At 39.6% G+C, this 72,089-nt stretch overlaps 1 protein-coding gene across 2 annotated transcripts; it reads left to right on the top strand.

Annotated features, from left to right (window-relative positions):
- Positions 1 to 2,866: 2,866 nt before the first annotated feature.
- On the top strand, positions 2,867 to 55,425 carry Lurap1l (leucine rich adaptor protein 1-like). Of its 2 annotated transcripts, none has more exons than XM_063287940.1 (2): positions 2,867 to 8,475; positions 54,682 to 55,425. In XM_063287940.1, exons 1-2 carry the CDS (start codon positions 8,098 to 8,100, stop codon positions 55,054 to 55,056), a joined length of 753 nt encoding a protein of 250 aa, XP_063144010.1. In that variant the 5' UTR covers positions 2,867 to 8,097; the 3' UTR covers positions 55,057 to 55,425. The 2 variants fall into 2 exon arrangements, with proteins under 2 accessions (XP_063144010.1, NP_001020193.1); NM_001025022.1 differs by having other exon boundaries at positions 7,986 to 8,388.
- The last annotated feature ends 16,664 nt before the right edge of the window (positions 55,426 to 72,089 follow it).

The following is a 72,089-nucleotide window of genomic DNA, read 5'->3' on the forward strand; positions in this document are numbered from 1 at the left end:
TGGGATAGGAGGTGGGAGAAACGAGGAGGAGTAGAGGGAGGGAAAGCCATAAACAGAATGTATTGTATAAAAAAAAAAACCTATTTTCAAAAAAAGAAAAAAGATATGTAAAATGTGTGCCTTCTCAGACAGATATGGCTTGGCCTTTATGTACTCTCTTAACCAATGTGAACTTACATAAGCAGGAAAGGTGCTAAAACACAAAGTAAAGTTTCTGATTACACCCAGAAACCCAAGTTCTGTAAATCAGAGCTTAGATTCCAGTAAACTAGAAAAAAAAAATTCCCTAATTCCTATTCACAGTCAATTCTGAGTGATGTAATGTCAGGTTATATATCAACTAAATCATCTGGGACCCAACTACTTAATGGAATCTGTCTGGAGTTGACAGCAGGCAAAAGCAGTGCATGATTCTATCCTCTATCTGCTTTGGTTACCCTCTGGCTAGAGGTCTCACAATAGAACGCAGTCATCCCATTTAAGATGCTCATACACATCCCTGAACCCTGTCCGGTTCCGAGATCATACCTAGGTTGTGACTCTGTAGATTACTTCTGATCATATCTTCTCCCTTGGCCTCCGTACCAGGCAGCAGTGAGTCACAAGTTTAAACCAAAGGTGAAATGCTTTCTGGTACTGCATGACGTAATTTAAACAGAACTTAGCATGTTTTAACAGTAAACTTTGAAGTGTTTGAACTACCACAGACAAAGGTTATTATGGAATTAAGGGTCAACCACCACAAAGTCAGCTGCCATAGATGGTCTGGGAATAATATCACAGGAACGAAGTGGGGTGGGGCCGAGCCAACGAAGAGGGCGGGACTGAGCCATGGCCTTGTAGTTGCCTTTCATCTTGTGGAATGTCAGGGTGCCTTGACATTTTCTCCTTGACAAATTGCCCACACTCCTAGCATTTGCTTCTTCACATAGGTGCGGTCTCTCTGGCTGTAAGGTCACAATCCCATGACCCAGGACGGACTAGGTGCACATGTTTTCACTGGGACACTCTTTCACAAACACTTTGTTTCACACCTCCATAATTCCCTTGGGACCATCACTTGTGAGCCAAATCACTAACTGTCATGTCTACCCAGACCTACGTTCTCCAAATGAGGATCTGGCATCAGGTGTTGTAGGCCTTGTCCTTCCAAGGGTGTGAGAGTTCATAGGAATTGGGATCTGCCTTCCCACGTCCCGTTCCTTTCACTGAACAGGATTCTTATGCAAGAGCCCCAGTTAGTTTCCCATTTTTATTTCTTCTGTCTCTTACATTTTTGAGCTCTGTTTCAGCAAGTGTATGAACTCTCCTGATTCATCAGAAAAAAAATAATTTATATTTTTATATTTTGATTTCTTTTTTTTTTTTTTTTTTTTTTTGGTTCTTTTTTTCAGAGCTGGGGACCGAACCCAGGGCCTTGCGCTTCCTAGGTAAGCACTCTACCACTGAGCTAAATCCCCAGCCCCTATATTTTGATTTCTTAAAAGTGTATGTTCATCTGGGCATGATGCCACATACCTTTAATCCCAGCACTTTGGAGGAAGAGGCAGGTGGATCTCTTCTGAGTTTAAGGCTAGCCTGGTGTACATAGAAAGATCCAAGCCAGCCAAGACTATATAGTGAGATTGTCTTGGGGAGAAGGGGGAGGAAGGAAGGAAAGAAGAAAGGAAGAGAAGAAAAATAAAGAAAAGGACATGAAAAAATTTAAAAATATATGTTCAGTGGTAAAAGTACTTACCTTAATTTTATGAGGCCCCGAGTTAAAGCCTTACTGTAATATATTCCCCCAAAGGGCTGGAGAGATGGCTCAGTGGTTTAGAGCACCAACCCTGCAACCACATGGTGGCTCACAACCATCTGTAATGAGATCTGATGCTCTCTTCTGGTGTGTTTGAAGACAACTACAGCTTACATATATATAATAAATAAATACATTTAAAAAAATACACTCCCCCTAATATGTAGAGCAGAAGTGGAATCACTTAGTAATTCTGCCTTTGTTATTATTGTTTGTTTGTAATTTTGTTTTCGTTGTTTAGAGACAGGCTCTCTCTATGTATCCCTGGCTGGCCTGAAACTCACCAGGTAAAGCATACTGATCTCATACTCACAGAAATATGCCTGCTTCTGTCTGCCACGTGCTGCGATTAAAGGTGCGCTCCATCTTGTCCAGCCTGCTTTACATGTTCTATATTAGGACTAAAGATCATCTAAAGGTGAAGAAAACTGTCTATGGGGCTGCCAAGACGTCTCAGCTGCTCTTCCAGAGGACCTGGGTTCAATTCCCAGAGTGGGAATTGAACCATTTGTAACTCCAGTTCCAGGGGACCCAATATTCCTTCTTGACCTCTGAAGGCAACAGGCATACAAGTTGTATATATTTCAGGAAAAATACTTTTACATATTAAAAACAAACAAACAAGCAAACAAAAACCCAAAACACAGAAAATAACATGAAGTTGGTAATAGAATACAATTTAGGAGCGGTTCTAGCCTCCTTCCTTGCCACAAGTCAAACACTGAGTTTTTCATCCTTTGTAGTTTAAAATGTTTCTTTACATAGGAGGGTCAATGGTATTTGTTTTCTAGATTGCTTGGAGCATTAAACAGTAAAACCCTGTAGGGGTTGAGTGTAACTCCTATGCTCTGGATGTAACTGCTTCTGTCTAGTACTTTTCTACGTTCTCCCAATTTATCACAATTTTTGCTTTTCTGAGTTAAAATATTTTCCTGGTACAAAAAAAAGAAAGGTTGTCGCTGATTCATATAGGTAAAACCCTCACTACAACACATGTCCCCAAATGGGATATGACATAATGATAAATTTTAAATAAAATGACAAATTTAATAGACATAATGACCAGTAGCCATTGCTTTATTATTCTGAGAACATAATTATAGTACTTAACATAAGATACAAATACTCTGTATGCCTTCCTATGATCATGAAAATATTCTCACTGAATCACAAACGCTTTAAAAATCACACACGCCAATGAAGGCTAATTTTCAGCTGTGGTGTTCAGAGTGAGAGATTAGGGAGGAACGGGATGGTTTCAGTTACAATTCACTAATGTAAGATACACTGGGATATGGTGAATGGGGCTGTGATCCAATATGGTGTCCTTAAAAGAAGAAATGATTTGAAATATGTACACAGAAGAAAGGAGGAACAAATATGAAGGCGGTGGCCATAGCTGTGCTAACACAACCCAGGGGACACACTGGACACTCGACCGTTGCTTGAGACCTTTAGCTTATACAACTTTGAAATTATAAATTGTTATTGTTTTCAGCTAGCCACTCTGTGTGATTTTATGGCAGTCCAAGGAAACCAACACAAGCGATTGATTTCCTGAGCTTTCTCAAGTGTCACAGGTTTCTCCAGTCACAGTATTGCTGACACCTGGACTTCACATCACTTCAGTGATTTCCCTTCAGCAATTATAAAAACAGAAGTGTCCAGGAGTCAGCCCAAACCAGTTTGCAAGAGATTACTGTTAAATTTCCAGGAATTTTTGCAAACACTCTGCTGAACATTCCTACTATTTAAAACTTACGTTGTGTAAAATTTTGGTTAGGTAAATGAAAACAAATACAATAAACCCTCAAATGTCATTATCATTTCCTAATTTTTGACATTTGGCTGTTCTATGTTCTGGGATATATTTATTTACATGAGTAATTTGCTATTATTATTTACATAAATAGCACAGTCATTTACAGCGATCTGACCTGTGCAGTGGCAATACTATATTGACCTCTATTTGTGGATATCCTTCCCCAACTCAGAATCAGACTGATATAAGGAAGTATTTATTCCACTGTAGAACGTTACAAATCAGTTGCTTGCATATTTGCACAGTGCTTGTTGTAAACATTTACCAAAACAGAGTCAAAATTGTCGTCCTCTAAATCGTACTGGGATGGCTACCGAGGAAAGTACCAAGATTTCTCTGAGTCCAGTTTGAAAACAAAAAGCTGAGCAAAGCACGAGAGAGAAAATCAGGCACTGGTCCAAGCGATGAAGGCAGAGAGGGATTTGACAGGGATTGCAGAGTGGGGATAAGGGAGACTTAGATGCTAGTGACCTACTTTTAGCATTATATGCTAAATCTCTGCAGGAAGTGGCTAGCTCTGATTATAAATATTAATTAGATTTCCAAGAGCACTCTTTAAAGGCACTGTACTCTTTAGAGAGAAACATTTCAGATGTACAGAAGGTAAAACATAAATAGGAAAGTAATAGATAGGTGATAAATGACAATAGTTATACAGCCATCACAGGCACAACTTGCTCACGTTGGTAGTAAACTAAATGATGTTGCTAGGTAAACAGATCTAAACCAGCAACAAAATCATTAGGCCATTTAATGGTGTTTAAATGGGCCAGATAAAACTTTAGTGGCTTTCCTAGGTATATAATTCTCCTATATATAGGTAAGGTCAACATTCTTTAGCTTTGCTATGATGCCTTCCTTGTTCCGCCTATAAGCTGAACACAAATATTTACACCCACAGCAACTCTACGCTTTTAAATAAAAGATGCAAAGAACACACCTATTAAATGGTCACTTCCTAAAACGCTTAAGGGTAGTTTGACCCTGCTGGCAGCCTGATTTTCTTTTGCACTATAGAGTGGAGTTTCAGGTAGAGACTGCCTGAGTCATTGAACTCAGTGCCAGTAGGAGCTGGGAATTGGGCAGACTTTCAGGCAGTGCCAGACCAAAGGTTGTAGGGCGTTCTTATTTAATCAAAATGCTAGCAGCAGATTAAGTGACGAGTGCTGCTACAGACCGGGTCAAGTCCTGCCTGAGTTTGTTGCTCTGAGGTTCTCTCCTCACCAAGCCCCTCACCACCCATTCTGACCAGGAAGTAGTATTCTTATCGAGGAATGGGAAGAGGTATGTCTCACCTCAGTTTGCTGTGACCAGTGCATTCTTTGAGCTTGTGTCATCGGAGTCCCAAAATGCTCCTATTTAATCAACCCAACAGGGATTTCTCTATAATAAATAAGAGGCCTCTATTCTTCTCTGTGAACACAATCCAATGGTGGAGGAAGTTCAGTTTCTGTTCTCCACACTTTAACATCCATTCGTATTTGCACATGCATTTTAATAAATTAGAAAGACTAATGTAAGGCAGAACTAATGCAGCACCCAGACCCATCACCTACTAAAGCATAAAACCGGCCACACACAAACCTCGTGCTTTTACAGTTCTGTGTTTCAGTACATTAGGCCTGAGTAAACACCCCGTGCACCGGCAAGCACTGAGCTGGATGAGTAGGAACGGGCAGGGAGCTGTTAAAAGCGTGCAGCCAGGGTGTGTCCATCTTTGTTTTCTTCTCCCTGGTTTCCTTCTTGCACTGCTGAGAATACTATTCCCTGACCACTGCCCATCCAGAGCTCACAGTGGCAGCTTATGTCTAGTTTCCCACATCAAGGGATAAGCTACTGGCCAACCCTCTCACACTTTCCTCATAGGTAAATCTTTAACAGACACTGTGCTCAAGATGAAAACTGTTACAAAAAAAAATCCAATTTTCAGAAATTTGGAATGAGAAATATCATCATAGTAGAGCATAGTATAGCCATACTCTATTATAGGCCTAGAAGAATTGTAATTCTAAGTTGTTCCCCAAACCGGCTGCTCAAAACATTTCTATTTTAAACAAATATATCATAAGGCATCATAAAGAACACTTTTAAAACTTAGCATAACTAACCTTTTCTTTAAATGTTTAAATGTGTTTTACATTTCACCAGAACCAAACGATAACTATATACCATACACTTGTTTGATTGTTTGTTTCCAAACAGGATTTCTCAGTGTAGCCCTGGCTCTCCTGGAACTTGCTCTGGAGACCAGGTTGGTCTCCAACTCAGAGATCTGACTGCCTCTGTGTCCAGATTGCTGGGATTTAAGGCATGCACCACCACCGCCCACCTATAATACACTTTTTATTATAAGGTCAACTACTGTCTTAGTTATAGATAGGCACTCTGGTGAGGATAACTCAACAACGACTTGTTGAACAAAGATCAAACTAGAGATCGAACACATGAGGTTTGCTTTGCATTCAGCTCTGTGTTGGACTTTGTACAGTTTATAATAAAAAGCTGCCCGTGACTCAAATGAGAAGCGTCCATAATTACAGGCCACAGTGCAATCCTCATGCAAGGAGCTTGTGGCGGGCCAGCTTTAAAACCATACATGCCGTTTTATGGCAGAGCTGAGATTTAATTTGGTTCTCCTTAGATTATTCCATAAATGGTAGTTTTGACTGTGAAATGAGCCACCTAACTTACAACATTTCTTTTCTTTCTTTCTTTTTTTTTTTTCATTTAAAAAACAGTTAACACATGCAAAGGTCTGGCTTGTTGACAAGACAATTTCAGCAATGTTTTCTCTGACAGGAGATATTTCACTCAGAAGGTCTATGCTTTTTCTCCTTTTAAGGTTTCTTAGATGAGAAAATGACATAAACAAACTCCAAACTCCAGTTATCTGTTGTTTGGAATGGAAAAGCTGAATGGGAAGGGAGGCCAGAAGAACAAGGACACAACCTCTACCGGTTCCAGAAAAAAAAAAAGGATCAACTTGGAAATACTTCAATGGAAGCCAAAAATTATAGTTTAGTGTGTTGAAAAATACTACTCTCAACTCTCACTGACACAAATATGATGTTCAAACAATCTTATAATCTATGTACTTTATGCTAATTTACTTGGTAGAAGTAGTCCAGATTAATAGTTTAAAAAGTTGTGGTTCTTCCTAAATAGTGACAAATTATAGGTAAATTATCAAAGAAAACAAGTATGATTTCACTAGTTATTCTCAGAGTTTTCTTCTATAATTAAAGAGAAAGGATTCAGCAATTTTCTCAATTTAAAATTCCCCTGTCCCCTCAGTATTCATATATATATACTCATATATATATTCATATATATATTCATATATATATATGTACTCTGGCTATTCTATTCTTCATTTCTGATTAGGGTAATATACTGGAATATTGGTAAGGCAATTATATCTCATTGTACATTTTCACTTAACTATTTATTGATTGAATTTCTCCGTTCTTTGGGGAGTTATTGGGTAAGATTTCTAATGCTATGTTTACTGGCTTTATTAAGTTGTGGGATAGAAAACGACATCAAATTTAGCCATTCTTCTGCCTCTAATGTTAAAAATGTGTTCTACAGGTTGTAGTTGTCAGAGTACTTTAGCAGGGAAAACGTTTAACTTAGTAACCTAATATAGATATGCTCAGCTGAGGCAGAACTTGTGTGTCAGTTTCTTAGCTTTAGGATTGGAAATCTTGCTGCTCTTCTTGTCTGTGACATACGGTACAAGGGTTGGCTCTGCTTTGGTCCACCTGCCAGCCGAGTTTAAAGTTTCCGAGGCTCTGAGGAACACAATGACTTGGATGAGACAGCCTAAAAGGAAAGGACACTGCTGCAGCAACCAGGAAGCCCCTGAACCCCTGCTAAGCTAAGCGTGTCTTTTTTTTTTTTTTTATTATTTTTTTTAATTCGTCTACACCGCATACCCACACGAAGAACCCACTTCTTTCATTGATCAGAGATTTTTATTTTCTGACCGTTCAAGATAGCCTGATCTTTGGCGACATATGGCTGGAAAATGAAACGACCCGGCAGTGTGGCCACATCGTTATTCTGTGTGGTGTAATACCAGATGGGCACCGTGAACGGCGCAGGGACGTGAATGGACAGTTTGAAATGGGAATTTTCCCCCATCGAGCAGGTTCCATTTCCCTCTCCGGTCTCTCGCTATAACGTACTAGCTTTTGCCCTTCTCTGCAGTATCAATTAACTCGACTTGGCGGTGGAGTGGCCAGAAAGGAAGGAATGAAGCGATCTGGCTAATCTTGCTAGCTGCGGAGCAGCAGAGCCTGAAACTGCGGCCGGGTGCAGATCTGCCGACTGCGCCCGGGGCATGGAGCGCACGGGCGCCTACGGGGACCCAGGCCGGGCCCGGGGAGCCCAGTGCTGAGCTCTAGAGCCCGCCAGGCCGCCGCCTCCTCGCGCCCTCTGCCTTTACTGTCAGTGTCGCCCCTCGCAAAGAGTCATGGAAGACGGTCCGCTGCCAGATCTCAGAGACATCGAGCTGAAGCTGGGGCGCAAAGTGCCCGAGAGCCTAGCGCGCTCGCTGCGCGGGGAGGAGCCGGCGCCCCGGGAAGGGGCTGCGGACCCCAGCGGGGTTGGTGGGAGCTGCAGCAGCAGCAGTAGCTGCAGCAGCTTCGCGCCCTCCGTGTCCTCCTCGTCTTCATCCTCCCCTGCCTCCGGCTCCCCACGACGTAGCCACCCCAGCGCCCTGGAGAGGCTAGAGACCAAACTGCACATCCTCAGGCAGGAGATGGTGAGTGTGATGCGTCAGAGGCGACCTGGGGACCCGGGGCCTGGGACCCGAGAGGCCGGCCAGGAGCGGGGGAGAAGCCAGGAGGAGGTGAGCGGGAGCGCGCCTCTAGACTCGGCTACAGCTAGGCTTGAACCCTGAGGACTTTGCTCGGTCACGGGGTACCCTGGCAGCTCAGTCGGCTCCGCTCTACTTTCTGATAATACTACTCACTGCGCACCACTCTGCAGCTGCCAGCCCCAGATTCTCCCGCTCTAGCCAGCTGAAGGCCCGCAGTTAACTGCGCGGGTCTGGGCCTGCTGTGAGCGGTTTATGTTTTGCCTTGGTTCAAAGGGTGGTTTAGTCCAATGCACTTAGCGCTGAAATGCCTCCCAGCTGGCCGAGAGGTGGCGCGGCGGGGTCCTTGCAGCCTGCCTCGGTAGTTTGCTCTCCTCCACCCTCCCCTTTTTGCAGCAGCTGCAGCTGTCCCAAGGCCACTGTTGAGTAGATTCGCCACAGCTGGTTCTGAAAACAATGGCTCCTCGCCCTTGATGTGCCACTGAATGGCTTGTTTCACTGTTTTGATCCCGGAGAGCAGGTGACCCTGAGCCCAGGGATTCGCTAATGACTGCCTCCTACCCTTTCCTCTAGTCTTCAGTCAGCACTTGTTTTCTCTACCATTTCTGTTAACCTCGGATTAGGACAATGGGTCAAGTAGGTCTAAGACTCGTTCTGTTCTTCCGGATGTCCTTAGACTAAGGCATTTATTCATTTGCCTTGAGCTCTTGGGCGAGTCTTGGCCTCTACAGATCTCAGTCTGTGATCTTTACAATGATGAGCTTATTGGAGGAAATTATCTTTCTAAGCTTTTTGAACCCAATGGCCACAAACCAATAGCATTTTCTAATAACTTGGAGAGGAGGAAAATTTCAACAGAGGCTCTCAGTCTCCCAGGGTGGGGTGAGAAGGGCTTTCTACAAAAGTAGTCTGTGGGGGTTCCCATCTAAGTTTCCTTCCGTTCTTATTTTCTGTGATAGGGAGACCCCCCGTCATAAATTCGAAGAAAAAAGTCTTCAGAGATCATGACCTACTAAAACACTATCGAATATTACTCTAAAGACCCTCACTAGATCTCCAAACATGGTCTACTTGAAGACTTCCTGTCTTCAGTACTTGCTTACCATTCGAAAAGGTTCCAGATATTGAAATATATGTATATATTTCTACGTGCAACTGAATATTATATGTGGATATATACTATGTGCATTGCAAATTATTTTTATTACTATTCATATTTCACTGCCTAAATACACATATACATGTTATATATATTAATCACTACAAATGTTACATAGTTGCCATATCTTAGTAAGCAATGAGCTCTGAAATATGCAATTAAAAAAAAAAAACAAAGGAGGTGACATTGCTTAGACTCCAAGCGTCTAAAACATCTCCCAAGTTCAAAGTCACTACTGGTCTAGGCCGTGGTTCTCAACCTGTGGGTCTAGACCCCATCTGAGGTCACGTATCAGATATCTTGCATATTAGATATTTATGCTAAAACTAATAAAGTCACAAAGTTACAGTTATGAAGTAGCAATGAAATAATTTTATGGTTCAGGGCCACCGCGGCATGAAGTTCGATGCATTAGAAAGGTTGGGAACCACTGGTCTCGGAGGATGTAAAGATGCCGGCTCCTAAGTCTGATGACCTGAGCTTGATACCCAGGATTCCCAGGGAGAACCGGCTCCCACAACTGCTCTCTGACTTCTACACAAGCACCGCGGTGTCACGTGCACCTGCCCGCCTCATAAACTAAATGATAAAAATGATATAAAACCTTTTTTTTTTTCTTTTCGGAGCTGGGGACCGAACCCAGGGCCTTGCGCTTGCTAGACAAGCGCTCTACCACTGAGCTAAATCCCCAACTCCGATATAAAACCTTTTAATCAATGAGTTTGTCCGTGAAGAGCTTTCAATTTCTTATGCTACTTCGGCTTTTATTTGTAGTATTGAATTCTGTAGGATAAGGAGAACTGGTCATTTTCAACCATGAATACCTACCAGACATCTGTTTTTCCTAATGAAAATTTCCAAGTTGGCAAAAAATTCTTTCAGCTGTGTCTTCCTATTCATAATGATAATGGCGTATCAGTTTTCTTAAAAATATTTTTGCTTTACGTGTGTGAATGGTTTCTCTGAATGAATGTCTGTATGCTGCATTCAAACCTGGTGTCCTCAAAGGCCAGAAAACAGTGTTATATACACCAGAACTGGAATTACCGACAGTTGTGAGCTACCACGTGGGTGCTAGAACTGAACACGGGTCCTTTGAAGGAGAAACAAGTGGTCACAACTGTCCAACCATTTCTCTAGCACTCCGGTTCTAATTTTTGAAAAGACAAATAGACAATAGCAATAAATGAATGAATCTCCATTGGATTCTCTGTGAGGTCTGTAGACTCAGAGAAAAGTATGCCACAGTGGATGCTTTGGGATAAACTCTGTGTTCTAATAAAAGTCTCCATTGAGCCCATCTCTCCAACACTGGCTTCACTTGGAAGGCAGGGGAGGTATATTCATCTTAACTCTGCACAGGTGCATGTGTAGGCTGACATCACGTGCACTCCTCCATCAGTCTCCATCTCGCATACTGAGGCATCCATCGCCCATCTGTCTAGTCTAGCTAGCCAGCTTGTTCACTGGATTGCAGGAATGCATTTGGTATGGGTGTGGGAGCTAGGGATCCTAACTCCGGCCCTCATGCTTGTGAGGCAAGCACATTTCCCACCGAACACCTCTGAAGCATCCCTTCCGCCCTCAGTCATCTCTGTTTCTGCTTCTGCGGATAACATCTTTTATCCTTGTCTGTAAATGCTGTAGTCATTGCTCTTAGAAATCCAGAAGGTGGTTTGTAAGGCAGAAAGGTGGGTAAAGACATTAAAGTTGGATAGGAAGCTGTTTCTGGCCAAACTCCTTAGTGTTGAAACCCTTCTTAATAGTACAAATGTGCCATGTGCAAGGAAAATATCGATAAGGACATTTGTAAGCATAACTTGATACAAGACATCAAATCTAAGTAATTTTAGGATGTTTTGGGGAAAGAAACAAAATTTTCAATGCAAACGGTTCTTACTTTGAATTTAGAGATTAGGAAATTTGCTAATTCAAGAGAGAAATGTAGAATTACATGTGAAATTTATTATGAAGCTAGAGGTATGTATTGGGCCTCTGATACAAAATTTACCCAAGAATCCTGTGAGTGGTGGCAGCACTTGGGAAACAGAAGCAGGAAGGTTTCTATGAATTCCGGGACAGCCAGGCCTACACAGTGAGACCTTGTCATAAAAAAACAAAACAAAAAAAAATCAAAACAAAACACAGCGCAATATATAGAAGATAAAACAAAATCTGTACAATCGGATTTGTTTATTACTTCTCAGCTCATTTTAATGTATGTCATATCATTTGTACCTAAGATTAGACGACAACAAAGGAGGTATTTTCATCCACACTTGAAAAAAAAAAACCTGTCTTGACATAGAATTGGGTTGAGAATGCAGACTAAAGCCACACAATTAGTGAACAAAATTATCATTTGAACTTATAGCACCCGATTTTATGTACTGTGCTATTTTTCCCCCCACACTGGTCTGTATTCCAGAAATTTCTTTTTAGAAAATGTAGTTTAGCTCTTGCAAATCTGTGATATCTTAGTACCTTCCTCGTAAAATGATAAGAAACCCACAAAACAAGCCCTTGGGATTTGTGGCAGGTGCTGTTGTGAGTGTGAACTCATTTATCAGTCAGTAATTTTGTGTGTGTGTGTGTGTGTGTGTGTGTGTGTGTGTGTGTGTGTGTGTGTGAACTTACAAGGGATCTAATGCACAGTCCTGGTGTTGCCTCCTAGAGCAGTATTAGAGAGTCAAAGTCTGCTGTGGTCTAGGAGAGGCACTGACCGTGGGAGGGACCATGTGGATCCCAGTCAGGGGTCTCTCAGGAGCAGACCCTTTACAAACTTTAGGTGGGCTGGAGTCATTGTGAAAGCAGACATGAAAACACTGTGTCCTGATTTCCACATTGGGAGCCATAGTTTGCAGATTTTAATATCGGTGAGCATAGAATTCCGAAGTTTGTGACTTAGACTTTCTTACCCTAACACATCACATACTGCAACTGGTTGTCAGCTTTTGTCTTTAGTGAAGTTTGGACTAGACACACATACACATATGGGAGAAAACATGATTTCAAGAGGTGACTCAGTGGTTAAGAGCACTTGCTGCTTCTGCAGAGAGCCCTGGTTCAGTTCCCTGTACCCACATACATACATGCAGGCAAAACACTCAAATAACATAACATAAAATAAATAAATCTAATTTTTTTAAGAAAAAAATCATAAATGATACTAGAACGCAAATTAAAATGTTTGAAAAAATCTTGAAAATAGATTTCTGCTTGACTTTTATGGATACTTTTCTTACTGATTTTTTACTATACCCCTTCCCTATTTTAAATGACTTCTTTATTTTTGTTATTAAAAAACTTTGAAATTCCCTTAAAAGCAAGTTTTAATTTTATTAGCTTCACACTTGGCTTTGGGTACACTTCAAGATAGGCAGGGAGATTTTTATTACTTGGTTGCCTCTAGGTAGAAGGTGGGAAGTGGAGGCATTTTCCTTAATGAGTTCTCAAGATGGTTGAAAAGATAAACTAGGAATATAATTTGGCCAGAGAATGATTACAAGCCAACATGTCAGCGGGCGCCCAGATGCTACATTTGAGACAGGGGAGCCTGGCTGTGGATGTGACTCATGAGGATGAGCCCTTCTGACTCATGAGGTGATCCTGGCAATCATGTTAATTAAGGGTTTAACCTAGGGATAAAGACATGGAGGACAGCTAGTTCCCAGCAGTAGCTGCTTCTGTCTTTTTGCCCATGAAATGTTAGTATTCTTAATGTAATAAGTAATCTTTTAGGAGGCGTACTTTCCTAACGAGTGGGTCTTGGATTGACAGCAGCCCTAATGTCACTTTGCTAGAAGCTCATTGACAATAAACAGAGAACTTGAAAACCATTACATTTCCACAAACTATTGTCTGAGCATGCCTGTGTGAGAGAGACCGAGGACAACTCAGGAATTGGTTTCCTACCATGTAAGTCCTGGGACTTAACTCAGGTTATCAAATGTGCTAAGCCATGTTGCAGACCCGGACCCAATAAATAACATAACTAGCTTCCTTCCTCCTTTTTTTTTTTTTTTTTTTTTTTTTTTTTTTTGGAGACCGGGTCTCACTGCATATGATAACCCTGGCTGGCTTCAAACTCACAGAGTCAACTACCTGTGTCCCTCAAGTGCTCAAATTAAATGAATGCACCACCACACCCATCCTCAGAACATTTTTTAGGAGAAAAGAATTTCCTCCATACAGGTTGCATAACAGAAGCATGCTGCATTGTTTAAAAAAAGAATTCTAAACTCAGAGCATTTATTCTGTGCCGACATAAAAATATACCTCTTATCTTCCATTTAAGTGAGCCACATTGAAAAGGTGTTTTCCCACTTTGGGACTTTAGTTTTTAAGGTACAACTATGGAATTAAGATTCCTGTGAAAGTCTTTGGAATCCCTGACCATCTGTTAATGTGAGATGGAATCACGGGGTCTCCTGGACTCACTGGAACTGAAGTTACAGAGTTGGGAGCCATCCTGTGGCTTATGGGGGACAAAAACTACAAGGACAGTATGTGCTTTTACCAGCTGAGCTGTCTCTCAGCCCCTTGAATTTTCTTTCAGTCCTCCACTTTTACTATTCAAATGGTAGCATTCTGGTTTGCCAGGGCCTGGGTAGACTTTGGAAGGGGCTTTTAAACTCAGGCAGGGGCCGGGAAGGTGGCATAATGCATAAAGTGTTTTCTGAGCAACACTATGGACCTGAATTTAAAGCCTCAGCAGTAAAGTCTGTAACCCCAGCATGGGGTAGGGAAGAGAGAGGAGGAGCCATATAGCTTCACAACCCCATAGGCCCATAATCTAGTTCAGTTGGTAAGCTCCAAGTTCAGTGCAGGAACCATCCCCCAAATTTGGTGAAGACCAATAGAAAAAAAAAATCACTCAAAATTGATCATTAATCTCTGTCCTACACAAACACACACACACACACACACACACACACACACACACACACACACACACACACAGAGAGAGAGAGAGAGAGAGAGAGAGAGAGAGAGAGAGAGAGAGAGAGAGAGAGAGAGAATATGAATGAATGAATATGAACTGGAGCTTCAGATGAATCTATAACAAGTTGATACCAGTATGTATAGGTTGTTAGGCCAACGGAATAGAATCTTCCTATGCAGCCCTAACTGGTTCTTCCTATGCAGACTAACTGTCTGTGAAGAACAGTCTAACCTTGAACTCACAGAGATTCTCCAAACTTTGCCTCCAGAGAGCTGGGGTTAAAGGTATGTGCCATCATGCCCAGATATATTCATAACTCTTAGAGGCTCATGATTCAGGTATTTTTCTAAGTTCAATCAATCAATAGTTTTCCATGATTCTTTTATTTATGATAACCATCATCTGTCATACACACGTTGCTTCAAAGCAGAGCTAGCGTGCTGTGATTATGTTCGACATTAGAGGCCAAGAGCAATACACTTTCAGGTGTGTTTGCAAAGAGAAGATAGTGGCCATGCGCTGCATTATACACACACCGGAAGCATGGTCACCAATGCTTTGCTGTGGGAGGGAAACCTGTATAAGGTTGATGCTATTGTTTTAATAAGATAAAAGGCACCCCCAACATAACCTATTCATTCCATCCTTGTCATTGTTGCAGAAATAACCATAGAGTTGTGTGAAAGTCTACTTTTTCTGTACATTTATCACTGTGCGTCATTACTAAAAGTCCAACGGTACTAAGAAATCGCTCATTCTATAAAGTGCTTGCCTCATGATCATGACCTGAGTTCAATCCCAAGAACCCATGTAAAAGCGCCTGGCATATGGTGCATGAGTGAAATCTCAGATCTGGGACAAAAGACACAGTGGCTCCCTGGGACTCCTTGGCTAGCCAGTGTAGCTTACTTCACCATTTCCTGGACAATGAGAAACTTCCTTTAAAGAAAGCATGGGACATTCTTAAGGATGACACCAGAGGTTGTCCTCTGACCTCCACACTCATGCACATACTCATGCATCTACTTACACACACACATCATATATAGCTCATCAAATTTTGAGCCATCATTATTACTATAGTATTGTTGATTTAATATTAATGTTATTAATATAGTCTATGGACTAGAGAAATTACTTATATATACATGTTATATTAGTCAGGGTTTTCTAGAGGAACAGAACCAGTAGAATAAATATACACTATGTTACTCTACTTTCTGTTGCTGTAAAAATATACAATGATCAACAGCAACTTAGGGAGGAAGGGAGTTGTTGCCTGTCATAGCATACATATACATATGCATAACATATACATATACACACAAATACATATTTCTTTTTTATGTAACTCAGAACCACCTATGCAGAGCTGGAACAACCCATAGTGAGATGGGTCCTTCCACATTAATCCTTAATCAAGAAAGTGGCCCTGGGCTTATAGGCTATTCTGATAGAAGCGACTCTTCTTCCTAGATGACTACAGCTTGTGTCATAGTGACAACAGACAAACTTAGCCAATCGAACCGTTGTCAATCTGACAAACACATCCCTATTGAATCTTAATTTTTCTTTCTTGATTACTCTCAAGATATGATATTAACATCACAGTTTAAACAAATCATAGTATAACTTTAAAAGTCTCACAAACTAAAAAATTGAAACCTTACAAATATTCATTTTCTTCAGAATATCCAAAGTCTCTTGACTGTGGGCTCCAATCCTACTACGATGACAACGACTACTACTACTACTACTACTACTACTACTACTACTACTACTACTACTTATAATTATAATAATCAAACAAATTAAATACTTTCTTTCTCCAAGAGGGAAGAACCAGAGACTGTCACAAACCAATGACCGCAAAGCCAAAGTCCAACAGTATAAATAAAACTGTGCCGTATCTGGTCCATGCAAAGGAGGCATTGATGGAGTTGATAATACTCTGAGGCACTTACAGAGCAGTCTACTCAGCAGTTCAGGATAGCAGGAATACTGCCGGCAAGAGGAGTTGAGAAAAAACATTCGTCTCCCAGAAAACAATTTAAAGGCTTTTAGAGAGAAAAATAATCCTTGTCAAGACCAGAGGATTAGAAATAATTAAGGGTACAGAACTCCTCTTCTTAGGATTGTACGTGACTCAGGCCATAGTGAGAACCTATACTTTAGTCTTCTGCCCGTACAATGAGACTATAAATTGCATCGCCGAGATAATACACATGGGGCTCTCAGTATAACTTGGTTTTGTCCTTTAGATCTGTGGTTTTAGTCGCACTGTAAAACTTACTGAGTTATAGGCAGGTAAAGACTGAACTGACAGAAATTGTCCTATAGTGAAATACTGTTATGGCTTGAAAGACATTCATGTGCCTCTGGTAAAAGGTTTCCTTGCAGTTAAAGTCTGACAAAATTATGTAGATGTCGCATCATTCCCCACTCCTGATGTGGCAGCATTAGATCTTGTATCCTGACCTGGTTAGTGGCTCACACTTTTATCTGCTATGCTAGAGTGTAGCCTAGGACATCGCTGTGCCTAAGCAATTTGATGCCTGTGTCTCCCAACGGCCTTGCCATTTCCTTCAAGCTCACTGTGAACTAAAGTATACCTCTGTCTATTTCCAGCTTTCATGTTTGGAGTGTGCCAGCAGCACTTTTCCAGAATAGAACAAAGAACGCAGGCCCACCAGCCAAACCCAGGCATTTGGAACTGGGCTCTTGATCAGAGACTGCAGCATCCTCTTGCTCTCTGTGATTGTGGTAATAGAAGTAAAAATAAAATAAAAAAATAAAATAAAATAAAATAAAATAAAAAATAAGACAACTATTTTCTTCCTGCTTTGAGAGAGTGATGGAGAATTTGTTCCTGGTCACTCGGTCTTTGGATCCAGCCTATCTCAGTAACCCTGGGGCTAAGAATGTTGACAGAGCCCTGCCTGAAGGGGAGTGCACAGAAAGCACTCACACCTTACTTCTGCCATCTTCTCCTGCTCTGTATGAGATTTTGAGGTTTGAGGGTAAAGAAACAATTTAACAGAGACACAAAAAAGGTTAGACCTCATGTCATTTAGTACACATAGGGAAAGAACAATTGCCTGGTGCAATTCGTACACTTTTAGCTGAAAAGGAATAATCATTTAATTTGATTTAATTTGACAGTTGCACACGAGAGCTAGGTAGCGTTAGGGTATGAACTGTCCTTGGCTACCTGTTCAGTCTGGAACCAGGATATTATGAGGACAGTGTGGCTTGGACACATTATATTGAGGTATTTAAAACAGAAAACTTGCGGTGATCTTCACATAAACAAGATCCACGTGGGTAAGATGAGTGGGTAGAAATAGAAACACTACGCTTCTTGAAGTTTCTCTCTGGGATGCCTATTGGTAGGAGTTTCGATGAATCAATCTATTTGTGTGTGTTCATTTGAAACTACATTAATGGGAAGATTTAAAATGGCCACCACATAATCTAGCGTTGCCGCTAGAGCAGGAACTGTATACTTGAATCTGGATATTTTTGTCTGTATACAGCTGTGTAAATACTGCCTTTCCCAAAACATCAGGCTTTGCCTTCTGAGAAGCACCACTGCATGGAATTTTCCTGCCTATAATCAGTCTTTTTAATTCAAATCCTCTACAGGAAAAATTCGAAATATGTGGCAGACATTTAAAACCCATTTGTTTTGAAATATTTTAGACTTTTATTAAAGGTTGCAAAAAAACAAAAACAAAAACAACAACAACAAAAAAACCAGGACCTAAATCAATGTATTGTGCTTTCCCAGGACCCTCTAAACCTTATATTTGTTCAATTCTCTCTCTTCCTTCTCCCTCTTTCTATACAACACACACACACACACACACACACATACACAAACATACACATACATACACACACATACACACATACACATACATACACATACACACACATACACACACAAACACACACACACATACACAAACATACACATACACACACATACACATACACACACATACACACACAAACACACGCACATACACACACATACACACACAAACACACACAAACACACACACATACACACACATACACACACACACACACACACTGCCCACAAATGATTCTTAAATCTCTAGAGAGAGCAAGTATGATATTGCTGTGCTTCTCAGGAATTTAATGAGTATTTCCCCAAGGCCTTCTTGGTGGGAGGTGTCTTTTTTCCTCTCCTGTGTATATTGTTGTGCAGTAATGAAACAATTACTAACATATCTTACCTTTTTCCCATGGAATTCAGATTTGTCCTTAGAAAGTTTTGTGACAGAACACTAAGCCTACCAGAGACCAGAGATGAATCATCACTTTCCCCACCAGGGTCAAGTGTCAGAGATCCTGCAAAGCAGATATTTACAGTATGATTCACAATAGTAGCACAATGGTATCTTTTTTTGAGATGCATACATGTTCCATATTTATAGCCATCAAAGCACTTTTTTTCTGTGTCTCTTTCATCATTCTTCAGGTTATACAATTGCAATTAGATAATGAATGCAATATCTGTGGGCTCTATTGTCAGTACAGTGGTTATCGTATACATCTGCCATACAGTATGTGTCTTAGAATTGTGTCTATAAATGGCCGTTTGCCTGGTGTTCTAGCTGCTGATTTAGGAGGCAGTGAAACTAGGAAGACTGCTCTCTCGTGAGCAATATTACATGTGGCTTGTAAAATTCAGCCTCGCTTGGCGGATTATAGATGGATAGATAGATAGATAGATAGATAGATAGATAGATAGATAGAACGAACTTGAAAACTCTCCACTTAATTTTCTTTAATTTGGCTACAATCAGTGTTTACTGAAGACTGTGGTCCTGAAAATTCCAGGCAATCAAATAGAATTTTATCCTTTACAGTTCCTCTTCGTAACTGCATTATTTCATTTTTAAGATTTGCCTTTTGTTGTGTGCCTTGTAGTAACTAACTGTGCTTGTGCCAATTATCCTTTATTTGGAAATTTCTAAAACTTAGCCTGGAAATGGCCATAGTAAATGCGTGAGGGAGAGTCTGTACAATTAATCCATTTATGGTCTTTATGTGAGTGGGTTGGCCAGTAGAGAAAATGGACAATAATGCAGGGAGTCTTATTTTAGTAGACACTGGACTTAATATTCACCCAGAGTCAGGCCATATTACTAGGCCTCAAACTAGGGGAGAAAGGGTTTAGTAGTGGGTCTTCAAATTTCCGGAGTTGGGTCTTCAAATTTCCGGAGTTCTGCTTCATCTGCTGTCCTTCAGTAGTCATCCTTTAGAATTCTGGGAAAGCATAAGCCACCACAAGTCAACCTATACATGCCATGTAATCTCATACCAAAGGGTAATGAAATCTCCATTCTTCACATTGCTGTGCATGGAACAAGATGGAAACATTTTCTCAGATGTCTGCACTGATTTCGGGTCATGTCGTGAGTGCTGGGTATGGTCATTAGATCATACCATCATCTTCATTGGCACCAGTAATCAAGTGAGCCAAAGGGATTATCAGATGTGCTGTAACTCTTACTCATAACCATTCATCATTAGTTAACTCTCCTGGGAGTATCTAATACCCTGCTTATTTGAAAATGAAGATTCAGAAATGGAGGGAATTCACACTGATAAAGACAGGCCAGCTTTGCCACTTCCAAAACTGGTTGTTCCAGGTGTCAGGGCTTGGCCAATATAAATAGAGGACATTCATTTCCATTTACACTTTAATTCCAAAAGTCTAGCATCACTACTGGGAATATTCTGGAGTTTCAACACATGAAGTGCTGGGTCATGTTTGTTTGCATTCGGTCTCGAGACAAATGGACTCCATTTGGATTTCACCCAGTTCTTACAGAGGAATGTACTGTGAGGATTTTTTTATTTTTAAATCATTGACTTGGTTTTGATGCAGTAAGAGGAAGCAACTGAAAAATCGTATGCTGCTTAACTACTCTTATGTGTAGAGTATTTGTTGCTGCTCCAATGTACCAACTCTTCCGAGAGCAAAGAAAAGAATTAAAGTTATGAAGTCAGATTGATTTATACTCTTAATAATTAGGCCAACAGGAATGAATCTATTTTTCTGCTCCATGCCCTTCTACATGAGTTAATTTTGTCTTAGGTATCTGTGTGTTTAAGTTAAGTACTATTCATACAAACCCATAGTAAACACACATATTTCCAAATCCTCACTTCTTGTTGGACCAGGTGCGGATGAAAACTCATGGGCACACCATTTCACAATGTACGTACGTTGCCGAGATGGGGCTTGACCTCTCTGCCTCAGGAAATGCTTCAGCAGAAGTCCTGGAGTAAACAGAGCACACATTTTTAGTTATCAGCAATATTGATTCCTGTGATAAACCCCACACAGGGTACAGATAACACTGGAGGCACAGGTTTCAGGTTACTTACAGGTGAATCTAGTATTAAGGCATGGGCTACTATTCAATAATTTAATTTCTATGGCATTAAAAATTCTTTTAAAATCTCAAAGGTATTTTTAATATAGCTTATGTTTTTATTTTTTAATAAAGAAAATTATTATTTTATAATTGTGTACCTGATGCTGGGCACAGGGGCTATACATTAGTACCTTAATTCCCAACTGGAGCCTCACTTCCACTCCTGAGACCCTTCAGCAGGCTCACTTGCCTTTCCTGTCTCTTCCCTTCCTTCCAACCTTAGCTCCCACATTACATGTAGTTAATTCTGACTTATTATCCTGAGGGTCGAACAATTAGTTACATTTTGCTCAATATTGGTTTTGATTTTGTTCCTTTGTGGATCTCTCAGTAGATAATACATTTTTAGCTAGAACCATATCCAATTTACACAGCTTTAGAAATTAAGAGAGCACAGGAATTCATTGGAGGAGCAGATTAAGGTAGTTAACTTGTAAGAGTGGCCCTTTGAGGAGACGTGTGATTGTTTAAATAGCTTCAGCAACTCAGACGTAGTGAGAAGTATTGACTTACTGTGAAACTGTAATAAGAATGATTGAGACAGATGGACGACGGTGTGTTCAGAGTTAGTGAAAGCGAGATTAGTTAAAAAGGTTGAATAATCCTAAATAAGAGAATGGCAAACCAAGAAGTTTGAGTAGGGCTGATTAATCAATAAGGACCAATTAGAGTTGCTATTTTAGGGAAGTAATAGTATAGAAGGCAGGTAGGGGTGATTTTGCATGTTTGCTCGTTTTCTTGTATTTCTTTTCATCAGAGATAAACAGTTTCCATGTGTTTTATATCTAGTATCTTTAATAGACATACTTTTGAACCAGCCATAAACAAGAAAACACTGTTGATTACTGAGGAATGAAATGTGGACTCAAGTAAACCGTGACAGCATATTTTTGGAACGAGAGTAGAAACAAGACTATTAAACTTGTATGTGATATAAATATTTCAAAAATATTTGTTCTCTTCCTATTGTCTCTAAACCCATTTTTATAATGGTTTTGTGGTTTTATAATACCGTCTCGATAAATTAAATTTGCCTGGGTTACTATATCAAAGTCTTCTACAGAAAAAAATTAAATACTTCAATCATCCTAATGACACAGATACATAATTCTCCACTCCTAGGAGGAACAGAAGTCCGATTACACTGTGCATACAGCATCATGTTATTGAGGGCATTTCATTTCATTTGCATGATTTCTTCTGTAGTTGTTTTCACTGCAGAAGGTACACCTTGTCATTTCTATCCTCACCTCTATGGGAGCCCAGTCCCTTGCTTGATATTGTTTTATTGGTTTTTTTTTTAAGTTTTCCCCATGTAACTGTCATGGAAAAGATTTATTTATTTTCATGTGTGTGAGTGTTTTGCTTGCATGTTTGTCTTGCATGCCTGGTGGCCGCAGAGGTTAACAGGATGTTCGGATGACCTGGAGCTGGAGTTACAGATGGTTGTGGGCCACCCTGTGTATGCTGGGAATTGAACCTGGGTCCTCTGGAAGAGCAGCCAGTACTCTTTTTTTTCTTTTTTAAAGATTTATTTATTTATTATATATAAGTACACTGTAGCTGTCTTCAGATACACCAGAAGAGGGCATCGGATCTCTTTACAGATGGTTGTGAGCCACCATGTGGTTGCTGGGAATTGAACTCATGACCTCTGGAAGAACAGTTGGGTGCTCTTAACCACTGAGCCATCTCTCCAGCCCAGCCAGTACTCTTAAGTTCTGAGCCATCTCTCTGATCTCTCTATGTGACTGTCTTAAACATCATTTGTATTATATGACTACTTGCCTTTTGTGTGTGCTGCTCTATAGTACTACATGTTTAACTCATTCCTTAGATTTTAATTTTCATGAATACTTTATACATTCATGTTATGTTCAAATAATTCTTGCCCAAGGAATAAGTGTCATTGTTTTTACATGATTTAATTCCTGATGTAGGTTTCTCTTGTCACATTGAATTTTTTTATCTGTGAAAGTGTATAGCATTCTGTTTTCAGAGTCTTTCATGGGGTAGACTGGCAGGTTCCACTTTAAGCTGCTAAGAACTAGGCCTGAATTTCATCCCCAGCGATTCCTAGCAGAATGACTTCTATCAGGTTGCTGTTTGAAGAATATAGCTACCATTTATGGATGTTAATAAGTATAGGGAAAAGGACATACATTGAAGTATTAGTTATAGTGTATGACACTAAAGCTGTTTAAACATAACTTGCCTTTGTCTGTACTGTAATTATTATCGGGATCTATCCCTGTCAGTATGGACACTACCTTGAACGTTAAAAATTTCTCCATGACATGATAGAGGAAAACTGATAGAAAAAGAACACAGCGCTCCGCTCCCTCTGCAGTGTGTGGCTGACAGAAGGTTCTCCTCTCCCATCCCCTAGAACTGTACTGAAGGGAACTTGGCCTCTTTGCAGAACTCAGCACATCACTGCAGGTCCTCCTTTACCCTGCTTCCAGAGCAGCGGACTCTCATAATTGCAAAAATCAGCCCAGGAAGCTCATCCTGCTGTCACTGGAGGAAAAACCAGTGGCAGTGAGAATCACAGTCTGATTGCTGAACAGAAGCAGTGCAGGCAAATCATTAAGAGACAAATTCCACATTCAGTTTGTAATCATGATCCGGAACCAGGGGAGAGACAGACCACAGAAGCCAGGCGGTTTTACTGATGTCAGAGGAGTCTCTGCACTACAGATTAGATTTTGAAGCTCTGTCTGCCAAGATTTTAACTGCCATAAAAGCATCTTACATTCTCCTGAGTGGTTGTACGTAAGATGAGCTTTTGTTGTTCATGTGTTCAAATGTAGGGAAGCATGGAGTCTTTGTTTTAATTTAGGAAATGCTATAAGAATTTTAAGAGGTTATTTTTGATTTTGTTCTTTTTTTTTTAAACTTTGGCCTAGCAGGGAGAAATCAACGTAACAAAACTTCATTTTAAAAATTTATACACAAGAGAAAGTACATAATTTGACGTCCTGGCTAAGGCTGTGATGAAAAATGGTACCCAATAAATCCAGGCATTCATTTTCACTCTGTGGGCATTGCTTGTTCCCTTGTAATCAACTCTACAACCACCTCCACGTAATGGTTGGATTTCCCTTACTGCAGGGCAATAATGGAATGCTACTTCTATGGGCAGACTCCTACCTGAGGCTGTCGAAGCACTGTCATAGTTGAGTGAGAGTTTTATGCATCACTCTTTCCTATGTCTGCATTATAATAAAAGGCAAGTGTATGCGTAAAGTTGCAAATGAAAAATTTCAGGTCACATTAGGTTAGGCAATCCCATGAGCAAGGATCGTATACTTGGACTTAGGAGCTGATGTCTGGACCTGTCCTGATGAATTCATTAGGTACCATCTGCTCTAATAATTCCTGCCACCAACTGTCATAGTCTACAGTGTAGCAAGTTCTTATCCACAGTTCTCTGACGTTTGTTTATGAGTTTTTCTACCTGGATAAGACTGACATTGTGTCATGAAAGGCACTAGAAAACGGCAGGTCCCATAGTTTTGAAGGACACATAAAAATTGTGGGAAAATTAGGAGCCTCCAATGCCTGCCTCGCTTGAATGGCGTCTGCTTCACTCCTTTCACCTTCGTTTTGATATAAATTGAGGAAAGCGAATCATTCTATTCCCAGCAGCTCTTTAAAATGTGTTGACCCATCTGTTGCCGTATGTCAGGCATCTGCTTTTATCATCCTCATCTGTGGTCCTGCAAAACGAGAGGCGATGAATTAACATTGAATATATGCTAATTTGTCGTGCTGGAGCAGCTATTTTCGAGACATTGAATCTGGCGGCAGCAATTTTCAGAATTAGCAATATTAGAGGCTAAGAATAGAAAGCACAAGTATATTTGTATTCTCAGCCACCTCTTGATAGTCAGTAATGGTAAAGTCTTTGTCATCCCCCCTTTGTATCAGTAAGCTGTGAGGAGAGAGCCCTACTTTTGTTATAAGTATTTATTTATATACTTATTTATTTATTTACATATTTATTTAGCGAGCCCTACTTGTTATACTTACTTTCTTACCATTTATTTATTTATTCATTTATTTGCTTTCTTATTTAGTGAGCCTTCTTGTTGTCTGTTGAATTTCCCTTGAAAGCAAGCACACCATCGTATATAACAGGATAGACGTGCAAGAGTGTTCTGTGTCCATGTTGTAGAGTTTCTTCTTTTGGGGAAAATATTGTCTTTATCCAATATTAAGATATCATCAGAATGTATTGAAGGGTTTTAAGCAACCTTATCAATGTGTCATCAATCCTGAGTTAGTATGTTTCATAAAATACAGTATCCCACCCCCACAATTAACCATGGTTTCTTGATTCCCTACCTACAGTTTTTATGCTTATCTGTACGCCATCTTTCATTGGTGCGTTGAAACATTCACTTGGGAGTTTATCAACCAAGTTCAAATACACAAGCCTTCGGAACAGTATAGTGTCACTACCAGATATTCAGATTTAAATGTTATAAATGAACATTATAGTCCCTTAAATAATATGGATTGCCTATGGTTTTTGTCTTTTTCCCCTCTTCCCTTCTGCTCTCCTTCCTTCCCTTCCTCCTTTCTTTCTTTTTTGTTTCCTCCTTGTTGATTTGGAGGCAGAGTCCCACAGTGTAGCCTTGCTGGCAGGGATCTCTATGTATGTGTGCCAGGCTGGCCTCAAACTCTTAAGAGATCCACCTGCCTCTGCCTGCCAAGTGGTGGGATTAAAAGTGCTCAGGTATCCAGCTGATTAGATACATTTGCTATAATAAGTCAACTTTTAAATAGTACATTGGAACAAATAAACAACCTAATTTTTATGAGAAATAAAATTCAGTACAATTATTTTTGTGCCATGTATGACAGTCTTGCCATCAATCACAGAAGGCCAACTTGGTCTCTATAGAGTTTCGGGCCAGCCAGTTTGTAAATAACTAATTAGCTAAATGAACAAACGGATAAATAATTCTAACTTCCTTGAATATGGCAGGCATTTAAAAATTTATGCATACTAATTTTTATTATTTACATTTAAGGTGAACAGGATGCTGTGCTTTTAGACTTAAGTGACTTCATAGTTACATAAATTAATATGCTCATAGACTACCATTTAAGATATTGTTGTGGTAAGATATTTAAAATCTGCTCTCTTAACAAATTCCTGATATGCCATATTGTATTATTAACCATTGTCCTTGTATATATTAGATCTGTGGGCTAATGGATTCCACATATCTGCAGCTTAGTAATTTGACCTATTTCAAATTCAGAGGATGCAGCTAAATTCTGTTACGTACAGGCTACATAAAATATATTATACAGTTCCACCATGGTATCAACATTTCATGAAATAGAGAGCCAATGGAAAAAGTTTTAAGTAGCCTGCCCAACAGACAGAAACGCAAGAATGACTCCGTGGAAAAATAGGATTTCATCCTGTCCTTTGAAGTCAAAACTAGGCTTGTTGTTTATTTGAATAAGGAATCAAGCTGTCTGAGTTTCTCTTTTACCCTACCTATATTTGGAAACTCAAACTCCTAACTCATACAGGTTTAGATGTAATAGTAATAATAATAATAATAATAATAATAATAATGATAATAATAATAGTAATAGCAAGTCATGGACTCTATTGCCCCTTCCAGAGTTTAGATTTCAAGGAACTGTTTATGTAAACTCCTACAAAATGTGGAAACTATGCCCTAGTGAAGTTATTGGACTATTTAATATGTTAGTAATTTCCACAGTTAAGTAATGTCTGTAAGAGTCTCTATCCTGTCAAGTCCAAACAGAAAAATAAAACACTTCTTTTAGTTAATTTCTAGCCGTAAAGTTAATTGTGATTTCCAAGGCATAAAGCAACAGAACATTTTGGGGCTTTTACATCTTGATAAAGATCATAATCCTTATCTTTAGTGCTATAATATTTTTTAGTGGGTTGTTTAAGTAGTAAATGTAGTCTCTTAATTAAACTTATTACATAGCCATCCCCGTAGGCCCATTCATTGAAAAACTTTGAAGCACTCCAAGAGCTGTAGCAGCTGTGGTCCTTGGAGAAGCCTCACATTAGCCTATGACGTTAAATGTCTTTGAGAATATTGCGAACCTTACTGGTAGGAACTGGTGAAGTTTCCAGAGCATTGTGAGCCTCCATGGCCTCTGAGAGAGCATCAACATAAATTCTCCTCCCCTCTTTCCCCAAAAGAAAATGTGTTCCTAGAGTGACCTCTGATCATTTAAAAAAGAAAAAAAAGTTTTTCTGTATCTGTTTCATTTGACTATTTAAGGGTGCTTGTGTTTCATGAAAGGGCAGTAAAATGCAACCTGAGGGAGCACCTCAGTGGACAGGCCAAGTTGGTCCCCTGAGGAATCACCACCATGCAAGTGGCTTAGTGAAAAGGAATTTTATTGGGGGAAGGGAAGGGGACCTGGGAAAGGTGTAGAGGTAGAGAAAGGAGGTGGTCAGAGAAGAACAAAAAGAGTGAGGAGAGAGGAAGGGAGAAAGAGGCTGGCTGGAAGGAAGAGAAAATAGGTTCTTCCTCTTGGGTTTTGTGGGGAAGAGAGCAGAGAAGCAGGGGAGGAAAGGGGTTGGGGAGTGGAGAATAGGAGATGGAGAGAGGTAGAGAGAGGAAGAGTGCTGAGAGGGGGAGGGGTGAGAGGGACAGAGACAGAGAAAGACAGAGACAGACAGACACACAACGGAGTTGGGAGTTGGGGTAGCCAAGCAATCTTTCTTATACACCTGGCCCCGACCTGGCTCCCACCTGGCTCCCACCTGGTTCCCACCTGGCAGGTGGCTCATCAAGCTGTTGGGCAGAGCCTAGCAGACTTGTAAGTCAACAATGCTACTATAAGAGAAAATCTCATTTTTACCTTTTTGTCTGAAACTAGCTCCTCCTGTATGTAGTGCTCAAGCAGTCCTCAAACTAACATCTCTAGCCTCAACGTATGAAGTAGCTGGGAGTTATCGGCATGCACAACTGTGTTCAACAGATAACTTTTCAAAAAATTAAAACATAAAGTGTATTCGGAAATTAAAATTGGGAAGAATGAGTTTTACTGCTTTTAAGTCATGTGGCTATTTCCTTTGATCCATTTTTTTTTAAAAAAAGACATAAATTGGAGAAGTTTAAGAACATGCCCCTCAAAGGATAAACAACTCAAAACCCAAGAGGAAGAACCTATTTTCAATGAGAGTTGAAGGCCAGCTGAACTGAGTTTATGGGGAGGAAATGGAGATCAGAATAAGAATTTGGTGTCAGGGCTCTGGGCTTTTCAGTGTCATCCTCAAAAGGCACTTCTCCTCGGTTTCAAAACTGACTGAGAAAAGGGAAACTGCCTGGGACTGCTTCACAAGTGCAAATTAAGCCTCTCTTTATTCTCATAACAATTGCTCCAGAGAGGACCTGTCACTTTGAACTCCTGAGGATGAGATAATTACATGCAGTTTAGAGAACTGCACTTGAGGATGTAGCACTCATCCCTTAGAGACTTGATTAAATCAATCAGGCCGGAAATTCTTACAGCTGTTTCTTACATGACCAATCAGTTTTCTCTGATATCCTTTGCTAGCATTATTGGTGCATTCTTGCCCACAAGATGAGAAAGAATTGGCTTGAGTTGCCCATGAAGCCCTGCACAGTGAAATATGATTTCCAAGGAAGTTCACTTAGTAGCATCTTGCAGCCCAGCAAAGTCAAATCTGTGGATCAAGAAATATGTAGAGAATACACTGAAGCTTCTCCTTGTAATATGCTGTCCTCGCCTTCCCCATCTCCATGACACACCACTACCTTACCTTACCCTTAACCACACTCTACATCCTAGCTCTTCCTGTTGGATTGTCAGCATTAAGCACAAAGAGATCATTGCATCTCTACACAAGTTGTTATTTTTCTCATTCTCAACTCAAATGATTTCCTACCTCATGGCTTCTTTCCCCAACAGCAGGGAGTCTACTGGTCTCTGCATATCATGACATGCTGTGTCCTCTGCTCTTCCTCTCTCACCTATTCTTTGGTGTAGGTTGCCATCTGTGTCCTACACTGGGATCCATGAATAGGATGAACACATGCTGAAGAGCACAGGTCCACTTTGTCACTTGTCTATTAGTGACTGTCATTGATCAGTGTTTCTGCTTCACCCATATAAAGAGTTCAATACCTCAGAAAATTGTTATCTGCATATAAACTTTCTCCCAATGCAGTTTCTTAAAAAAAAAATCAGTGATAGATTGTTCTGATCATTACCAAGTAATCGGAGAATCCTTTCATTTTCTCTGAGTACTCTACAGTGGTCATGTAGTTCTAACAAGTTTTTTTTGAGAGCCATGTCATTTGAGGGCTGGAGGGAATTTTATAAATGATCTTTATTATTCTCATCTATCAAATGGGACAGCAAGAACACATGGGAAGACTTTGGTAATCAGTCAAGGCTATGCTACTAGCAGTAACAAAACTAACTTCAAGGTTATGTTCTCTTCACAAGGCCCTCAGCTGCATTATCAACAGATGTTTGCATTACGAAGCATCTTAGCAGTAAATAAAGAGCAAAACACCCATCACCACCATTTTAAATCTATTTCCATATTATTTATGCTATAAATGGGTCTGTCTATACATCCACATTATAGTAGTGATTTTATGGGGAGTTTCTGTCCCCACTCTATTCCATTTAGCTCTTGAGTAAATGGCACAGAGACATGATTTTATAAACAAGCTGCTGGCACTATGCTGGGCAGATTCTGAACTATTCTAACCTGACTAGTCTACTAATATGCAGATAAATGTGCCATTACTTGCCAACTCAGTCTTGCTCTGTTCTATGTGTATCCTCAGGGTGAGCTTCTCTTAGTCTCCTGCTCATTCATGGTCCATCCTCCTGATCCATCATGCTCCACGGCAACTTCCTCTTCCCTTCACCTTTGTCGTTCTCCCTTCTGGTCCCTACTGGACATTTCCTCACTCTCTCCAGAGTTCTACCTTCCTTTCTCCCCTGCCCAGTCACAGACACAGTTGCCAATCAGACATAATTGGCAAGAATTCTTTATAGCACATCATTGGTCAATACAATGTCCATGTCCAGACTGCAACCTGACTTTGGGGCAGATAACTCAGTATCTGTACACATGACGCAGAAGACCAACCCCAATACCATAGCACACACATCATAACACATTCAAAAGCGAGAGACTCTTGCTTGTCCCAATAAACTTGTTTTCATGAGTGAAAGTAAAATTCTTGAAGGAAACTAAATTAGCAAGAATGACTAGATGTAAAGCTATTTCAGTGACTCCAAATTCACTTAGAATTCATTAGCATAAAAACTGTTTAAAATGGTGCCGGCCAAAGGGATTATTTAAATACTTCTAAAGGGTGAGATAGCAGTATATGACTTGAGTCATTGATGATTCCATGGTGGCACTTCAGGTGTCACTAAGCTATTTGTAGAGATATAAGCAGCTAAGGAAGAGTATTGCTGAGTCATCACAACACTTGGTAGATGCGAAATCACAGTAAGATGTAGAAACTGATGGCTGGTCTCCCTATATGCATTCTGGCCTAAAGCTCCTAAAGTCCTTGCAGTTTTCAAAGTAGCAAGTGTCTTCTGTACGACAGTGAGTTGACTGAAGACTATCAGTCCACTCAGCATGGGAACTGATCACCACAGCAGGACCAAAGCATGATTATATGATTGGAACCTCAGTCAGAAACCCTAACTCTGGGACTGATAAAGGATGAAGGTTAAGTTGGTCGGTGATATTAACTGACCAAGCTTCTTTATTGAAGCCTCTATGAAAACACGCAAGGACAGGGTTTGGAAGGTTTTACTTAACCTGTAGTGCCTCCTGGAGAGACCACTTAACTAGAAAAGGCATGAAAGCTGTGTGAACCTTCTTTCTTACCTTGTATCCTTTAAGATATGCTGGTAAATCCAAGGAAGACATTGCACTAAGGTCTATCAGAGATACTAGCAACCTGTTTATCCTTAGGAGGAGAAACATAGGAACTGGATATTATACTAGGTGGTTGGACAGAAGCATGGGGAAACAACCTGGAGCTCTCATTAAAAGGGAGACTAAACCTGTTGGACCTGGTGACATCTGCAGAGGCACAGCACCTGGACTGATCTATACTGAACTGACGCTACACAGCTGCATGTCTTACACACTGACCTGTTTGCTTGGACCTATGTGGAAAAATGTTTACTTCATACCTTCTGATCTCCTGTGCTAGCATTTTTGTCTATATTCTTAGAGACAGATAATCAGGCATAAATACAAAAGGAATAAAAGCAATCTATTTCTTCCTCATGGAATTCTCCTTGTTCCTACTCAAAAGATGTGTTTCCTTAGTTATTCTTGAAGTATTAAATCCAGTGTGTGTGTGTGTGTGTGTGTGTGTGTGTGTGTGTGTGTGCGTGTGCGCGCGTGTGCGCTGGGCAATTGAAATGATTTTTATATGAACAAAAGGTGAGGAATGAATAAATTAAGATGAACGACGAGTTGAAGGCAAGGGACACAAACTTAATGATCGAATGGTATGCCACTGGCATGCTTTCTACCTGCCTGCTTCTTCTGCATTATCTATACTGTACTAAAACTACCTGTGTCTGACTGCATTCTGGTAAGATTCCTCTCAGTCACTATCAGCTGATACCATCAAAAAACTTATTCAAACGAGGCAAAGAACAGTAAACACAGACACAAAACAAGCTTTTGCTGAGGACATACAGCTCAGTGATGGCAGCCATTAGAATTGAAAGGGTGGATGAAGGAAGACGCCAAGGCCAGAGTTCCAACTAGAAGAAAAGCACTTGGAAAGTTCTCCAGGAAGCATCTTGACCTCCTCCTTTGTCCCCTGCCCCCTTTTAATCCCTTGCAGCTGGGATTTAGAAAATCCATTTCTCCCATCTAGCTCTCTTGTGTTTTGTAAACATTTTTGTTGGGTCCCAGCATGATTGTTCTGTGACTTCTATCTAGCTTTTGTCATGGCCAGCATCCACCTGGAGCCCCTTACAAGACAAGCTGGGCTACAAAAGACATTTGAAAATTTTACCCCCTGATTTAGGGCTTCTATTTAGCAGGGAAAGTTGGAAAGATTCTTGGAGTAGATTTAGTTAATTGATTAAAACATTGCCACATGTTCTTAAAGGTTTGAAGTTATGACACTTTAAAAATAGGTTGGGGATTTAGCTCAGCGGTAGAGCGCTTGCCTAGCAAGCGCAAGGCCCTGGGTTTGGTCCCCAGCTCTGAAAAAAAAATAAAAATAAAGGTATATCTATTTTTTAATTTGGTGTGTATGAGTGTTCTGCTATGTGGCAAGTGTGTAAACACAGTACGTGTATGACTGGTGATCATGAAGGTTAAAAGAAGATAGTTTTGGATCCCCTAGGTCTGGAGTTATAGATGGTTATAAGTTGCCATGTGGGTGCTGAGAACACAACTCAGTCCGCCTAGAAGAGCAACCAATTCTTAACCACTGAATCATCTCTCTAGTCCCCTCATAGTCTTCTGAATTTTATTATTTATTACTCCGTATATGTGTGATATATGTATGCATGAGCACACATACATATATGCTTTTATATGGCTTCTGGTGATTGAAGTCAGGACAGGTTTTGTGTAATGAGGGACTTTACCCACTAATCCATCCTGCTTGTCATGAATGTTATTTATTAGTTTATTAGTGAGTGGTAAAAGATTTCTCAGTTAAGTCCACAGTCTGTGTCTGACTGCGTTCTCATAAGATTCCTCTCAGTCATTATGAAACCGCAGTTCCATGGTCTTGGGCACAGGACACTAGAAAACACAGGCCACCAATTTCAAAATGTTATTTTCTTCCTTAGTGGAAAAGGAATGTTTTCTTCACAAACCTTAGCAAACTGACAAGCAGACAACAAAGAGCAGCTGGCCATATCCTCTATTCCCTCCCAGAGTCCCCAATAGATCTCTGCCTTCCACAGGGACCATCAAGTCATCCCATCATGAAACTAGATTGTCAGGGTATCCCCCAAAGTTATAAAGAGACTGTGAGACTTCTGGCCTCGGTGTTCAGGAATTACTGAAGTGGCTGTTTATACACAGATTGTTTCTGCGGCACCCTCGGCTATGTAATTAACCCTGCCATTATCTAGTTGTGAAATGGGTGTGATCACAGAGTTAAAAACATGGGGCTGCGTGGTCAGGATTGGAAACAACAAAGCAAGCAAACCAGAACAACAACAACAACAAAAGCACCTGCCCAGGAGAAACCAAGTGCTGGGAAGGCGAGGTTCCTCTCCTATTGCTTTCTTTGAGTCCATGAGCGCATTAGACAATTCCCTAGGAGCAGCTCTTGCCTTGAACCCACAGTGCTCCTTGAGTCAGGCAGCAAGTAGCAAACTTGACTGTCACAAGAAACTCAGAAGGAACATGTCAGTATTGACAGGGCATTTAGTTTTAGAAACCACAGTTAGATAAATGTGCTGTATATTTTTCCAGGAAAAATTCTAAGACCAAATTCCTCATTTAGAAACAAAACTGTCAAATGTCCCATGAAACAACGAAATCATCATTTTTTTCTACTTGCAGATGTTATTGATTTGTACATCTCTGAGACACACATTTTCAAGTTCAGTTAAAACATTCCAGGTCTGAGCAAAATAGGGAATAAATAGTCAATTATGTGAGGAAAAAGCCCATAGACACCAGGCTGTAACCTTAAGCTATTTTAGCATATTATTGAGGATATGTTGAAATTTTAAACATTTTCAAGTGATGGATAAGATTATGAAATATGTTTAGATAAGATGTGATTTTCCAAGGAAGTTTATAAATTTATGGTAAAAAAGATCATAGTAAATTATTTTCAATCTTTTCTGATAGCCCCAGAGAACAAACAATAAAGTAATGGAGTTTATTTCTTGATGGTGAAGTTCTTCAATTTGAGTGACAAATCCCTCAGCTATCTCTATGGATATTAAGAGAGTGTCACACACCCAGTCTATTCATAATGCTAATGCTAACCTTCTTATTAGCTCTTTAAAAAACAAACAACACACAAACAAACAAAAAGAGTGCCCCTTTGGCTGTTATTCAACTATGCCATGCTATTTGAATCAACAACCGAAGTCCGCTAAGTGGCATATTGCCAGTGGGTTGTGGAAGAGACCAGTTGCCTCAACCTAGACCATGAAGACATTTCCAGGCAGTGCAGCTTGAGGGAAGGAAGAACACTCCATACTTTACTGACCTCCATCCTGGCTCTCCTTCGCTATTTAAGGGTAGTGCTGTCAATATGCAATGTCCTTTGATAGTATTGATTTCCCCCTTCTCACTTGGCTTTTTATGCTGTTCTGGACTGTTTCTAGAATTTTCTCTGACTTTCTGTGACTGTTGGGTGTGAAAAAAGAGCTGAGTGAGGAGGCCATTAAGTAATAGCCTGAGTCAGAGTTAGATTTTGTTTACTGTTGTTTCTAGCTGTGGGTGTCAGAGTCTAAAACTTCCTCCAGGACTCCTGTTTTGGCTACTCTCATATCCCTCACTTTTCTTAGACAATCTTAACTAGGATCAGAAGCACTTTCCCACTTAACCCCAGGTTATGTAGGAGTATCTATGTTGCTGGGATGGTGGACTATGGCACAGTGTTCTGTACTGAACCTGACTTGAATGGTTTCCTACTCTCAGCTAGGTTATGCTTTAGGAAAACTTACCTTTGTTAGTCTCTGTAAAACAATCTCCTTTACAGTGAGATCTGCTCCAGGAGACCAGGAAAGTCTGGAGTATATACTTCAGAGTGTTTCGTCTGCCAGAAACCGCAGAGATCATGAGAAGGCAGCAGGACTCCCAGAGGTGAAACTGTAAAGTGTGGAGGTCTTGAGACCATGCCTAACTCACAGGCAGAGGCCACTGAACCTTAGCAACTCACAAATTGTCCTTTAAACATTGCTACTGACAAACTTGTGCTTCTGGACTTCTGTTTCTATACATAATGATTTTATTACCCTGTGTCCCAGGCCACAGTTTGCCTTGTGACCTCAGTTCTCTGCTTATTCCAATTGTTGACCTGCAGTTTGTCCAGCTATTTTCTTATTGTGAAGACTAGCATGTTACTTGTCAGATTGGGAACCATGATGAAAATGATCAAATGATCAGCTTCAGCATTTTGTGTGTGTGTGTGTGTGTGTGTGTGTGTTAATGACATACTTATCTACAAATTGATGTTTAAGGCAGCAACCTAAGTATATGGCACATGAAACTTATAATAAAAGATATACTTTTTTAGTATTCCTAAAACTTTTTAATAGCAGAGACTGAAGAAATCACTAGAGCAGTCAGTCAATGTCCTGCAGTGAATGTTGGGATCTTGCAGGAGTTGTTTATTGGCTGCTATTCCATTCATTGCTTCCACCCAGTGACGTGTCGGTCACTGCCCTGATCTGGAAGGTTCCACTTGAAATCTCCCAAAATACTTGGCCAGCATTTGTATGAAAATCAGACCAGGCTGATGCTCTTGAACCGTAAAGGATGTTAGATGGGGCCAAATCACTAGCAGTCGTCGAAAAGGAGTATCACGGTGAGATGTCAGTGGCTCAGTTATATTCCCTATGCAAAAGGATCATTCTACTATGTGGATCCATTATAAAGAAAATGGATTAACATATGAAAAATCTGGTTTATAGGAGGCTACTCAACAGGAAACTTTTATTCCCATCTTATGTACCTTCCTTTTTTTTTTCTCTTTTGAGGCCAACTCAAAGTGCACTTTCCAATTAAATGAACCATTTCAAAAAGAAAATTTGTGATAGAAGAAAATTGGAAATATTGAAATGTCCATACTGTTAGCATTTTGTTTAAGCTTCGCCTGCAGGTGATGCCAGTGGGCATGTGGATATATGACGCTTGTCATGGCAACAGATGCATGGGTACCTCCAAACTCCTGATCACATTGTATCTGACTGTTGTGATGTGCGTTTAGATCTGCTGGTCAGGGTGACTTTTCATTCACCCTCAGGACTATGATATGAGACTATGATGTGAGCGATCGCTACAGAGTGTCTCCACTGTGCCATCAATTATCAAATCTTTCTGCCACTATCACTCCTCAGTGCAATAAACAGCGTGCTCTGTTTGCCCTGTTGGAAATCTGGATAGCTAGTTAAATATTGACCTTGTAAGTACTTAACTACTTACTTATTTGTTAAACACCGAACTGTTAGTTATTAGAAGAGTAGCATCCCATACACACACAGGTCTGACATTCTCTCAAATTATCCACAAGCTGAAACACTTCCAGGCCCTTGCTAATCAAAGTGTGGTCAGATTATCACACCGTTTATTTATTAGTGATTCATGCGCCCCCAAACTCAGTAGCATCAAAAAAAGCACACTGTTTCAGAGTTTCTGTGAGTCAGGGGACTGGGTATATTTTCATTGAGTGCCTGTGACTCACAGATTCTCACAGCACCCATTAAGGTGTAAGGTGCGGTTGGAGTAGGAGCTGAGGTCTTCTCAAGGCCGAATTTCGGAACAATTTGCTTCAAAGGCTCACTGAGGTTCTGTGGTGGTGGACAGATCTTTCCACTGTCCCAGCTATTGCTTGGAGCTCAATTACTTACTATGTGGAGCTCAGAGTAGGGCTGTTTACAGCTGGGAAGAGGGCTTTCTTCACACAGGAGCCATGCTCTTTGGAACTTTTATCAGATGGGTTGCCATGATACTCTTTAGAAACCAGGCCACAGGCCAGATCTATAGAGAATGATAAGGACGACCAGGACTATTGATCGGGAGAGGGAATGATTGAGATATATGCTCCAGGCTTCTTATGAGTTAGTATGAACTGAGTGCTTGCTTGAAATGCAGCATCATGGAACTAGTAAACAAAATTTGTATTTTAGCACAATTCTCAGGAGACTGATGTATATGTCCAAGCTTGCTGTCTTCATTTTCTCTTGTGATACAATTTACTGAAAAAAGCAGCTCGAGGGAGTAAAGGGTTATTTTGCTCATATATAGTTCCAGGTTATGGTCCACCCTATCCAGGAAGTCCCAGGACAGGAGCATGCCAGAACTGGCTCACTGCTGTCAAGGAGCACAGAACAACAAATGCATGTTGTGGCTCAGTTCACATTCTTGACTTTATTTCAGCCCAAGATCCACAGCCCAGGGTATGATATCAGCACAATGGGCAGGGCTTTCCACCTCAGTTATCTTAATCAAGATAACATTCCCCGTGCCAGAGGTCCATCAACCAGTTGGGTTGAGGTTGTGTCAAGTTAATAGCATCTGACCTCATAGTTGGAGAGCCCTTCCCTATGAGTAGGGTCCATTCAGTTTATTCTGTTGCAGAAACAGTTTTCTCAATTTTAAGATCAGTTTTCTGGGCAATTCCCTTTCCCTTATTCAACAAGTGGTGAAAAGCAAAGGTGACTAGAGCACGCATGACTTGATGCTGTTTTCAGGCCGAGACTGGAGTTGGAGAAATAAGGAAGATGCAGAGGACATGAGAACTGAGACTAAAAGATAGAATGATGGATAGCATGAAGAAAATGAAGAGGTGGCTGGACAGCTGGCTCAGTGTTTAAGATGACTTGCTGCTCTTGTAGAGGACCTGGATTTAATCCCCAGTATTCACATGGTGGCTGGTTCACAGCTGTTTTTAACTCTTCCCAGGGGATCTGACACCAGCCATGCACATGGTACACGGAAATAAATACAGGTAAAGCACTCATATACATACAATTATAAAATAAATGAGTGTAAAGGCAATGTTAAGACTTTAAAGAAGTTAATTAGAAAACAAGATTATAGCCCTATTTCTTTGACAGCACTTATTCTTCAACAACTGTATACCATGCAGCATATTAATTATAATGGTAAACGCCTTTTATTGCCTGGATTTATTTGATTCTACCTACCAAAACACCAAAGTGTTGAACATATTTTAGAAATATAGCCACTAGATCACTTCAGTACAAACATATAAATGCATAACCGAATTTCAGCACTTTAATTATGCTGTCCCATTTACTTCATGTTCCAACAGATCCAATAATCTACATATAGAACTGGACAATTTCCATAATAGACATCTTAACATTTGAGACAGTGTCTTCCTATGTAACTCAGGTGGCAGCCTCAGCCTGTCAAATATCTGGATTATAGACATGTAGTACCTATTGTCTTCCTTGACAATAATTTCACTGTATTTTACATTTATATCAAATTATATCTAGTGGGAAAGACAAGGTACATTTTATTTACAATTCATATCTATCTATCTATCTATCTATCTATCTATCTATCTATCTATCTATCTATCGAGAGATCCCATCCCTAAGGTATAAAATATAAGTCCCTAAATGTACTCATTACAAAATATAATAGGTTAGGTAAAGCCTTTGTCTGTATGATCCCAGTGGTTCTAAAAACCAACACATATTAGGATACATGAGCTACTTATTAAACCTTCAAAAGCTTTGGGAATCACTATTAAAACTTTAGGTATGTATGCAAACCTAAAAATCAGTATTATTCACTGATATTCAACTACATCTTCATGATTTTACTGTTTTTTGAATTTTAGTTATAATATTGCAGCAAATGTCTTCTATACATTAGAGGAAAGCTGCACCTATGGATCTCAATAATCTGGTTATCTAAATAAGACCTAAAATGTGGAAATATTGGTTAGCATGGCAACATGCCTAGTGGAAATTCATCAGGCTCTATATGGTAGATGAAGAGCTATAAGCAGTTAGTGGCTCAGAGGAAGGATAAGCTTTCCCCGAGAAGAGGCCCCTGATATGTTATCTAATCCCAAATGGTCAGTCCTTAACAGTAATACAAACACTAAATGGACTCAGGACTCAGGGAGGTGTGTGTGTGTGTGTGTGTGTGTGTGTGTGTGTGTGTGTGTGTGTGCGCGCGCGCGCACAACATTAATAAAGAATAAGAAAATATAATTTTGAGATAGTAGGGCACAGGGATATTAGAGGAGTTGGAGGCAGAGTACAAATGATTTAAATGTAGTACTCACATGAAGTTCCCATGATTCTTTTCTGTTTATATCTAAGACATGAAAACACTGTGTATGATTCTTTCTGAACACTGGTCAATCATGTTTGCTGTTGTCACATTGCTAACTTGAAATTGGCTGAAAGATGAATACACAGAAAGTGGAAAGCACTATAAATAAATCCTTGGGTTTTAATTAATTGATTTCAGACTTTAAAAAGTCGAGAGACTATTTTAACACTGAAGACTAAACTTTGAAATGTCTCTGTTGGCTGGAGACATGGCTCGATGACTAAGAACATTGGCTGGTCTTCTAGAGCACATTGTTCATTTCCCAGAACCCACATAGAAGCTCTCAGCCATCTGTAACACTGAAGGCACCCAGGATGTAAGTAGTGCATAGGTGTACACGCAGACAAAAAAATCTATACACATAAAATTCAAATTAAATATATTTTGAAATGTCCCTGTTACTTTACTAACAATGAAAAGCAAAATAAAATAATGCATATCTGAAACCAGTTATATAATTCACCAAAGAAATTGCTGACATTGATAGACGAGTAACATAAGTGTAAAGCTCACAGAGGTTTCACTTTTAATGAACATAATTTGTACTTGAGAAAGTGTAACCACAGGTAACTGCCATATTTAATGATAAATAATTATTAAGAAAAGTCAGTGAAATGCAAGCAATTCTATCTGTGTAGGTTACCATATATCCAAGACTTCAGAAAGAATGAATAAGGCATTTCTTGAGAATCAATTGGTTATAAGGAGTTTATAACAAAAGATACTTTATATGTTACTGAAATGGTATCACACATTTTTCATGTTAGCCCAATTTATTTTGCATTTATTTATACGGTAGATTTTGGGTTTGGTTATCCAAAGGCCCATGTGTACTTGGCTTGATTTTTAACTTTGTGACAGAACTGGGAACTGGAAACATTTAAACATGTACAGCCTTCTAGATGGATGTTGACTCACTGGGCGGAATGTCTTGCTACTGGGATCCCAGTCTCTCTTTCTCAACCATCTCTACTTAAATAGGCCTCTTCATATGCAGTCTCTCTGTGAAGTATTATTCTGCCACATCCTCCAAGTGTGCTATGTGAAACCATGAGCCAAAATAAACCTTAATACCTCAGTTATTTCAACAGAGTGGTAGGATGTCTTAGTCACTGTTTTATTGATGTGATGAAATGCCATGACCAAAAGCAACTTGTAGTGGGTGCAGGATTTATTTGGCTTACAATTCCATGTAGAAGTTAGGCCCTGGTTCTTCCTTCAAGCTCCATGTTCCCAGAAATAAGACTTCAACTCAAAATGTGTTTACAAATACCTTGGCCATGTAGCTGAACTCTTCTCTGACTAGTTATAACTTAAACAATCCCATTTATTCTAGCCTGTATTCTGCCATGTGGCTGTGTTAAGATATCATGTAACTGTCTTGTCACGTCTTCCCAGAATCTTCTGTACCTGGCTCTATCCCAGAATTCTCTCTCCTCCTGGATGTCCCAGCTCCATTTCCTGCCTAAGCTGTAGGTGATAGACTTTTCCTATCAATTAAAAATAATGATAGGCAATGCATCCATAAAATACACAAGATGTTCTTTCTACACTTCCACATTGCACAGACCATGGAGAAATGCATTCAGCATTTCTTATAGAATCAAGGACCACCGTGAGAAGGACTCTCCCCATCAATCACTAATTAATAAAATGCCTTATAGCAGGATCTTATGGAAGAGTTTTCTCAGTTGAGTTTCTGTACTTTCACATAACTCTAGCTTATGACAAGTTGACATAGAACTAGGCAGCACAATAAGACATTGGGTCTCCCAGTAAATAGGTGTAAATGTTTCCATGTATTGGCTAGTGAGTTGGCTTTTGAACACTTGGCATTATATGGCCCTGCATCCTCCTCTTAGAACATAGACTACATATAACAGAGAAACACAGTACTATGACCTGAACCTCATCTGAAAATACTGCTTTAAGGTCTACTTCGAAAAGATGGCTGTGCAGAATATTTATGTCAGTGGACATACTTCTGACATATGCTCTCTGTGGACCAGCTTCTCTCTGGTGAATGTTTGCTAACTCACTCTAAAGAAATCTTGGCTTGGGTAATTTTCAGTCTGCTGCTGCATTAGCCTCAATTAAACTTCAGACATGAATAGGTAAAGTTGACTTTCAGTCCGTTAGACTTTACCTGATAGGATAAGGAAGAAAGACTGTGTAACTCACTTTAGTAATCAGAAGACTCATTGAGAGGGCACTGATCAGTATACACTCACTAGTCTCATGCTAGAACTGGTTGCAGATTCTGCAGTCACAGGTACCTCTTTTAAATAACCAAACTAGCTTTCTGTGTCATTGAAAGTATCCTTGGCCAGCTGCTTGATGACTGGTTTTTGTCAGTAATACAATCATAGGGGTAGTTACTCAGCCCCAAGGCTCTGGGAGAAGAGCAAACTGTTCACTTCTACCAGTGAGCAACACACATGAGGGATGGCAAAGTTGACTGATATAAAAATTAACCCCTCCTTTTTCAGTTAAAAACAATTTTTGCTCTAAATTTTGAGCCAAATGAGAAAGGTGTATGTAGTGAAGGCTTTTCTCCTGAAGGATCTAATGAAATGTCAGCTAATAGAAATGACATCTAGCAACTTCTCAGACTAAGGGGAGACAGCAGTGTCCTTGTGGATCTGCTGAGAAAGGCAGATAGGGAGACATGTTGTGTTATATAGCTATCAATAAAACTTCTGGAGAATCCAAGTATGAGTAAGCAGAGATTCCCTGCGATCATCAAATGGGTATGTGATGAGTTTGGAGAAGGAACAGAAGTGGACATTAGGAGGTTACACAGTGGGGATGTGCATGCCATGGATAATTTTATGTGAGTTTGACATAAACTAGAGTCATTTTGGACAAGAAAACCAATCACAATCAAAAAATGTCTATACCAAGCCCATTGTGGGTGATCACACCCCTGGAGTATGGGTCCTGGAGTCTATAAGAGGAAGCAATTCATGAGGAACAAACCTGTAAGAAACAACCTCCCATGGCCTCTGCGTCAGTTGCTGTTTCTTCTAGATTCTTTTTTTTTTCCTTTTTTTCTTTATTAACTTGAGTATTTCTTTACATTTCGAATGTTATTCCCTTTCCCAGTTTCTGGACCAACATCCCCCTAACTCCTCCCCCTCCCCTTCTACATTGGTGTTCCCCTCCCCATCCTCCCCACATTACCGCCCTCCCCCCAACAATCACGTTTACTGGGGGTTCAGTTTGGCAGGACCAAGGGCTTCCCCTTCCACTGGTGCTCTTACTAGGATATTCATTGCTACCTATGAGGTCAGAGTCCAGGGTCAGTCCATGTATAGTCTTTGGGTAGTGGCTTAGTCCCAGGAAGCTCTGGTTGGTTGGCATTGTTGTTCATATGGGGTCTCAAGCCCCTTCAAGCTCTTTCAGTCCTTTCTTTGATTCCTTCAACGGGGATCCTGTTCTCAGTTCAGTGGTTTGCTGCTGGCATTTGCCTATGTATTTGCTGTATTCTGGTTGTGTCTCTCAGGAAAGATCTACATCCGGTTCCTGTCGACCTGCACTTCTTTGCTTCATCCATCTTGTCTAATTGGGTGGCTGTAAATGTATGGGCCACATGTGGGGCAGGCTCTGAATGGGTGTTCTTTCTGTCTCTATTTTTTTTTTTTTTTTTTTTAAATTAACTTGAGTATTTTTTTTTTATTAACTTGAGTATTTCTTATATACATTTCAAGTGTTATTCCCTTTCCCGTTTCCGGACAAACATCCCCCTCCCCCCTCCCCTTCCTTATGGGTGTTCCCCTGCCAACCCTCCCCCCATTGCCGCCCTCCCCCCATAGTCTAGTTCACTGGGGGTTCAGTCTTAGCAGGACCCAGGGCTTCCCCTTCCACTGGTGCTCTTACTAGGATATTCATTGCTACCTATGGGGTCAGAGTCCAGGGTCAGTCCATGTATAGTCTTTAGGTAGTGGCTTAGTCCCTGGAAGCTCTGGTTGCTTGACATTGTTGTACTTTTGGGGTCTCGAGCACCTTCAAGCTCTTCCAGTTCTTTCTCTGATTCCTTCAATAGGGGACCTATTCTCAGTTCAGTGGTTTGCTGCTGGCATTCGCCTCTGTATTTGCTGTATTCTGGCTGTGTCTCTCAGGAGCGATCTACATCCGGCTCCTGTCGGTCTGCACTTCTTTGCTTCATCCATCTTGTCTAATTGGGTGGCTGTATATGTATGGGCCACATGTGGGGCAGGTTCTGAATGGGTGTTCCTTCAGTCTCTGTTTTAATCTTTGCCTCTCCCTTCCCTGCCAAGGGTATTCTTTTTCCTCATTTAAAGAAGGAGTGAAGCATTCACATTTTGATCATCCGTCTTGAGTTTCCTTTGTTCTAGGGATTTAGAGTAATTCAAGCATTTGGGCTAATAGCCACTTATCAATGAGTGCATACCATGTATGTCTTTCTGTGATTGGGTTAGCTCACTCAGGATGATATTTTCCAGTTCCAACCATTTGCCTACGAATTTCATAAACTCGTTGTTTTTGATAGCTGAGTAATATTCCATTGTGTAGATGTACCACATTTTCTGTATCCATTCCTCTGTTGAAGGGCATCTGGGTTCTTTCCAGTTTCTGGCTATAATAAATAAGGCTGCGATGAACATAGTGGAGCACGTGTCTCTTTTATATGTTGAGGCATCTTTTGGGTATATGCCCAAGAGAGGTATAGCTGGATCCTCAGGCAGTTCAATGTCCAATTTTCTGAGGAACCTCCAGACTGATTTCCAGAATGGTTTTACCAGTCTGCAATCCCACCAACAATGGAGGAGTGTTCCTCTTTATCCACATCCTCGCCAGCATCTGCTGTCACCTGAGTTTTTGATCTTAGCCATTCTCACTGGTGTGAGGTGAAATCTCAGGGTTGTTTTGATTTGCATTTCCCTTATGACTAAAGATGTTGAACATTTCTTTAGGTGTTTCTCAGCCATTCGGCATTCCTCAGCTGTGAATTCTTTGTTTAGCTCTGAACCCCATTTTTTAATAGGGTTATTTGTTTCCCTGCGGGCTAACTTCTTGAGTTCTTTGTATATTTTGGATATAAGGCCTCTATCTGTTGTAGGATTGGTAAAGATCTTTTCCCAATCTGTTGGTTGCCATTTTGTCCTAACCATAGTGTCCTTTGCCTTACAGAAGCTTTGCAGTTTTATGAGATCCCATTTGTCGATTCTTGATCTTAGAGCATAAGCCATTGGTGTTTTGTTCAGGAAATTTTTTCCAGTGCCCATGTGTTCCAGATGCTTCCCCAGTTTTTCTTCTATTAGTTTGAGTGTGTCTGGTTTGATGTGGAGGTCCTTGATCCACTTGGACTTAAGCTTTGTACAGGGTGATAAGGATGGATCGATCTACATTCTTCTACATGTTGCCCGCCAGTTGAACCAGCACCATTTGCTGAAAATGCTATCTTTTTTCCATTGGATGGTTTTGGCTCCTTTGTCAAAAATCAAGTGACCATAGGTGTGTGGGTTCATTTCTGGGTCTTCAATTCTAATCCATTGGTCTATCTGTCTGTCTCTGTACCAATACCATGCAGTTTTTATCACTATTGCTCTGTAATACTGCTTGAGTTCAGGGATAGTGATTCCCCCTGAAGTCCTTTTATTGTTGAGGATAGCTTTAGCTATCCTGGGTTTTTTGTTATTCCAGATGAATTTGCAAATTGTTCTGTCTAATTCTTTGAAGAATTGAATTGGTATTTTGATGGGGATTGCATTGAATCTGTAGATTGCTTTTGGTAAAATGGCCATTTTTACTATATTAATCCTGCCAATCCATGAGCATGGGAGATCTTTCCATCTTCTGAGGTCTTCTTCAATTTCTTTCCTCAGTGTCTTGAAGTTCTTATTGTACAGATCTTTTACTTGCTTGGTTAAAGTCACACCGAGGTACTTCATATTATTTGGGTCTATTATGAAGGGTGTCGTTTCCCTAATTTCTTTCTCGGCTTGTTTCTCTTTTATATAGAGGAAGGCAACTGATTTATTTGAGTTAATTTTATACCCAGCCACTTTGCTGAAGTTGTTTATCAGCTTTAGTAGTTCTCTGGTGGAACTTTTGGGATCACTTAAATATACTATCATGTCGTCTGCAAATAGTGATATTTTGACCTCTTCTTTTCCGATCTGTATCCCCTTGATCTCCTTTTGTTGTCTGATTGCTCTGGCTAGAACTTCAAGAACTATATTGAATAAGTAGGGAGAGAGTGGGCAGCCTTGTCTAGTCCCTGATTTTAGTGGGATTGCTTCAAGTTTCTCTCCATTTAGTTTAATGTTAGCAACTGGTTTGCTGTATATGGCTTTTACTATGTTTAGGTATGGGCCTTGAATTCCTATTCTTTCCAGGACTTTTATCATGAAGGGGTGTTGAATTTTGTCAAATGCTTTCTCAGCATCTAATGAAATGATCATGTGGTTCTGTTCTTTCAGTTTGTTTATATGATGGATCACGTTGATGGTTTTCCGTATATTACACCATCCCTGCATGCCTGGGATGAAGCCTACTTGATCATGGTGGATGATTGTTTTGATGTGCTCTTGAATTCGGTTTGCCAGAATTTTATTGAGTATTTTTGCGTCGATATTCATAAGGGAAATTGGTCTGAAGTTCTCTTTCTTTGTTGGGTCTTTGTGTGGTTTAGGTATAAGAGTAATTGTGGCTTCATAATAGGAATTCGGTAGGGCTCCATCTGTTTCAATTTTGTGGAATAGTTTGGATAATATTGGTAAGAGGTCTTCTATGAAAGTTTGATAGAGTTCTGCACTAAACCTGTCTGGACCTGGGCTCTTTTTGGTTGGGAGACCTTTAATGACTGCTTCTATTTCCTTAGGAGTTATGGGGTTGTTTAACTGGTTTATCTGTTCCTGATTTAACTTCGATACCTGGTATCTGTCTAGGAAATTGTCCATTTCCTGAAGATTTTCAAGTTTTGTTGAATATAGGTTTTTATAGTAAGAGCTGATGATTTTTTGAATTTCCTCTGAATCTGTAGTTATGTCTCCCTTTTCATTTCTGATTTTGTTAATTTGGACGCACTCTCTGTGTCCTCTCGTTAGTCTGGCTAAGGGTTTATCTATCTTGTTGATTTTCTCAAAGAACCAACTTTTGGTTCTGTTGATTCTTTCTATGGTCCTTTTGTTTCTACTTGGTTGATTTCAGCTCTGAGTTTGATTATTTCCTGCCTTCTACTCCTCCTGGGTGTATTTGCTTCTTTTTGTTCTAGAGCTTTTAGGTGTGCTGTCAAGCTGCTGACATATGCTCTTTCCTGTTTCTTTCTGCAGGCACTCAGCACTATGAGTTTTCCTCTTAGCACAGCTTTCATTGTGTCCCATAAGTTTGGGTATGTTGTACCTTCATTTTCATTAAATTCTAAAAAGTTTTTAATTTCTTTCTTTATTTCTTCCTTGACCAGGTTATCATTGAGTAGAGCATTGTTCAATTTCCACGTATATGTGGGCATTCTTCCCTTATTGTTATTGAAGACCAGTTTTAGGCCGTGGTGGTCCGATAGCACGCATGGGATTATTTCTATCTTTCTGTACCTGTTGAGGCCCGTTTTTTGACCAATTATATGGTCAATTTTGGAGAAAGTACCATGAGGAGCTGAGAAGAAGGTATATCCTTTTGCTTTAGGATAGAATGTTCTATAAATATCCGTTAAGTCCATTTGGCTCATGACTTCTCTTAGTCTGTCTACATCTCTGTTTAATTTCTCTTTCCATGATCTGTCCATTGATGAGAGTGGGGTGTTGAAATCTCCTACTATTATTGTGTGAAGTGCAATGTGTGTTTTGAGCTTTAGTAAGGTTTCTTTTACATATGTAGGTGCCCTTGTATTTGGGGCATAGATATTTAGGATTGAGACTTCATCTTGGTGGATTTTTCCTTTGATGAATATGAAGTGTCCTTCCTTATCTTTTTTGATGACTTTTAATTGAAAATTGATTTTATTTGATATTAGAATGGCTACTCCAGCTTGCTTCTTCTGACCATTTGCTTGGAAAGTTGTTTTCCAGCCTTTCACTCTGAGGTAGTGTCTGTCTTTGTCTCTGAGGTGTGTTTCCTGTAGGCAGCAGAATGCAGGGTCCTCGTTGCGTATCCAGTTTGTTAATCTATGTCTTTTTATTGGGGAGTTGAGGCCATTGATATTGAGAGATATTAAGGAATAGTGATTATTGCTTCCCGTTATATTCATATTTGGAAGTGAGGTTATGTTTGTGTGCTTTAATTCTCTTTGTTTTGTTGCCAAGACGATTAGTTTCTTGCTTCTTCTAGGGTATAACTTGCCTCCTTATGTTGGGCTTTACCATTTATTATCCTTTGTAGTGCTGGATTTGTAGAAAGATATTGTGTAAATTTGGTTTTGTCATGGAATATCTTGGTTTCTCCATCAATGTTAATTGAGAGTTTTGCTGGATACAGTAACCTGGGCTGGCATTTGTGTTCTCTTAGGGTCTGTATGACATCAGTCCAGGATCTTCTGGCCTTCATAGTTTCTGGCGAGAAGTCTGGTGTGATTCTGATAGGTCTGCCTTTATATGTTACTTGACCTTTTTCCCTTACTGCTTTTAATATTCTTTCTTTATTTTGTGCGTTTGGTGTTTTGACAGTTATGTGACGGGAGGTGTTTCTTTTCTGGTCCAATCTATTTGGAGTTCTGTAGGCTTCTTGTATGTCTATGGGTATCTCTTTTTTTAGGTTAGGGAAGTTTTCTTCTATGATTTTGTTGAAGATATTTACTGGTCCTTTGAGCTGGGAGTCTTCACTCTCTTCTATACCTATTATCCTTAGGTTTGATCTTCTCATTGAGTCCTGGATTTCCTGTATGTTTTGGACCAGTAGCTTTTTCTGCTTTACATTATCTTTGACAGTTGAGTCAATGACTTCTATGGAATCTTCTGCTCCTGATATTCTCTCTTCCATCTCTTGTATTCTGTTGGTGAAGCTTGTATCTACAGCTCCTTGTCTCTTCTTTTGGTTTTCTATATCCAGGGTTGTTTCCATGTGTTCTTTCTTGATTGCTTCTATTTCCATTTTTAATTCCTTCAACTGTTTGATTGTGTTTTCCTGGAATTCTTTCAGGGAGTTTTGTGTCTCCTCTCTATGGGCTTCTACTTGTTTATTTATGTTTTCCTGGAATTCTTTCAGGCATTTTTGCGATTCCTCTCTGTAGGCTTCTACTTGTTCTCTAAGGGAGTTCTTCACGTCTTTCTTGAAGTCCTCCAGCATCATGATCAAAAATGATTTTGAAACTAGATCTTGCTTTTCTGGTGTGTTTGGATATTCCATGTTTGTTTTGATGGGAGAATTGGGCTCCGATGGTGCCATGTAGTCTTGGTTTCTGTTGCTTGGGTTCCTGTGCTTGCCTCTCGCCATCAGATTATCTCTAGTGTTACTTTGTTCTGCTATTTCTGACAGTGGCTAGACTGTCCTATAAGCCTGTGTGTCAGGAGTGCTGTAGACCTGTTTTCCTCTCTTTCAGTCAGTTATGGGGACAGAGTGTTCTGCTTTCGGGCGTGTAGTTTTTCCTCTCTACAGGTCTTCAGCTGTTCCTGTGGGCCTGTGTCTTGAGTTCACCAGGCAGCTTTCTTGCAGCAGAAAATTTGGTCTTACCTATGGTCCCGAGGCTCAAGTTCGCTCGTGGGCTGCTGCCCACGGGCTCTCTGCAGCGGCAGCAACCAGGAAGACCTGTGCCGCCCCTTCCGGGAGCTTCAGTGCACCAGGGTTCCAGATGGTCTTTGGCTTTTTCCTCTGGCGTCCGAGATGTGTGTGCAGAGAGCAGTCTCTTCTGGTTTCCCAGGCTTGTCTGCCTCTCTGAAGGTTTAGCTCTCCCTCCCACGGGATTTGGGTGCAGAGAACTGTTTATCCGGTCTGTTTCCTTCAGGTTCCGGAGGTGTCTCAGGCAGGGGTCCTGCAGCTCCTGGGCCTTCTTCTAGATTCTTGTCCTGACTTCCATTGTTAGTGAACGATGATGTGAGCGTGTAAGATGAACTTAACCCTTTCCTCCCCAAGTTATTTTTGTTCTTGGCATTTTATCACAATGATGGCAATCCTAACTAAGACCACAAATAAACAAAGCTAAGATACAGAAAAGGCAATAGTCCAGGCACCTTTCCAATATCATTCCAGCTAGTATTTAAAATTTAAATATATGTAAAATTAAGTATGTTAAAAAGTGGGAGATAAATATTGCTCTAAGAGCTTTGTCCAGAAGCAAATACTTTCTCTTGCTGTAACTGGGAGGGAAAAAGAAGCAAATGTGTATCATTTTCTTGGCTGGAAACTAGGAGGAGAGCATTACATTAAAAGGTTTATCTAACCTCTTCTCTTTGTCCTATGAATTTAATGATGGGCTTGCATAAAACTTTTCTTAATTTGTATTGTACCTCTCAGGACATTTGGGATTTATATCATGGGTTTTATAGTAGGATGATGTAACTGGGGACGGCAGGCTTTATTTGTTCAATCAACTTGCCATTAGTATATAAAAGGGTGAAAATACAAAGGACTTTATGAGCGGTGTCTTACCCAGTCCTCCAGGATGACCAGACAACATGAGAAATCCCCCTATTTGTAAGATACATTCAGCTGCTCATGTGCATGTTGATTAATATAAAGAGTAGTTTTTTAAATAAAGGGTGGCACCACTTAATAAAAAATATATTTATGTTCCAAGGGAAACAGACCTTTTTTATTTAATATTATTTTGTGGGTGCATTTGTATGGTGCATATATGTCAGTAAAGGCATGTGTGTGCCACATCATGCCTGGGGGAAACAGAGGCAACTTTCAGGAGTTAGCTATTTCCTTCTGCAAAGAGATCAGGGATGGAAATCAGGTTATAAGCTTTGCACAGCAAGTGTTTTTACCTTATAACCTAGAACATAATTTTATTTTTTATTAAATGGTGAGAGTCCAGATTTTTATTATCACACAGTTTCTGGTCAGCCAAGTAAAATTCATGTTGGCTTTGAATTTCAGTGTTTAGCTGCAAGCTTTTTGCTAGCTATACTTCATGGTGAAAGTATTCAGCAGCAACTGTCTGTCTCGTTTGGCCCATATGATTTCCTCATAGCAAAAATGATTTATTAAACACACAATCTCAAGGAAGAAAAAGAATATGTTGGAATGGAAAGAAACGCTGGGATTTTACAGGAGCACAGTAATGTTTTCTTATAATGTGATATCTGAAATGAAACCTCGGTGGGAAACAAAGACAAGTACATGAGGCTTGGGCTAAATTCAGTCTTAGCGAACAGGATTCCTCTTTGTTTCACAGAACTCGCTTTGGCATTCCTATTGAGCCCCGTAGCTCATAGAAAAATGAATGCAATCTCATGATTTTTCTTTATTTTGGGGAATTGGAAATCCTACACACTAACTTGTTTACCCTCAGACCACAGGGAGATTATGTCGTGGGCAGACTTAGACCTTGGACCATGTTCCACCTTGAGTTTTAATTCTCTGATTTAAAACAAATTATTTTTGTTTATGTGTATGGGTGTTTTGCCTACATGTAGTGTCTGTGCACCACTTACAGGCCCAGTGCCCTCAGGTCTCCTGGAACTGGAGTTAGAAATGATTTTTAAGTCACCCTGTGGATGCTGGAAATTTAACTCTAGTCCTTTGGAAGATCAGCCGGTTCCATTAATCACTAAACCATCTCTTCAGCCCCCTCAGTTCTTTGGTTAACTGAAAATTTGACTGTGTTCTTCCTTGAACTCCATCATGCTAATTCATAACTTGCATTCTTTCAGAGGAAAAGGACCCTGCAGGGCCAGCAACATGGCTCTGGTAAATGTTGGTAAATATACTTTCTCCCAAGCCTAATAACCCGATGTTGACCCTGAGACCCACATGGTGTGTCTGACCCTTGAATGACTTTTACTTATGTCTAGGATACCTATAAATTCCCACCCTTTACACAGATAAACACATTAGTAAATAAATGTATTATGAAAATTGTTTGGAAAAGGAGCATTTGGAAGAAAACAGGCCTTGGAAAATGTGTTGTTGGGAGCCACTGATCTTTCTAGGTCCCTCATTGGTCATTCAAATTTGGTATAAACCCAAATTTGTCATTTGTCAGAAATGACATGGAAGTTTTAGCACTTTCCCCAGAGACCAAAGACATGTTTGGCACCAACCTGAGGGTTGGAAGACTCAGTGTGAAGGCAAAACACACAGCAGGAATTGTAAAGATCAGAATAGCATGTGGGGAATGAGGAGTGAAAAGAGACGATACCGACATGGCTTTGAATCAGTCAGTCAGGACACTTGTACTGGGGAAGCAGAGACGAGGTTTGTTTGGTCTCTTTGTTCAATTCCTTTCACTGGGTGTTTGCAGAACACCTGTGCTGTGCTAGGACAAGTTATCGCCACTGAGCAAACAGAATCATGTGTGCACTGTGACTCACAGCTTGAAGTCCGCTTCCCTTTTGGAGGCTATCTTAGACTCTGTAAACTTAAGGTAGGGAGAGTCTATACGAGTTACTCAGTGCCAGAGTCCTGGGAATGAACAGAAATAGGATTATCTGCTTGGGAATGCTTCAGACCTATGGTTGTTTCGTCCTGACAACTTTTCTTCCTTTCGAGTCTTATACCACTAGCCCACACAAAGCCTGTCTTCTGAAGGGGTCCATTCTGCAGCATAGCTGATGTCTGGTCATTGAATGTATTTTGACAGAGTAGATGCTATGTGCCAAGTACTCCTCTAGGACTTAGCAAGCAGTGGTAATTAGGCAGACAAAGTTGCTAGTGCTCGGAAACTCCTTTAGGCACAAGTAATAAGCAAATTGATTTCAACGAGTCATAAATATTGTGCAGGAAATAATAGTCATGAAACTCAGTCTAACTGGGCTTGAGGACTGGGCATGATTAATCAGGAATATGAGCTGTACGTGCTGATAATGTGGAAGCTTTGAGCTTGAGGAGGGCCCCAACTGGCCCTAGCTGAGAGAACCACAGGTTCCTGCCACTGTGGTAAAGCTACTCTGCTCTGCAACCTTCGCAAGGACCAAGATGAATCACAGCACAAAAAAGGTGTGGCAGCCATAGGAGAAGCACTGTGATTCAGTTTTGATGGATTGCTCATATTCCCAGGGTTTATCAATACCATAACCACACCTTAGTTCTGGAAGAAAGCCACGGGTAACAGACAAGAACTCCTGGAACAGACCAGTAGCCAATCACAAAACCCAGCACATCTGGCAGTCTGAAGAGACTGCTTACTGTCCTGTAGGACAAGGGATAGACACACAACTATAATCATTATCTGCATCAACAGGTTTTAACCTTGTTACTTTCTCCCACCTTCCCCAACAATAACTCAATAGACTGAATGTTTTGCTTTTTGCAGTAAAAGATTTCCTTACTTAAATCATTTCATGGTTAAGAGAATCTTGTTTCTTCATAGTCTGCCTTTTTTGTTTGTTTGTTTGTTTTTTATCGATCAATTAAATTGAAAAAAAAAGTATTAGATACTACCACTATACAAGACCAAAATTGCTGACAGAAAATGTATTTTTAGTACATATTAACCCTTGATTGTATCAACAGTTTCTGGAAGTCTGAGTTTATTAACTAATCAAGAGCTGATATGTCAAAGATTTTAAAATATGGCTAAAAATTTAAAACGTATTTGGGAAAGACTTTACAATATAGGAGGGCAGTGAGAATGGCTTTCGTAAGAGGCTTATTTACTTAATTGAGAAGAACAATATATAGTCACATATGTTTGTCATATATATGACAAATCAGTGCTACTATGCGACGGCACAAAATTCAGCGATGTTGTAAGATAGAAATGTAAAGTCCTACAGAAGCTTCATGGACCAACATGGGAGACTAGAGTCAGTAAGCTGGGAGCAGTCCACCGAGAGGAGTGAGGAAGCTTTGGAGAAATGATGAAAGGTGACGGTCCACTAGTTCATGCTCAGAGCTCAACCAAGGCAAGGTGTTTTTATGGGCAAAGCAGGCATCTGGGAACAGGCACCTATTGTCCATTTAGAGAGTGGCTGGGAAAAGATCACATTGACCTTGCTCCATGCATGTAGTGGCATGGGAAATTTCTTCAGCTTCAGTGGCTGACTGAAGAATTTTGTGTGAGTTTGACCCACTGGTTTTCTTTGCTCATCTGTGGAGCTATGTGTGCACTGTTGATATCTGTAAAGACTTGTATTATTTGTAATTTGAACTCTGTCTTGATGACTTATAAGGTATGTGGATAAATGTGAACACACAGACTTTCAGAAAGCCTCCGTCTTGGTCATAGTCATTGCAAATTTTTTGAAGCAGCATAAAAATAATAATAAAAAAGTTTGAGACTTACTGAGTTCACGCCCTTCTGTTTGAGAACACCAAAAAGAGTACTAATTTTAACCTGTTACTGTCTGAGTGGTTTATTCTTTATGCTTTTTACTAAGAAGATGCAGAAGTTGCTTTAATACCTTAGAGAATTTTAAAATGTACTTTGTACTTACTAATTTTTCATTTATATTTTCATTATTTTTTGAAAATTGTATTGTAGAGTGGAACTTTCTTCTTTCTTTTCTGTAACTCTGTCTATGTATCAGTGTTGAAGCCAGAACACTATAGGCAAGCACTCTATTCACCTAGCACTCTCCCTAGCGGCTCTGTGGTGGAGGAGATTTTATCCCTCCCTGTTTGTTCACACATTCACTGTTCACCTTCAGTTATGGATTAACTCCTCAGCAGGAAGTCCTTTTGCATGAAAGCACATTTCTGATGACAATAGGCTTCTGTTTGTGGTTTGAGTCACCCAAGAATGGATGCCTTTGATAAGTCTAGAAACCTACATATCTCAAGATCTCTTTGTCTTATAGAGAGAATTAGCATGGCTTTTTGGGTTTCTATCCCAAGTGGGAAACTGTAATGAATGTGAGAAGGCCCTCTTGTGGCCAGCCAGGTCCCTGCCACCCAGTTTGGTTCCCCTTACAAGCAAATGCATTGTCTAGAGTTCATGTAGATGCAGTTAGAAAAGTTGCCATTTTCTACTTATTCTTAACTTTTTCCCCTGTGGTTTTTAGTTCTCTTTGAAAGATGAAAATCATAATGCCTGCAGTACAGGGTAACTAGATTTTTCTAATGAATCAATAATTCATTTTTTCATAATGTTGCATGTTATCATTTAATAAGCAGAGGAATCTATAAGACTAATGATTTCTTAACTTTCTTGGTTGCCACACCCAGTTCCGTATTAGTATTGATAAGTTAATCCAGAAAGAATGCATTTCTTAATAAACAACTTGGCATTTGATAGGTGTGTTCAAGGAGCTTTATTGGAGTCAGAAATACAATGGATTTTTGTTTGTTTTTTTGTTTTCTTGGTGTTTTTTTTGGGGGGGGGCAGTTAGGAGCCTAATGTATATGTCAAGAAGTGAGTTCTTGATTCTGACTTCTACTAGGAGTCAATAAGTTCCAAAAAGGATGAAACAAACGCGCGTGCGTGCATGCGTGCGTGCGTGCGTGGTTTATGAGCGAATTTGAGATTTTTCTTGGGCATAAAATAACTAGCATGTCTTTCTTCTTTCCCTCTCTGTCATAGGTGAACCTCAGAGCCACTGACGTAAGGCTCATGCGTCAATTGCTCCTCATCAATGAGAGCATCGAGTCCATCAAGTGGATGATTGAGGAAAAGGCCACCGTTACCAGCCGAGGCAGCAGTCTCAGTGGCAGCCTGTGTAGTTTGCTGGAGAGTCAGAGCACCTCCTTACGTGGCAGCTACAACAGCCTCCATGATGGCAGTGATGGGCTGGATGGCATCTCGGTAGGGAGCTACCTGGACACTTTGGCAGATGATGTACCAGGCCATCAGACCCCTTCAGACTTGGATCAGTTCAGTGACAGCTCTATCATAGAGGACTCTCAAGCTCTGCACAAGCATCCCAAGCTGGATTCTGAGTACTACTGCTTTGGCTAATGATCCACGTTTTTGCATGGGACTGATGTGCAATTAACTTGTATGTATCCTTCTTCTCTGCTGCTATATTTTTGGTGTGATTTATTTTAATAAGGCAACCTTTTTAAAGAAGCTTATTTTTAAACTGCTTAATGAAATTTCTGTTGCTCCTAATACTTCTCATCTAGACTGATTTATTTTTCTCTGTTACATCTCTATTTTTATTTATTGTAATAATCTTTCTCCCTTCTCTTACAGTAGCACAGACAAAGTAGAGGGGGAAAATAAGCAATAATTGTTTCTGCTTTTGTTTTCAGAGTGAGGGGTCAGGGATTATATGAAACACTTTGCTAAGTTTTACAATAAACCAAAGTCTGATCACTTCCTTCATCCTGTTGTGTGTTGTGTTAAATGATTTGAGATTTCTATGTGCAAGAAGATATGAAGATATTTTACTGTTTGTATATTAAACTACCTATTTGGACAAAGTAGACATTATTTCAAAGCCAGAATCTGTTCCTGCATGATGAGCTTGTGCTCTTACCCATGTCACTGACATTTGGAAAACCCAAACTGCATAGACTTGATTTAGTCTACTCCAGTGTCAGAATTGGAGATGAGTTTTAGAATCAATGAGTTTAACTCAAATCTTGAGTTTACATGTCTTACAATATGTATTATACTACTAGATTTCAAAAGAAAATGGACAGTAGTTTTCAAGGTGAGTACAGGCAAAGACCTTTGGGTTTCTGTGGGTGACATAAAGGAGAAAGGCTGAAAGAGTAATGGATCTGGAGCAGGACAGGGAAGATTGGTAGACACATAGAAGGGTCACCATCTCAGTCACAGGGATCCTTGAGCCAGGCAGGCAGATGAGAAACTTCCCACAGGAAGAAGATGGCAGAAATGACTACCACTTGTATGTTACAGTCCCTCTTGTAGTCTGGTCCCAGGGAATCTGGAAAGTGTGATATTTCAGCAGGAATCTATTTTTAAAAACTAAATTTAGAGATAGTTTGAGATTAACAGACTATTTTCATATATATATATGAAATATATATATATAAGTATATATATATATACATTAGTAGAAGGCATAAACACGTACAGTAAGAAAGATCAGAACCATTATGTTATAACTATAAATCCCAATATGTTATTTTTCATCCTAAGATGGAAAAATAATTTCTTAGTTTTCTGGATTGATACTTGAATATATTTTCATTTGTATAATAAGTCAAAACACTTAATTTTTCTTTTGGTATTTATTTTGTTTTACTTTATACGTGTGTGCTTGATGGGGGTAATAGGCACATAAATACTATGACTGTGGGGGCCAGAGGCACTAGATCTTCTGGAGCTGGAATTAGGGGCAGTTGTGAGCCAGTCAACATGGGTGCTGGGAATCAAACTCTGGTCCTCTGAAGGAGAAGCACTAGCACTCCACAGCCAAGCCATCTCTCCAGAACCATTTAATTTTGATGTGGTGTTATTATTTCAATTCATTATTTTTTTCAAGTGAGAAAGCTTAATTAAGATTTCAACATATTCTAATAATGCATGTTAGTGCACTAAACATTAGACAATATAAGTCAATGGGAACTAGTATTGCCATCAGGAAATATCCCTATTCAAAGAATGTTTTCTCTTTTTTATATGCTCATTGTTCAATTGTCAATTTTTTTTTGTTTCCAAAACACATATCACTCAACTCCCAATTATAGTCTGTGGGGTGCTATATTTTGCAATCCTCTTTTAACATATATTTCTTATAGTAGCATCACAGCAGTCTTATGATATGAGAACTGACACCAATTTATGTTTAAGGAAACTAAGGTATAGAACCTAGATGATGGGGTCAAACTTCCCCAGTGTCAAACCCAGGCCTTGAATTGAACTGAGGTCTCTGTTGCTCTTAAAACTACACTCACTAACCCTTTCTATTATTTGTTGACATTCAATAATAAAATGTAGACAAAGGAGCAAATATAAGCCCAGAATTGGAAAATGCAACCAACTGTTTTCCACGTCACCAGTGTCTCCAGGTTTCCCTGTGTTAACTACCAAACTCTTTCTTTAAATCACACATCCAGAGTAAGGCAGTTGGGAGTTGGCGCCTCACATATTCCCCTCTTTCTGTATACTTTTATTTTCAATTTAATAAAGACTGTTTGATTGACTGTTTTAATCTGGAATCAAGCCAAGAAATTCTTAGCATCAATTGTTTATCATGTAAAAACTCAAGAGGACACATCATAACTTCACATAGAATGTATCCTGAACATCAAGCCTGGTGCATGTCAAGCAGAAAGTAATGAACTATATAGGCATGTGTTTATGCATGGTGGTGAGACTATCCTTAATAAGAATGAAGCTGGCATTTAGCAATAGAACAGATGACAAGAGCAAATTCTAATATCTTTCCAGTCCCAGCAGTTGTCTAGAATGAGTTATGCATGAGCAAGTTGCTGTTCTCAGACTACAGCTTCAGACTGGGAACTCATTCTGGCAAATTTTTCTAATACCTTCCTTTTCAAACCAACTTCCCTAGCTATTTGTCCATGCTACCCATGAATATTTACCAAGGAAATGAGAAAAATCTTAAGGGCCCGTTATGAGAGACACATATGGAATAGTTTTTATTTAGACATTGTATTTTATATGGAATCTGTAGGAGTAGTGGTGGAATTTAGATTGTTTTGTGCTCCGTGAGTAATAAGTTTCAGTATTTTATAATCTTAATACTTATTCTTTGCCTTTTGGAAATGGTATTTGCAACCGTGGCTATTCTGGATTTCTCCCTGTAGACGAGCCTGACCTTTAACTCAGCGCGTCTACCTCTGTCCCTGACCCCCAAGTTCTTTAAAGCCATGCACTACCATTACCCATTCAGCTTCTGCCCGGCTTCCCCCTAAAAATCTAGCAAATATTTTATGGTTTAGATACTAGAGTCAGTTATACAACTGTTTTCCACCTACTTTACTAAGGGGGATGTGCATTTAAACTAGAATAGTTAGTAATGATAACTGATCTTGAGAGAATGTAGACTTAGAAGTGTTTCATTTTCACAAAGGAATTTCTGTTACCAACCTCTGATCTTGAGCTTTTGGTATTTTTGTCTTTATTAGCACCAAAAGGAGGTGGGCTAAGAAATTAAAGCAAGAGAGTTTTCCAAACTACTCTGGCTATACTGAATTTGCCATAGAAATTGGAATGTGCCTGGGTCATGTTACTCTATTTTATGAATTTGCTAGTCTTGTAATAAAACTGAAGTAACTGAACAAAAGGAATTCAGGCAAGCCAATGCCAATATAGTTTTGGCACGATTCACTACTACCTGGAGTTAGAGCTGTACAATTTTCAGAGCTTCCTTGCAGTTGGGTGGATTATAAGGCAATGGGATAAGCACAGATAATGTCAGTTAACGTACTAGTTTCCCCAACGCAGGGGGAACACAGTCACATCTGTAATGATAAATGACAAATAGGAAACACTGAATCTTACTCACATATCAGCCTTAGTTGATAAATTTGGTCATTCCTCCTTTGAAAGTTTGTTTCATTTGGACCCCAAATGCCACTTTCTCCTCTTTCCGTGCTGCCTGCTTCTTTAGACTCCAGTGCGGCTATCCCTTCTTCTCATCCTGGTCTCCAAACCCCAGTGGGCTGACTTCTATTCTAAACATTCACTCTGGGGATTTTACTCAATGCCACAGTTTTACATGACCTTCATTTGCCGAAATTTCTAAACATATACCACCTTCCCATGTCCATCTGCCTGCATAGGTGCTGTACTTAATTTCTGACAGGTAACTCATTCTGAACATATCTAGAACTGTTTATAATCATCCCGAGTAAATGGAACTTCCTTCTTGTCAGCCCCAGTCCTTTAGTCAATGTAGTTATTCTCTTTCCTTACACGGTGTCCAACTTGTATAGTACCTCCATCTAGATACCTGGCATCTTATCTAAATCCTTACCAATGACTGCAAAATACAGTGCACTCTCTTACTCTTTCCCCCATTCCCTGATGTCATCTTCTGTCACAGACCTTATTTTTTACTGCAAATCACACGGGTATCACTTTCCTTCTTTATGGAGTTTCAAAATATATTCCAACCTTAGAATCTTTACACTTCTCATTCCTTCTTTTGGAAGAGTTCTTTGTGGGCATCTTCTTTTACTTCTATAGTTCTCTGGCGTTTCCATTCACATGACATGTTTCATAAAATGTGTCCACAGCAAGCCAAAGCACACTGTATTTAGTACTCATAGCAGTCTCTGCCACCCAATTCTAAGTTTGGTGTGAATTCTTTGCTTTTCTAAACCAAAGCTAAGGGTTAGGAGAACATAGACATTTATTCACTTCATTATTTTCCACCACTTACAAGAGTATCTTTCACACAGTAAATACTTTCATTGAAGTACTTTTACATGTATGCTTGGCTTGTTCTGGAAGCACCATACAGCGACTGAAAAGTCAGAGTGATGAAAGATGAGTAAGGTATAATCTTGCCATCAATGAGACCACCTATATAGCACATTTCTCTGCAATGAAGAAAAAAATGTTCTAGAGATGAATGATGATCCTCTGTGATCTAAATGTTTTTTTAAAAAAGGGAGTATAGATAAAAGAATGATTAAAAATATTTTAAAATACTATACTGCTGTTAGGCCAAAAGTGGCCAGGAACCAAAGAATGTGGAAGAAAGAACAGTTTGTTTTTTTCTGCAGCATAAATTTTATTGACTGGTACATCTGTCTCACGGTATTTCTATGTTATCATTGTTATCACTATTTAAATGTTTAGAAGATCATTTCCATTAAATTCTAACCAACATTTCAATATTCTTATCTATCATCATGGATTATTTTTATAACATGATTAGCTCAAGGTATAGCTGGGTCAAACTTGAACCAACACTGGAATCACATCTACCTGTATTTGATCAAACATTGTCCAAACATGGTATTTAAGTCCTTAAGAGTATGTGCAGATTCTGTTTCTCATTGTAGGAAGAACTTTGTCTGAGGTTGTGCTCTTACATGATTTACCCACGAGTGGCCTGCACTGCTCTGGCAACGCACATATTCTCAATGCTCTCTAATTGTTTTCAAAGTAACTTACTACAATTATTTTTACGTTAACCGAATCCACCTATAATTTACACAGACTCGTGGCACTGCGCTCTGCACTTTCCCTCTTGTACAGAGGAGCGTTTAAAGAGTTAGCTGACGCTCTTCCTTCACCATGGATCCTACACAATGTCATATTCCAGGCTGTTGTCACTTTTTTCTCCAAATTAGGTTCACTGTGATATTTATTAAAGATTATATGAAAAATTATTAGCATATATTATTTCAAAATCTCTCTGAAAGTTGTTTTTGTTGTAAAAAAGATAGAAGTGATAACAAAACCCTTTCAACAATTCTGAAACTATGTAGTATTAAGTCAGAGAAGATTGCCAAAGGACACGGAATAATACCCCTTTGGAAATCGTGAAGGATGAGACATTTAAGAGCAACTAGTACCATACGATGGACACATGTTAAATAATCTTCCTGGATTAATCCTCAAAAATTATCTGATCCACACTTACGGCAAAGTATGAATGATTTAAAGAATAATGCGAAGTAAACAAGCAAATAAATGGAATCCATTTACCATTCAAATAATGAAATATAATAAAGATATTGAAAGGACTAAGTAACACTAACTTTCAAGTAAGGGTGGTATAAAGCACAAAGACGGATCTCAAAGTGTCTCTGATTTTGGTATAGACTAGACTGTGAACTCGAGGAGAACTCTACTTTGGATGTCAGCTTTCTTCCCTGAAAATGGGTGTAATGAAACCAGACTCAGAGCAGTTGAACAGTTAATAATCTACTCACTCTATCTCTTGGCACACACAAAGGCTTAATGAATGATGCTATTATCATTTACAATAAATAAGTAAAGGGAGATTTTACACATAAGAAATCATCGCTGGTTGTTCATCACAGTACATACACTTTAACAACATATATTACAACATAGATATTTCAATCAGGTAAACATTTAACAGAGTTCTCACTTGACATCCTGTGTAGACAACACAGGAATTAAGTTCTACTTGTAGTTTCTTTTTGCAGCTAGTCATGACCATGGGATAAAGTTATGGAGAACAAGCTGTGGGCAGACATGAAACAGAGGCTTCTGGAAAACCTCTTCCTATCTTTGAGCTGTTTATATAAACTATTCTTGAACTTAATATTTTGTGGTTTCCATATCCTAACTTGCTATGGGAGTTGTAAAACTTTTGAAGACAGTGCCAGTAATGAATTAAAAAGACACAGATGTAGTTGTTTTTATTGTGTCCTCAAAATCACCATAGCAAAGCTAATATAACTGAGCTTAAAAAGAAAATTTTTTTTAACTGTACATGTTTCAGAATAATCTTCAGAATGACAAGGCACTAGATTTGCAATCTATTTTTTGATGTTCTTTTCTAGAAACAAACAAAAGAAAAATATTTAGAAATTACTACTTTTTAAAGTATTGTCAGTTTGCTATATCAAATTTTACTTTAACTTATGTTAAAACATGGGTGCACATTTGTCTATCATCCTTTTTAGATCTCTTATAAATAACAATAAACAAATGATGGATTTTTTTAGACTTATATAGATTAAAAACAAAGTCAGTTCAATATGATTAGAGTTCTTTTTCCCATCAGTTTTATAAAATGAGTCCATGAGAAAATGACAGGCAATTAAATAAGGACTGGTAATATTATTTATAGGCATACTTACTGTTTATTATGGGGACCATTCTGTTCTTTAAATATTCACCAAACGACTTCACAAAAATCTACCAGGAATTGGATGCAGGCTTTCATCAAATTAAGACAGCGGTGGTTCTCAACCTTCCTAGTGCTGTGATCCTTTCTAGATCCGGTTGGTATGTGGGCATGTAAGTGGGAGACTATCTTCACTCCATTGATTGATGTGTGAAGACCTTCCAACTGTAGATGGTACCATTCCCTAAGCAAGATATCCTGAATTGTGTAAGAGTGGAGAAAGCGAGCTGAGCCCAAGCATGCACGCACACATTCCCTCTCTGATGTTGACTGTGAATGTGTATAAAAGAAATGTTGGAACTGGACATGGTAGTAAAAGGTTAGGTGGCAACTCTGTATTCTTTTGGGTCATGTTTTTGTCCAGCTGAATTATCTTGTCTAGTACAAACCACACACAGTTTTGTATCTAGTATTTTCAGTCGTTATTCAAATTTATGTTCTGGCAGCTCCTGGATTACAGGCGTTCAGGGATTTGGGCAAAAGTTTATTCTACACTGGGGGGATATACCATTCCTGTGTGGAAAATCTTTATGCTTTTAGCATAACAGCCAGCTCTGACCTGTTTTCTTTGGCCTCTCTACTTATCACGGTATCTGCATCCTGCCACTTGACAGTCACCTGGTCTAAACTCATCTGCTGCAGCAAAGGCTTTCCAGGTTAGGTTTTGCTCTAGTTTTGATATAGTTTGTTTCAGTCCTTAGTAACTCTCTGCATTGTGTAAATGAACAATCAGCTCTTGCCTGGAGGGATGAATTTGTTACTGTTAGATAAGCATTGTGCCTATGCAACTCATTTAAAAATACAAAGCTTAGAATCAGTTTTCTATAACTGCTCTTACAAACTTTTTTTAGATGATTGAACAATGAGACTTAAGGGCCAGATAGCATGGTTATGTTAGATTCTGATTGAATTATAAATTTTGAGGTATTTCAATTAGAAATGGCTGAGAGTAGCTAAGATTTAACAGAAATATATATTTCTTCAAAAACATCAGAAATCCACAGAATGTGACATTTAATGTTATTTAATCATTTAACAGCAAGACGTATCTGCTCCTGATAGCACCTTCTTGGTTCAAAGAAAACACTGAGCATCTTCACTTCCAGGCGAGATTGCTTATCATGGCAAGGTAGCCACTGGGCAGAAATTGCTTATTTCACCTGCAGACAAATACTGTCCATGGAAAGAACACATCATACTTTGCTAAGACAGGGTGAACAGTCCTTGATGGCAAAAGTCTGCAGATGATCCTGGGCCAGAAGGTCAAAGACTGATGCTCCAAGGGTTTGAGGAATTAAGGAGCTGTCTAGGTAGTCAGTTGTCTCTACAGTTGTTTGAGAAGTTATGTTTAGCATACACCCAGGTAATGTTTAAGTTCTTCTCAGATATTTGATGGGGTTGAAGACTAGTTTTAGTCTCATAATCAAACTCAAGTTGTTTGACATTAACAGAGTTTATAGACATGGTTCTCAGGTAGAATTACAGACTAAATCTAAACATAATCTAGGAATAGAATCGTAACTCTTAATTAGGGATGGTGGTGGTGTGCTTTATCTAATTGACAAATATGATGGACTAGATGTCATTTGTATATCATACTATGTAATCTACATGATTGTTATGGTATTGTTTAATTTATGTCTGGGTGAAGAGGGCTTTTGTTTTGTTTTTTTGTTTGATTGTTTGACAGAAAAGGTGAGGTGTAGGGGAGCGGTTCTAATGCTAAGGTCCTGTGCCATACTTGATTCTTGGTTTGTCAGTAAAGAAAGCTGGGGGATAATTGCTGGGCACAAGGTATAGGTGGGACTTCTGGGTCCCAGGAGGAAAAGACAGACTCAAGGAAAGAGAGAGGCATTTCAGTCATGCTTTGAAGGGAGAAGAACACAGTGACCATGTGAGGTCTCCGGGGAGCATAGAGTGGGGAGTTGAGGCCTGTAGCCAGAACTATAGGCTGGGGCCAAGTAGGTTTGACAGGGACTAAGTGGGACTAGCCACTGATGTTTAGGGCAGGTGGAGAGATGGAGATTGGTAAGGGCACACTTTTCCAGGAGGAAATATCAGTGCCTAGCAATTGTGCCAAGAAGGCAAGTTATGAAGGAACAAATTGTGTGTTGGTTTTTTATCTGCAGACTCAGGGAAGCTAGGAGAAGACTGGTAGCATAGTCACCTCCCAGAGCTAAATTTGGGTAGAACAAAAGGGAAGCTGGATGGGAGCTGGTAGCACTGCCAATCCTGGAACAAAAAGCAGTAGCATAAATCTTCACACAACAGCCATCTAGCAGTCTGTGCAGCATTTACACTCCTATCTGATATTTTGCTCTCAGCTCTCTTGCTTCCCGGATTCCTTTTTCATTATGATTTCTTACCTGTGCTCTTTGCTACCGTAAGTCAAGACAGTAAAGCTGAGGAGGTTTTCCATTACAACCATACGCTACAGATTGTTTTCTTCTCACATTAATATGTTGAAATATACTCCCCAGGAAGATTCTTTAAGGTAAGTTGTTTGAAAGGTGCATCAGGAAGCCATAGCTCTTTTCAGTCTGTAATGGAGTGAGATTATGATGAAAGATCTTTATCTAGGAGCAAGGAGGCAGTCTCTCACCAGACACCTAACCTCTGTGCACATTAGTCATGAACTCCCCATCTTCTAGAATCAAAGGTTATTAATTTTAATCATGTATAAGCCTCCTAGCCTATGTCAATTTGTCATAACAGTATGCAGGGATTAATACATCTTGGAAATAAGAGGAGTACTTTCGGATAAAGGTAGCACACACAAATCTCACTCCTTTTCAAGGATGTCTCTGAATTCAGAGTCCTTCCAATGTCCTTGAAGAATTTTACTTATTTTTTTCTTAAAAAAATAGAAAGTCATTTATTTATTGCTATTTTGTGTGAGGGAATATATCATGGTGCATATACAGAGATCAATTTTTTGAAGTGTGTTTTCTGTTTTGCCTGAATTCGGGAGATCAAATTCAAGGCCTCTGGCTTCAAAGCAAGAAGTTTTATTCATTGAGCCACCTTACTGGCCCTGAAAGACTTAATATTTTGTTTATATTTTATAACTGTTATATGAGAGACTTTTTATTAACCAATCCATCACTATCATTAAGGAAGCTGTCAAAACTGAGGATTACTGATAAAAGTTATATAGGACAAATTTGTTGGCTTAAAGAGTATACATTCAAACTGTTTTCAGTAAGTGCGTCTACTCTGTAGATATACTTAGTCACACTATTGTCAGGAAAGAAATTATAGTCTTTTTCAGATTTTCACTATTTTTTCACAGGAAGATTATTAACTCTTATTTTATCAAGACTTAAATTCTAACTATATCTTTAAAATTTCATTATAATTCTGTTATTAAAGTATGCTTTTGGCTTATTTACACATACACATACCCATTTTAAAATTTTACTTTTCAACTTATTTTCAAATTTTATTTTATGTGTATGAGTGTTTTGTCCTCTATGTATGTAAGTGAACCCGTATATGCATCAGATCCCCCAGCAATGGAGTTGGGGGTGATCTTAGAATTGGAATTACAGATGTTTGTGGCTTACATGTTAGCGCTGGGAATGGAAGGCTGGTTCTCTGCAAGAGAAACAAGTTCTCTTAACCATGGAACTGACACTCAAGCTCCAAACTATTTTAACCAACTAGCTTCACTAAGTTTAAATCAAAGAGGGGGGAAAGCATGATTCCCACCAATTTTGTAATCTCTTCTTTTTTTCTGGCTATGTAAATGTCAGAACAGAAATGCTGTTATTCATCTCAATCTCAAGAACAGGTAAGGAATAAAGCCACAGATGTTTGGAATCGTCATCCTACTTTCCATTTGTGTCCAACAGAGGGGTGGGGGTCTGTGCAGAAAGCTTGTGGCCTCTGTTATACACGGCATGACTCAAAGGGAATAAAAGCCAAACTACGCTGGCTCATCTCTGTTCACAAGTACATTGTGTTTAAGTTGATTCACTAGAATGGAATGAGCCAGATTTAGAACTTCCTCAAAGATCATGCACAGAGACTGATTTTAATCTCTCTGAACAAAATTGTGCTTTTCCATTGGAAAAACTCGATGGAAGAACCTGTGTTTAGAAAAGCCTCACAGAAAGCTCAGATTCAATCTATACTGTTTAGATAGTAGATCTTTAGAAAAAAAATCTTTAATTTTTTTCTTTTTACAGTATAGTTGTTATTCCCCCTTCCAGTCTGTCCTCCAATGGTTTCTCATTCCATCCCTCCTCCATCTTGTCTCCAGGAGGATGTCCCCACCTCCAGCCCACCCACCATGCCTCTAAACTCCCTGGGGTCTCAAGTCTCTCAAGGATTAGGTGTGTCTTTTCCATTGGGGCCAGACCAGGTAGTCATTTGCTGTGTATGTGTGGGGGTCTCCATACTAGCTAGAGTATGCTGCCTGGTTAGTGACTTGGTGTCTGAGAGATCTCAGGGGTCCAGGTTAGTTGAGATTGCTGGTCTCCCTATGGGGTTACTCTTCTCTTCAACTTCCTCCAGCCTTTCCCTAATTCAACTACAGGGGTCCCAACTTCAGTCCATTGACCAGGTGTAACGATCTGCTTCTGTCTCAGTCAGCTGCTTCTTGGACCCCTTGGAGGGCAGTCATGCTAGGGTCCTGTCTGTAAGCACAGCATAGCATCAGTAATAGTGTCAGACCTTGGAGCTTCACCTTGAGATGGATCCCAATTTGAGCTGGTCACTGGATCTCCTTTCCCTCAGTCTCTTCTCTATTTTTGACCCTGCAGTACTTTTAGAAAGGAGCAATTCTGGGTTAGAGTTTTTGACAGTGGATGGTGTGATGTTTTGTGTATGCTTGGACCAGAGAGTGGCATTATTAGAAGGTGGGCTCTGATGGAGTAGGTGTGACCTTATTGGCATCAGTATGTCACTGTGGGTCTGGGCTATAAAAGCCTCATCCTAGCACCTGGAAACCAGTATTCTGCTAGCAGCCTTCAGCTGAAGATGTAGAACTCTCAGCTCCTCCTGCACCATGTCTGCCTGGATGCTGCCATGTTCCCATCTTGATGATAATGATGGAACCTCTGAACCTGTAGGCCAGTCCCAATTAAATGTTGTCCTTTATAAGACTTGCCTTGGTCCTGGTGTCTGTTCACAGCAATAAAACCCTGAGACAGATTGTAACCCCATTTCTCTAGTTGCTGCCCTGTCTTTTTACTGGAAGTGGACTCTACACGTTCCTTCTCTCCACTGCTGTACATTCCATCCAAGGCCCCTCCCTTTGAGACCTGAGAGTTTCTTACTCCAAGGTCTCTGGTACATTCTAGAAGGTCCCCTCACCTCCCACCTCCTGAACTTGAAGACAATGAGATCTTATAGGGTTGTTTTGTTTTGTTTTGTTTTGTTTTTGGAGTTTAGAGACTGGAGAGATAACTCAGTGGTTAAGTGCACTGGCTGCTCTTCCAGAGGTCCTGAGTTCAATTCTCAGCAACCACATGGTGGCTCACAACCATCTGTAATGGGATCTGATATAATGCCTTCTTCTGGTGTGTCTAAGACAGTGACGGTGTACTCACCTATATAAAACAAATCTTTAATTAGTAAATTTAAAGACTCTACTTAAACATCAGGAAAAATTTGACGTAGGGCTCTTAACTTCTAAAGTGTTTGTCATAATTTTCCAAGGTGAGGTAGAGCTAAACTTCCAATCACATCATGTCTGGTGACTGCGACTCACTAGCTTCATACTGTTGAACACTGAGATACCATGTTTTCTTCAGGCTACTATGGAAGAATAGGGCAGGGCAAATGTCGAGAACATTTAATAGGATAATTTATATAATAATAAATTTAATAGGATAATTCTACCATATGCATTGTATTAATGCCAAACAGAGGGAACTGTGGCATTATATTAAAGAGATAACTAAATATATACATAAATGAAAACTTCCTTATGAAATCCAGAACCACATGCCACGAATATAGGCCAACTAAATATAAACAAAATAATATGTATTGATTTAAAAATTAATATTAGATCTGATGCCAAGTGAAGACATGGCCCTTGCGGTGATTATTGCATGTCTCTAAATGGGTGGTTGGCATTCATTCTTACATTATCAGGAAATATGATAGAGTTAAATCAGTGTGAATTTGACCATGACAACATGTCTGGCACTATGTTTATTATATTCTGATGTGCTTATACCACACAGACTCCTTAGACACCTTTCAGGCATTATTGGCCCTTCTTGTTCCAGTAGTCTAGCACTTGACTGAGCAGCTAAAAGGTTCTCTGACTCTCCATCATGCAGGCAGTCTAAAGTTTAAGTGGTAGAAATATGATTCGAGAGTCTGGTAAAGACAATGAAAAGCCTCATTGACTAATGGAAGTTATAATAGTTAATCTTTACTGTCAGCTTGATCCAAGTAAATTATGTCTATAACATTACTAAACCACAATTTTAGATGTGTCTGTGAGAGACAAACAGACAAACATCGAGAACAGCCCAGGGGAATTACCAACTATACAAATGGGAGGTACAACCCAATAGTAAAGTGTGTGTGTGTGTGTGTGTGTGTGTGTGTGTGTGTGTGTGTGTGCGTGTGTGTGTGAGTGTGCATGTGTGTGTGTGCGTGTGTGTGTGTGTGTGTGTGTGTGTGTGTGCAACAAAATTCGATAGAAGAGAAAGGTAACTGACCCAATGCAAAGTCCATTCTTTTTAGAGTATCTGATTCTGCCACTGCCCCTGTGGGACATCTGACACTGCCTTTAACATCTTTTGTTGGGCTCATGCCTAAAATACCTTAGGCAGCTTTCAGACCTTCAGCTTTCAATGAGACAGCATCATTGATCCATCTTCTTTGAACCATCTAGCACTTGATTGAGCAGCTAAGAGGTTCTTTGACTCTTCAGTATGTAGGCAGCCATTACTAGATTATCCAGTCTCTGATCACATAAGCCAGCACAACAGTTCTATTTTTATCATTCTGTGCTTATGTGCATGTATTCCACTTTATTAGAGAAAGCTGGATGATATGAAGGGCAATGTTCATTAAGAATTTTAGATATGAAAATGATAAGTAGGTAAGAAATTCTAGCATCTAGTCTACTTGTAATTTAGAAGTTGAAGAGAAACAGATTATATAATTGGTAGCTACTGCTAACAAATTCATGGACAATTTAACAGAGAATAGTCTAGCAAACAAAGCACTAATTAGTATTTCAAAAGGGGACTTTCAGTAGAATTTTTCCCCTTTATACACAATGGATTAAATATATTTAATATCCTTATTTTTACTACCTAAGTTCCATATATAACTATGGATATAGTTTTTGTCATAAGTTGTGCCTTGTTTTATGAAAGCCAACTGGTTAAAAACCAGAGAAAAATCTAAATGTTTCACAGAGAATAAGAGAGAAAATAAAACACTGGTCTTCACTAGGATATGAAGTGAAAACTTAAGGGTTCTTTGGAAAGTCAGTTGTGTTGGATGGTGTTTTGCAAGGGCAAACATGTGAAGGAGTGTTTTCCTGAAGCTGACACAGGTGAAAGGCTAAGGCAAACTTGTGAAGGAACATTTGGCTGAAGCAGACATATGTGAATGGATATTCTGTTAAAGCAAGCATGTGAAAAGACACATGATGAAGAACTCTTCACTTGTGACACACATGTATTGGTCCACCGTATATTGCATAGTGGAGTTCAATTTGTCAGGACTTCATACAGAGATATACCCAAAAAACTTCTAGTGGTGTACTGTGTCTTCTTGTTGGTTCTTCAAACTTGTGTTGATTGACAGAGTGATATCAGCTGAGACAGACTCACCATTTGAGGCAAGATTTGTTGAAGATCCTAATGTTTGGAAAGTGTATAAAAAAGGACACAATGGACAATGACAGAGGGTAAGCTAGACTTGCTTATAGAGCTAACTGTGCAATGCTTGTTGGTCTCACCTCTTTGCTGATCTTCGTACAGCTGAGAACTTTTCCCAACGTCCCTGTTGGCACTGGTCCCTCCTGTTGTCTCATGCTGAGGCTGAAGCCTGGCTGTCCACTGCTATTGATTTCTGTTTCTTATTCCGACTGTACCAAACTGTACTGCTGGTATATCCGTATAGTGTTTGTGAGTAGGTCGAGCTGCCAGGGTTGCTGTTGACTTCTGTTAACTGAACTGCTGATTTTCTAACAACACATTTTGCTCAAAAGAACCCATTCTAAACCAGTCTACTTGTCCTGTATCCTTTCTTTTCTACTACTTCCTCTGGGTGGTGAGCTGAAAGAGAGGTTAAAGTGTTTAAGAACCATCGTTAAAAGTAGACTTTGAAAAAAATTAAAGTTCAAGGATAAAATGAGTGTCAAAGTAATGACTATTTAAATTATCTTAGAAAACAAACCCATAGCCTCTGAGGCCCGTTCTAGGAACTGCTGAAGCCAGCACTTAGATAGCAAACAGCCCTTCACAACCAGCTGTTTTGGAAGCAACAGCATCTCTATTTAAAGGTGAGTTGTGGTGGCCCACTCCTTTAATTATAGCACTCAGAAGGCAGAGGAAAGTGGATCTTTGGGAGTTCAAAGCCAGCCTGGTTTACATAGGGAGCTTCAGGGTAGTGAAAATTATATAATAAGATACTGTCCAAAAAAAAAATAGCAGCCATACTGACTCAAAATGACCTCTTATAGAATTTTTGTCAACATTAGCTTATGGGTATATGCAGTCATATGTATGGCATTGTGATAAAAATACACAAAAGACTTCTAGGTAATATGGTAGATTTCAAAGCTTACCACTGAAACTCAGGGAAAGAAAAACAAAGGTCAAGGTGATATACAATAAACTCCTTTCCTGCAGGAGACAAGGTCTACAAATTAACTTTTGAAGCCCGAGGAGACAGGGGCTGGAAAGCAGACTGGAACACTGAGAGTGAGACAAGTCCTTTTGAGAAGACACCACAATGGTCGAATTAAACTACCTGGAGACAGCAGTAGAAACTAAATAAGAAGTGCAGTTTCTAATGTCCACCATGCCTATAGTGACAGAAGAAATCAAGGTGAAGTGCAGGGGTCAGAGGGACCCTCCAAGAAAAACTTATGATTTTTATCTTTTCACATCCCTAATCATCATGGAACAAGGAGACTGCAAAAATATATGACTCCCATTTACCCTTTCATGGCTCCAAGTGAAATCTAACATAGCCATAGATCTCTGTGAACTTCATAGTATAACTCGGCACAAATATGCCAGCAATTCACCCAGTAAATCTTATTTGTATTCCTTTTTATATTAATTTTAAGATTTTTATTTATTTTTATTTTATACTATGAAAGTTTTAGCTTTGTGTGTTTAAGAGTATCACATATATTGCCTTCAGAGGCCAGAAGAGAGCAGTGGGATTTACAAAAGTTTATGTGGGCACTTGGAACTGAACTGCAGTTCTTTGTAGAAGTAGCAAGCATGATTTCCTGAGGATTCATCTTTCTTGCTGTCCTTTTTTCATATATTAACAGATGTAGATGCCCTATAGATATAGACATAAATGATATAGATATAGGTGATATATGTAGTTGTATGTATAGAGATTAGATAAAGATATAGATTATAAATTATAGATATATAGATAAGATAGTTTTTCTTTAAAATGTCTTCATGATTATTTTTATCCTTATGGGCATTTTACCTACTATATGGCTGTATGTATGTTAATGTAGTACCCACAGAGATCAGAAGAGCATTGCAGGTTCCATGGAATTAGAGTTACAAATAGTTGTTAGCTGACATGTGGGTGTTGGGAATAGAATTCAGTTCCTCTGTAAAAGTAGGCAGTGTTCTTAACCTCTGAGTCACCCCACCAGCCCCTATAGCTTTGCTTTTTGTGTACATTTCTCAGATTTTCATGCTGTTGTGTCTGCTTTTCCCAGACACTATAAGGCACAACCAACTACAATTTTTATATAAAACTTCTCTACTTCTGTTTTTACTCCAACATCTTTCCTTTCTCTCATCCTATCCCCACCTTTTTTACTTATTAATGTAACTTTCTGTAGCTTTAAAACCCTCTAAAATCTTTGGGCCCTAACAATATATTAAACAGGCCTTCTAAGCTAATTTTCCAATCTCATTTTTTTTTGTGTGTGTTTGAAGTTGTTATAATATTTATAATTTGCCCCTCCCACCCAATTTTCTTCCCATCCCCAAATGTTGTATATCAACTTTGAATATGCTCCTTACTATCC

This window comes from Rattus norvegicus, chromosome 5 (assembly GCF_036323735.1).
Source record: "Rattus norvegicus strain BN/NHsdMcwi chromosome 5, GRCr8, whole genome shotgun sequence".
NCBI classification, from domain to species: Eukaryota; Metazoa; Chordata; class Mammalia; order Rodentia; family Muridae; genus Rattus; species Rattus norvegicus.

Coding starts and splice junctions, on each gene's coding strand:
- Lurap1l (XM_063287940.1), top strand. CDS start 8,098: ATGGAAGACGGTCCGCTGCCAGATCTCAGAGACATCGAGCTGAAGCTG. Junction 8,476..54,681: donor GGGGGAGAAGCCAGGAGGAG/GTGAGCGGGAGC, acceptor TCTCTGTCATAG/GTGAACCTCAGAGCCACTGA.